The 72,089-nt window shown below is 38.4% G+C and overlaps 1 protein-coding gene and 2 long non-coding RNA genes across 13 annotated transcripts; 2 read left to right on the top strand and 1 right to left on the bottom strand.

Annotated features, from left to right (window-relative positions):
* Positions 1 to 6,365: 6,365 nt before the first annotated feature.
* On the bottom strand, positions 6,366 to 9,143 carry LOC111880870 (probable lysophospholipase BODYGUARD 1). Its single transcript, XM_023877280.3, has 4 exons — positions 8,289 to 9,143; positions 7,860 to 8,188; positions 7,580 to 7,779; positions 6,366 to 6,968 (listed from the first exon to the last, which is right to left on the bottom strand). The coding sequence occupies exons 1-4, from the start codon at positions 8,896 to 8,898 to the stop codon at positions 6,638 to 6,640; spliced, it is 1,470 nt and encodes a 489-aa protein (XP_023733048.1). The 5' UTR covers positions 8,899 to 9,143; the 3' UTR covers positions 6,366 to 6,637.
* Positions 9,144 to 12,184: 3,041 nt separating this feature from the next.
* LOC111880875 (uncharacterized) lies at positions 12,185 to 15,629 on the top strand. 7 transcript variants are annotated; one of them, XR_002846609.2, is made up of 13 exons: positions 12,187 to 12,369; positions 12,434 to 12,512; positions 13,376 to 13,438; positions 13,615 to 13,712; positions 13,814 to 13,903; positions 14,125 to 14,192; positions 14,266 to 14,522; positions 14,592 to 14,677; positions 14,773 to 14,864; positions 14,950 to 14,987; positions 15,075 to 15,217; positions 15,313 to 15,426; positions 15,503 to 15,629. It is a non-coding gene; the product is annotated as an uncharacterized LOC111880875 (long non-coding RNA). The 7 variants fall into 7 exon arrangements; XR_002846606.3 differs by having other exon boundaries at positions 13,376 to 13,505; positions 13,608 to 13,712; XR_002846605.3 differs by having other exon boundaries at positions 12,188 to 12,369; positions 13,608 to 13,712.
* Positions 15,630 to 27,383: 11,754 nt separating this feature from the next.
* Positions 27,384 to 32,360, top strand: LOC111880882 (uncharacterized). Of its 5 annotated transcripts, none has more exons than XR_006184084.2 (8): positions 27,384 to 28,463; positions 28,618 to 28,917; positions 29,005 to 29,077; positions 29,687 to 29,773; positions 30,987 to 31,049; positions 31,168 to 31,197; positions 31,289 to 31,948; positions 32,032 to 32,357. It is a non-coding gene; the product is annotated as an uncharacterized LOC111880882 (long non-coding RNA). The 5 variants fall into 5 exon arrangements; XR_006184083.2 differs by having other exon boundaries at positions 27,385 to 28,463; positions 28,803 to 28,917; positions 32,032 to 32,356; XR_002846612.3 differs by having other exon boundaries at positions 27,384 to 28,917; positions 32,032 to 32,360.
* Positions 32,361 to 72,089: the final 39,729 nt, after the last annotated feature.

The following is a 72,089-nucleotide window of genomic DNA, read 5'->3' as shown; positions in this document are numbered from 1 at the left end:
CTTTTTCCTAACTGACAAGAGTCACAAATATTAGGAAATTTATTTGTTGAAACAGGAAGTTTGAAAGTTGAAACTAATCGACGAAGCAGCGGTTCATGTGGGTGAGCCAACCGCTTGTGCCATCCATGTAGAGAAACACGAATGTTATTGAATGCCTTGGGAGATGAACGAAAACTATGGAATGGTAATTGATATAGCCCTTCCTTTTTATCCCCTTGGAGCACTGTTTGTCCCTGAAATGTCTTAACAGAACAAGAGTTAGGCCAAAACTCCATGTAAACATTGTTGTCATCAGTCAATTTTGACACACTTAGAAGACTCTTAGTAAGTTTAGGAACTATAAGCACATTAGGCAATTTTAGATTGGGTAAAGAAGAAGACCCAACATGAGAAATAGTTAAATGGTTATCGTTGCCCACTTGTAGTTTGTCATCCCCTGTGTACGTGTCTGCAATGTAGAGCTTTGTGATGTCAGGGGAGACATGATCAGTAGCCCCAATATCGAAATACCATGAAGGATCAACAGCTGTTGAAGGGCTGTGTTGTTATGTCAAGTGAGCTTGGTGTGGGTTGTTCTTTGGATTTGGTCTTCGTGATGGGAAATCAGTTTGACTCCCACGCTGCCAGCAATCAATTGCCTCATGACCAGTTTTGGTACACAATTGACAAACAGGTCGTTTCTTGCAGGAGTCAAAGTTGCGATCAGAGTTGGACGAATTTGAAGTTGCGCCATGGTGAGGAGAAGTTTGACGAAGATTAGAACGGTTGAAATTGAGAGCAACAGCCGATGTTGGAGTGACTGATGCAAGACGATGATGCTCTTACTCCAACCTAGCTTCTTCCTGTAACAAAAAACCAACAAGATCATCAACAGTTAGGGCCTCTGATTTCATCATAAAGGCAGTCACAAATGCTCCATAGGATGAATCAAGGCCATTAAGAATATAGCCAATCAGATCTTCATCATGAACAGGATGAAGATTTTCAGCCAAAGAGTCAGAAATTGAGCGCTTCTTCTCAATGTACTCAATCATGGTCATGGATCCCTTGTTAAGAGTTTGAAGCTGGTGCTTTAGCTGCATTCGACATGCCCTAGTCTGGGCTTGGAAGAGTTTCTCGAGCGTCTGCAAGGCAATTTGGGAGGATGATGCGCGAGCAACTAGGGCAGAGGGATTGTTTGATAGTGTTGATTTTAATCACAAAAGGACAAATCGATCCTTCTTCTTCCAAATAGAGTAGTCTGGATTCGGTGCTGTGGTGGCTGGAACAACAGCGACGGTTGGAGAAGTGGCAGTGGCAGGAGTCGCCGGAATAGCAGCAACCTCAATTGATTCAGCCGGTGGTTTGGGATTAAGAATGAAATCCTGAAGATCAAAGGTTTCTAGCGCCGAGGTGATTGTTGTGCACCAGAGAGAGTAGTTGTTTCGATCCAGCTTAATGGTGATGGATGGGATTTGAAAGTTTAACGGAGACCCATTTGTGGTGGTGGCGAGACTAAGAAGACTAGAAGCATTTGAAGCCATTGTGAAAAAAAATAGATTTTTAGGAGGTGATTGTGTTTTGGATCAAGTGACTGTGCTTTGATACCATGTGATGTTGTAAACCTCTTATGTATCATATAAACTATGTACATGTATATATACAGAGGAATACCAACAGAGAAAGAGATATTTACTCCTATATATATATGCTAAGACTATTGACTATAGACTAGATCAAATACACGTGTATAATAAAACTATTATAACTATTATAATGCTATTAGATTCTATGTTCTTTGATTATATCGAAATTGTGAAGAGAAGAACGAGAGAATATCGGAACCGAAATAACGGGTTAGGATTTTTTTTCATTTGCTTTTTAGTTCACAATTCGTTTTTACATAGCTATGTAGGTGTCTGTTTTCGATTTTTCTTTGAAGCTTTGAAGCTTTCTAAGTTAGATTTTTGTAGGTTTGAATATTTAGGTTGATTCTTGTTCTTCGATTTCTAGATACAGATGATGATTACGATAATTACAGAGGTGGTGTTGTGGCAGGAGTTGAATGGTGATTGATAGTATGGTAGGAGTCAATGTGTTCTTACCTTTAGACGTAGATGTTTGAGAAAATATATTATGATATTTAAGAAAATATACTAAACATAAAAACCATGTAGTTGCCATGGGAGCAACTTTTGTTATTGACCAAAATACCAATGACATGTCATGTCAACATAGCAATCGACTATACCATTACCCTCTCTAAAAATGGTCTTTCTGATATGTAAATGGGCAGTTTAAGGACTTGGAGTACAAAAAAATCAGTGATTAAAGTTAAGGTATTTTTACTTTTAAACGTAGATGTTTGAAAAAATATATTATGATATTTAAGAAAATATATTAAACATAAAAAAACCATGTAGATACCATTTGGGCAACTTCTATTATTGACCAAAATGACCAATGAAATGCCATGTCCACATAACAATCGGATATACCGTTATCCTCTTTAAAGATAGTTTTTTTTTTTCATAAGTAAAAGGAAAGTTTAGGGACTTGAAATACAAAAAATAAAGATTAACGACCAAATAGAACAAACACACAAAGTTTGTCGGACTATAATAATATTAACCATCCTCTACATTTCTACTGTCTAGGCATCTATGTTGTGAGAGCAGGCTGGGCTCATTAAGGTCATGTTGGATTAATCCTATACTGGGCCCAAACATTGAATCTATTTGAAACCGGCTCATTTTGTTTTAGGGAAGCCTATAGAATATGGAACATTTAATTATGTAAAATTTCTCCATATGATAAAAGAATCACTCAAAGAGCACCCACTAATTCCTAAGTAAGTAAACAATTACTTAAAGAAATTTACATTATAACTATCAAATTAAGAATGCGAGAATAGTATTTCTTATATAATTTAAAAGTTAATAACCTCGAAGATAATTTAGATTAAAAAACGAGTTAGCATGTATTATTATTATCCAATTTGTTTTATGTTGCTGTTCTTTCTATACGAACGACCCAAATTTTGAAAGTAACTTCTAATGCTTGAATCTTTTCCAAGTATCATCTACATTTGTAAACTAAATCTATCTCATCTTTTAATCACAAATAATGGTCCTTTTTACCTTAATATTTTGTAAACCATACACAAACACTTATGTTTTTAACAATTATTGGGACGAAACGTTTTTATTATGGATACTTCAGTAGTTCAATTCCAAGACATGTAGAATATGTTTAGGATCTTATATGGAGTTGGACTTTGCCTATTACAATTGGATTTGGCCACTCTTATAATTTAAATTGGACTCAAGTAAAATGACCAACCCAGCACCCGCAATTCTGCATAAGCATATCTCATAATCTCAAGGCTCAAGCCACATTACTAAAAAAGTAGACTAAATAAGAGCATGTGTTTGTGAACCTAAATTTCTGAATATGGTCAATTTGTTTCTTTTTGCCCCTAAGATACATCTTGTGATATTTTCATTTATGAGGCGTTTAAATTAACAGTACAATCATTAAGTTTTTAACTTTTTATTATTGTCCCAATCAACCACCCATTTGAGCCTTACTTTCTGTTGTAAATCCAGTTTCGCAGTACGCTCAATTTCTATGATTTTAAGCTCCCTCCTTTCCATGATCTCTGTGGTTGAAAGTTTTTTTTTGCTTCCACCAACCGATCTAAGTCATCCTAGTTTTCAACTGCATCAATAGACTAGATTCCCTTTTAGATTCAGTCGGTCTCCATCTTTTTATAAATTTTTTTACTAAGTTTGGTCGATATGTAACAACTTAATTATTTTTAATAATATGCTTCCACCAACCGACTAAAGACTCGATTTCTATGTCGGATTATCATCCGATTAACCTAATTGGATGCATTTACAAGGTGATTGCAAAGGTCCTCGTCAATCGCCTCATGACTGTTATTAACTCGGTTGTGGGAGAGGTTCAATCTGCATTCATTGCGGGACGCAACATTCTAGACGACCCTCTTATGATCAATGAGGTCATCTCTTGGTTGAAAATATCTAAAAGACAGGCCCTGCTATTTGAGGTGGACTCAATAAGGCTTTCGACTCCTTGAGTTGATTTTTCCTGGAGTCGATTATAGAACAATTTGGTTTTCCTCAGCTTTGGCGGACGTAGATCATGGGTTTCCTCTCTTCTTCTCATACTTCGGTTTTGGTAAACGGTTCCCCAACTATTGAAATTTCGATATCCGAGGGCATTAGGCAAGGGGACCCCCTGGCCTCGTTTCTCTTTATCATCACAATGGAAGCTCTGAACGCGGTTATGAAAAAAAGCATGTGATCTAGGTGTTTTTTCAGGGATTAACCTCCCTCATGATGGTCCACGTCTCTCACATCTCTTCTATGCAGACGACGCTCTTTTTTTCGGAGAATGGTCACAAGTTAATCTCCTTAATCTTGCGAGAATTCTAAGGTGCTTCAACTTAGCATCTCATCTTAAGGTAAATTGAAAGATTTCCATGTTCACATGCTATTGCAGTTTGCGGTTACAGAGGGGATAACCCTATTTCTATTGTTAATACTGTGTACACTACTATGACGTATAAACAACAATATATGTCGGCTTTTGTCCCACTTTCTCATGTTGATTATTGGTTAGAGTCAGATTGGAAGATTAAAGCAGATAACTCGAAACTTTCTGTGCATAGAGGTCGGAGACGTGCAAATCGATTTCATAACGAGATGGACATTTGTCATCCGACGAACCTCGCAAATGTAGACCATGTCACCAAACTGGTCATAATAGAAGAAATTGTCCAAATTCCCAGTCAAGATTCAATGCGACGTGAACTTTGTAACATTTTCAATTAATGTTTAAGTTACTGTTTAACTTGTATTGTAATTTTATGCTTAATTCGTATTGTAATATCGTTTTTAATTGTTCTTGTAATTTCGTACTGTTGTAATATATTCAATATTGGTATCTATTTGAAGGTCTTTATAAACTCTATTTAAAGGTATAATTTGTAAATAATAATGCATAAGATATAATCATATATTATGGAATAAAGTAATCTATGTATAATATTTAACAATGGTAAAAAATGGATTGTTCAATGTAAATAAAAAAAGATTAAAGTTGAAGGGTTAAAAATGAAAATATACATTTAACAAGGGTAAAAAATCGATTGGAATGTTGACCTTTATTCAAACCAACCTATTTCTACAATACATTTTAAAACTAACCTATTTCTACAATGACTTTTGAAAACCAACCTACTTTTACAAAAAAAACTCTATAAATGATTGTTCCTTTAACAATATTGATCCATCTTAGGCCCGTGTTTTTGAAGATATCAAGACGAACTCTTTCACGTTGATAAAAAAAACAGGAGAGGGGTACCTCCTTAAATTGGTCTTCTTGGTGCATTATCCCTTTGATGTAATTTTTGTTCTTTTGTTTTTTCTGTTGTTCTACTTTGCCCCTAACTGCTTACTATCGGTTTAATAAAATTTCCCTGTAGTTTGTAAATGAAATGTAAAAAGTGAAGCCTATTAGAGATAACAAACACATCAATAAATGGGCAATTAATAAATTCAATGCCAACAAGAAAATGGGAAATAGTTGTAATGCAAGTTAATGAGATTGTTCTGGCTGCGAATGCTTAGCTTGTTCCTATCATTACCAACCCAACATAGACCAAATGGCTTATAGCAGCCACCAGTATTATACTGTATTCTTTGGTATAAATGGTTGAAAGTTTAAGTTTTTTTTTTTTTTTTTTTTTTTTTTTTTTGGGGGGGGGGGGGGGGGGTGGGGTGGGGTGGGGGGCAGTAATGTAATTTAAAGATGTTGTGTTTGACAAACAGTTTTTGGTATTTTATAACTTTTAGTTATTAACAAAAAAAAAATCAATTTTAACAAACAAGTTTTGCAAAATACGGTCTAGTTAAATTGAAAAATACTTGTGTCGGTTTAAAACCAATCCAACATTGTCCGAAAAATTAAATTAATCTAAAAAAGCATATTACAAATGAAAGAAAACATTTTATATCAATTTTTATGATATATATTATACTTTTGAAATTATCATTAAATATTGTATATAATAAGTTTATAAACATTACTTCTGAACTACATCCCAAAAATATGCTACTTCTACTTCGAAATTTACTTTATAAAAAAATCCAAAAAAATAAAAATACAGGAATAGTATCCAATATATGATACTATGATAGGATATGATGCTCAAAGAGTAGCATTAAGTAAAAAGAATTCAATGCAACTCTTGAGTCTTGAAGATACATATATATGGTTGTGACATTAAGTACACTCACAGGTCAATAAATAATTAATGTTAAAGTAAATAATAAATAGTAATAAATTCAAACAAATACCAAAATGTTACATCATTTATAAATATTAACTCATAATGAACATCGAAATCACACATTTTCCATACGGTGATATTGTATAAACATTCGAATAACCGCTAGCTACGCACACTTCGCCTTTGCGTAGTAAATACATGCACTAAATGGAATATAACAGGGAGAAAAAGACTAAAAACTTGGGGAAATCATGCATAATTATGTATATATATATATACTAAGATTACTAGTATATATCCATCTTCATGATTTGTGATGGAGTTGATATCTTTTATTTACCCTTTTAATTTTGAAGTCTTCCAAATCTCTTCGAGTTCTCTAGCGAAAGCTTCTTGACGTCCAACAACAATGGTGATATGATCTTTCTTTTCTACAACATTAACATTAGCACGAGGGACTTTGGTCTTAACATTGCTGCTGCACTCCACGGGAATGAGCTCGTCGTCTTCACCATGGAAAATATGAACGCTGCAACTCAACCTGTTCTGAACCGTATCTAAATACCCTTCGATCTTGCCAGCAGTCCCACATATGATGTTGTGAAGCGTATGCCATGCGGCATTATGTGTATGACAACAGAAACCTTTTATCAAGTAGGTTTTAATCCTGTATTAATCATACATCACATGACACTCATTATCTGTGTAATGACTTATGAGTTATGACATATTAATTAATATAGCCACTATAGTTGTTTATGACGAAATTAAAAGTGAAGGGGCCACGTAGTAACGATTTAATCAATGAATGGCCTCACTTGGTGAGCGTGACATGTGTATCGGTGTATGTATTTGCAACTTGCTTCAATATTATAAAGGACGATTTAACCAGTATAGACTAGTCTCCATCTTGATGATCATGACACCGTGCTTCTCAAGATCGCAACACGTTTTGATTTTGAGGATCATTACCCGAAAACATATATTTTGAATTCAAAACACTAAAAAGGATTGGGTTGTAATCCGGTTTACCACCCGATAATAATAGCAATCATGGATTGAGTTCATAAATTTAAAATTCGGTGCATTAATTGGGTTGTGAACTGATCACTACGACATCGACTAGGTCAAATAAAAATATTAAGTGCGAAGATTTTTATTTCTAAACATTTTAGATTTGATCCTGAAATAAATATATCATTTTTTTTAAAAGATATCCAATATTCACCGTAATAATTATTATATCGCCGTTTTTATAGGTTGGAAAAAAACGGTTACCTATTTCGGGTGATGAGTTTGGTGAGAAATTCCCAGATTCGGTGGTTCTTGCAGATAAGCAAACAAATCGTTCGGCTAACATGTTCATACCAACAAGCTAACGACGCTCCAAACGCTATCAATGGCCACACCCGCCGTGGCGCCACCTTCCTCATCATATATTGTGTCGCTTGTTCCCCTTTTGGCGTCGGAAAATATGGCTGTGAATTCAACCCATTCAATTATTTAATATATTTCGAAAATGCATGCTATAAGTGGTTTACTACAGATTAATGCTTACTGGTGCGAGCAGAGTGAGGGACTTGACGGAGTTGGGATATTTCACGGCGAGTGCTAGAGCTAGAATGCAACCAAGAGAATGAGCCACGATATGAAAAGATTTGACCTTGTGTGCTTCGAGTACCGATCTTTCGATCATGTCTAAATGCTCTTTGATCGTGTAGAGCGAGTCGTGGGGCTTTGGACTTCGTCCGAAACCCAGTAGATCTATTGCGAATAAACGATATGCTGATTTTGTAGATTTGGAGAAGTTCGGGAATAATGTCTCTGTCCAGAAAGCCGACGATGATATGAACCCATGAATAAATAAAACATCATCCCCTACATTATCTGTGATCATGAAAGAATATGATGAGTACATGAACTTAACTATATGAAAATATGGAGGTAATTAAAACTTAAAAGCATATATATAGGTATGGATGCAAACCTTTAGGTCCATCGGTGTGGACAAAAAGAGTGTCCTTACAAGCGTTCGACCATGAGTTGCAGGTGTCGCAATCGCAATCGGACCACCGAGGAATGGGGTGAGACTTATGACCACCGATTTTCTCTTGAAGCATTTCAACAATGGTATTGTTCACCGTGAAAGTCGACGACGACCGAACGGTGGATTTATTGATGGAGGCGACCATGGTAGTTGCGTCATTGATTTTCCGGCGTTTAAGCTCCTTGACGGTGGTTTTGGACACCTCCGCAACCAACGACGGCCGGGTATAGAGGGTGTCGGAGATCTCTTCTAGTTGTATCTTGGTGGATGTAAGACAAACAATCTTCTTTGACTGACCTTTCTCAGACACCAAAATTCGACCAGTTCCACTCATGGCTTCTTTCGGTGAAGAACAGTAACAGGGTTTCCATTCGGCCTCAATGAAGAAATCAATGACTTTATAAACGAAACAAAGTACCAAATCAAGAACGTCAAGAATGGAGAAGATAACAAAACTCAAAACATCGTTAATCAACTTCCCGATTATCGCCAGAGTTGTTCTGATCATCACGCTCATTTTGCCACCGAAAACAAGAGCTGCCTCCCACATTCGATGGAGTATAGTAGTTACGTTGATAATTAACACTACAAGACCCGACCCGACCCTTTTGCAACACAACCCATGCAAGACTCTTTAGTTTTGGAGGGGAAAGAGTGATGAGTTTGCTACTTGTATTAAAGGGGTTTTGTGTGGACAGGTACTAACAGGTAAGAGATAAATGCATTCATTAAAACAGTTTGCTGGAGGAAAATAAAATATAATGATTTTAGCAACATTTTTAAACAAAGGGTTGGTGGTGGTTGAACCTCCAATTTAGCACCTCCCAAGAAACCATTTGGCCCTCTTAAGATCCTTCTGTGAGGTTATAAATGTAACTTCAACCATTGTTGACCCTGCACACCATGACTAGGTCTCTACACCTAGAAAAACGTTCCATTTTTGTCAATGATAGACACTCATTGTTAAGCTGGAAAATGACTCATGAGAGTAATTAACTTTTGCGTTTGTACTCATTAGTCCCTTTTTTTTTGTATTCAATATATCATCGAACTTGTTGTTGGTGTTTACCATAGCCCTTTTGACCGGCTTTTGACCTGTGATAGCCGGTTAAAGGGTTATGGTGAACACAAACAACAAGTTCGATGGTATATTGAGTACAAAAAAAGGAAAGGGACCAAATGAGAACAAACGCAACAGTTGGTTACCCTCCTGATTTATTTTCCCTTTACTCATTTACAACAAATCACACATCATCTCCTACTGATATTAATGACTTTATGAGATTCATTCTTGCTTCTCTTCAAAACATAACTCACGAAAGGACATTATTCATGCATGTACAACTTTGTAATGCACTTGAATATTTATTAGGGGAATCTTGACTAAGTAGACGCATTTCATGACTACATTTACATTTGCAATCAAATGATTTATCGTATCATGGATTCTAGACAAGTCTACAAACGAGTGGAATCACAAGTGCAGTGATTTTTAAGTTTACTTAGCTTTAAGATCGAACTCATGGGATAAGATACAACATCAATATGTACAATACCATGCTGCTTTTGTAGACACATCACCATAATATTATACATATTAATGTTGTATCTTATCCCATGAGTTCGATCTTAAAGCTATGTAAACTCAAAAATCACAGCACTTGTGATTCCACTCGTTTGTAGACTTGTCTAGAATCCTTGGTATTATACATATTAATGTTGTATCTTATCCCATGAGTTCGATCTTAAAGCTATGTAAACTCAAAAATCACAGCACTTGTGATTCCACTCGTTTGTAGACTTGTCTAGAATCCATGATACAATAAATCATTTGATTGGAAATGTAAATATAGTCATGAAATGCGCCTGCTTAGTCAAGATTCCCTTAATAAATATTCAAGTGCATTACAAAGTTGTACATGCATGAATAATGTCCTTTCGTGAGTTATGTTTTGAAGAGAATCAAGAATGAATCTCATAAAGTCATTAATATCAGTAGGAGATGATGTGAGATTTGTTGTAAATGCGTAAAGGGAAAATGAATCAGGAGGGTAACCAACTGTTGCGTTTGTTCTCATTTGGTCCCTTTCCTTTTTTTGTACTCAATATACCATCGAACTTGTTGTTTGTGTTTACCATAACCCTTTGACCGGCTATCACAGGTCAAAAGTCGATCAAAAAGGCTATGGTAAACACCAATAACAAGTTCGATGGTATATTGAATAAAAAAAAAAAAGGATCAAATGAGTACAAACGCAAAAATTAATTACCCTCAAGAGTCATTTTCCATTCTTAAGCAACTAAAAAGTAAAAATCCGTAGGTATTAATTTAAGGGTAGTAACAAATTAATAAATGGTATTAGTAATATTTATGCTTGTTTCTGATTCTTTTCACCAAACCGCACAAACATTATGACTACGAAGTACACAAGGAAATGTAGGTATATTGAATGCAATATTGGTTTGGCGTTTGATCGTAGGTGGATAATTGCATCGATGGCATGATTCAAGATTAATAGTATTGAAGTAAACATTACGCAAAACTGCCATCAGTGGTAGGACAATAAATGTGGGTAGCCACATTTTCAAACCAAAGAGTTACGAATCTATTGAATTTAATGCTCCATGACCCATGTCTCTTTATATATGGTTCATCATTAACGAACACGAACTAGTTTCGGATTTAAAGATAAATATTTTTTTATTGCTTTTCTATTTTGATGATTCATATTGCCTGCAAGTGAATTCTTGCATGAAACTGCAATTAATATTCTCCTTCATTTGGAAAAATAAACATTTTATTCTTGTTACTTTGTAGTGTACAAGAGTTAATTGGTATACAAATTCATTCAAAACTGCATCAACCGTGCATGGTTATTTGCATTATACATATTATATATACACATGAAACTTATGAAGATGAAAAAGATCAACAAATGTTTGGAATTAAAAGTGAACTTGATATGTTTTATAAGTTTATTTTTTCTAAAGGATTTAGCATTCTAGCTTAAAACCCTATGAACTAAATTGCTAAGAAGTTATTTACTTTGTCATTTAGTTTTCACTTAATTAAACACACACACACACACTATATATATATATATATATATATATATATATATATATATATATATATATATATATATATATATATATATATATATATATATATATATATATATATATCACTACAAGAAAAGTCCTTATTAGTGACTAATTTTTAGTGACGACCTAAAATTTGGTCACTGAAAGCATCTTTTAGTCACTAGAAATTAAGTGGTCACTGAATTTTGGTAATCCTATAAATTTAATGACGAATTATATGTGGTGGTCACTAAATCAGTCACTAAAATGCAAAATAATTATATTGTTTTTGTTTCATATCATAAAACTATTTAGTTACTAAAAATAATGGTCACTATGTTAATTATATAGTGACTAAGGATAAGGGCAATATGTTAGAAGTTTAGTGAAAAAAAATGGTCACTATATTGAACATTTTTATGACAAAAAATAGTGGTCAGTGACTATTTTTGTTAAAAATGCTCACGTATTCTCTAAATGATGTGGAAAAACAATTAGTGACAACTAATAGTAGTCCCTGATGAAATACAAGAAAAAAAAACAATTAGTGACCATTAAGTAAGTGGTCACTGACTATACATATTTGAAAAGAATTGAAAAAATAAAAAGAGAAACACATTAAAAAAATAAAAAGTGGAAAAAAATTGTATTTATATTTGACTCAATAAGAAGACTTGACTAATTTTGACTAAATAAGGAGCTTGACTAATTTTGTAAACACGATTAATTGGTTGACTAATTTTGACTATCGATACTATGCCCTAAATCGACTCTAACACATCTCTTTTGCCCTAAATCGATACACCAACAATCCCAGTTTGACAGCATCGCACCGATCCATCATCGCAGGTCCGTCGTCGCCGGTCCATGGTCACTCCACACCCTCCCATTGACGCACCTCTGTTCTCCACTCGAAGTCAAACTCGAAGTAAAACAGGTACTCCATACTCGCATGATCAGATACGTCAATCGATTGAGTGACTATCAACTTCGTTTTCTAGGTCGACGGTCCATCGTCCTCCATACCCTCCCATTGCGCACCTCTGTTCTCCACTCGAAGTCAAACTCGAAGTCAAACAGGTACTTTACCCTGATCCGCTTTTCAGATATAAATTACATCATGAACACATGTATAAGTTCAAATTCTTTCATCATTCTTTAATAGGTCACAACACCAAATCACTTGCCATCTTTTAGTTTTTAGGGCTTGCTGACCTATGTCTTGATAAAAGTGGTAACTATCTTCAGTGGGATTATGCAACTTATATGAGTAATTTAGGTAGTGCTTTGTTTACTAGCGTGATTTCTCCAAGGATTAGGGGACAAGGATTTAGGATTGCTGCATGCCCTACAGCTGAAACCTGATCATACAAAGAAAATCATAATTTAATTAATAATTTGAATTTAGATGCTTACAGGTATTAACATTAGGAATCAGCTTTATTTTCCCTCTTTCTCTATTTGTAATCTTTTTGCTATATAATTGTTTCATCATCAAAATTAACCCTAGAAATCAGTTTGTCCGGTTTTGTCTAGTTGTCTTCTGGTTTCCATGTAACAAATTACAGGTGTAGCCTAATAAATTAAGTTTCAAAGTTGAAGATGGATAAAGGGCATGGAATAATGATGCAACAATTCTAAACATGCTAAATAATCAATTCCAGCATATGAAAATACAGTGGAAATATGCTATGCAATCATTCCATTGTTTTGATGATTACTTGTAACTTGTGAACAAGCAGATAAACAGCACCACAAATCCTTTCTTTTTTCAACTAAATCGTTAGGTTTTTGCTTCTTATTTGCAACGGGGCCCACTTGTTTCTCATGCTTATGTGGCGGTGCTTTTCTTTGACTATCTGTATACCCTTTCGACCCAATTCCCAATATTGCCCCTGCGACTACCTCTCCACCTTTAATGTTATTATTATGTTGTGAACCAGGTTTCACATGCATGGGCTTTCCATTAACCTTTGTGAAATCATCAAGATGATCATCAACAACAGGTTTTACAGATTTCAGACTTGTTCTTCCAATTCTAGAGATCTTTCCTTTACATGAATCAAGATTCCAGTAATCTGAACTTTTTTCACCATGTTTGAACAAATTATTTCTCTCAAACCGCTTTTTATTACCCCCTGAGGGCTCTTTTTGTAAATTCTCACGAAACTGCAGCTCACAGAAGAAAGAAGGAACCTGCAGCTCATAGAAGAATGTTTCACCACCTGAGCTTTCTATTTCACTTAAAATGGTGATCATGGTGATGGAAGTCCCGAAGAGGTATGTAATATTGTAAATTTGTTATTGTAGTTCTCTTAAAATGTCATTGTGTAAATTGTAAGGTATGATAATTTAAAAAGTAGCATATATCATATATACAGGTTGAAAGATCAATTTTTGCAATAAGTTTGAAAAAGGCTTCACCTTCTATTCCATTAGAGTTTGATGCCTCATCTTGTAAACTAGATCTGGTACTATTTCCTATTATTCTATTAAATAATTGTTTTTGACAACATTACCCCTACTATTATTATATAACTAGTACTCATTTTTCTATTGTATTCATAAGATGGAATGATGGTGTTTGTGTTAGTTCTATTGAACGTGTTTGATTCTCTATATTCTTAATGTATAATTTCATATCATATATTAAATTTTCTTTATATTGATTTTGATTTTTCTTATAAAGCAGATGTTAACTTAATTGAACTCTTCAGAATCTTGGTATCTTCCTTATTTTCAAACCAGAGGACAATCAAGGTAAAAAACAACAAATTCCAGTGATCACTTCATTTTCATCTTCATCCAATTATCTTATCATAATCACTTGCAGAGGCTGTTTTTACACAAACTTTGCATCTAGTGGTATCAGTCCTGGATGGCTTTAATGTATGCATTTTTGCATATGGACAAACTGGAACTGGAAAAACATCCACAATGGAAGGAACACCTGAACAGAGAGGAGTCAACTATCGTACACTGGAGCAACTATTCAAATAATCTGAAAAGAGAAGTAAACAACAACTATTCATGAGATATGGAACTCTTTATCAGCATATTAGTTGAAGACACTGAAAACTCTGCTAAAAAGTAAGCTTTCTTGAATCTTGACATACACCATCTTACTTTCTACATCTATTCATAAACATACAAATCCAGGTTGGAAATTAAGCAATCAGCTGAAGGAACACAAGAAGTTTCTGGACTCTCTGAGGTGCCTATAAGTTAAGTAGCCAATCTCACTGGTAAGTGTGAGTGTGTGTGTGTGTATTCAATAATATCATTGTAGTTGTGAATATAAAATAAAGGTGGAATCTTTATGGAAAATGTTATTGTGTAGCTTATTGAGAGTGACAGTTCGTGGGGAGATGTGATTTCAGCTCTTGCATCAAAGACTTCTCACATTCCTTACCCATATTCAGTTATATCATTGTATGTCTCTCATCTACCCCATGTTGGATTATTTATTTATTTTATTGTTCTTTTCTTATTTCAATCTTGTTTTTGACCAAATCAGGAACTCAAAGCTTACCCATATTCTTTAGAGCTCTCTAGGTGAGCTTTCTTTGTACATAATGTTGTGATAAAATTACAATACTACAATAAATAAATTACTAAAAGTAGATTTATATTTTCTTGCAGGAGGTGATTGTAGGACATTGATGTTCATCGGATTTGGGAGAAACAATTTGTTCCCTAAATTTTGCAAGCAGAGTGAGAGGTGTTGAACATGGTCAGCTAGAAAACAAACTGATGTCACTGAGCTATTCAAGTACAAGCAGCTGGTAATTAATTAGCAAACTACTTTCATTTATTTATTATATTTTTTTCTTATATAATTAAATTAATTATTTGTTGTTTATTTTGTTAAAAAAAATAGACTGAGAAAGCAAAACATGATGAGAAAGAAACCAAAAAGTTGCAGGATAATCTCCAGTCTGTGCAACTCTGTCTTTCTGCAAGGGAACACATATGTAGAACTCTACAAGAAAAGGTAAATAAAGAAATAATAACAACATTAAAGAACAATTACTGATTATTATTATTAATTATTTATTTTGTGGTTTTAGGTGTCTGACTACATTGATCAATTGAATTTACTTTTAATCCACATTGATCTTTATATGTTTGTTTTTTGAAATATTGGATAAAATGTATGGATTTTGTTTTTAAAAATGACATTTAATTTTCATATTATACATGTTAAGATTTATTTGGTTATTATTGTCGTATTGTAAACATTTATAGCGTTTGCCTTTTCTTTTGTCTAATCGGATATTGTTATATCCCATTTTAAAAATAACATTTAATATTTCAATAATTTCTTAATTATTGACCCCTTTTTTGTCTAAAAGGGTAAATCAGTAACGACCGGTTATAGACACTAATTAGATAAACCACTGACCACTTTCAATGGTCACTAATCCGATAAAACAGTGACGACTTTTATTGGTCACTAAGTAGGTAAAATAGTGACGACTTTCATTGATTAGTGACAGCATTTAGTGACGAAGTGGGTCGTCACAGATTTAGTGACAAGTATATTTTAGTCACTGTATAGTGACCATATTTATATTTGGTCACTAAATTGGTTTGTGACGGACCTATAGTGACGAAAAGTGACGACTGGAATTTTGGTCACTAAATCATTTAGTGACGACTCATTCTATTGTTAGTGACCATTTCGTTTTGGTCAGTAATTGACATTTTTTTTGTAGTATATATATATATATATATATATATATATATATATATATATATATATATATATATATATATATATATATATATATATATATATATATATATGTCACATAATTTTTGAAAGCTTTTAATTTTAGTTTTTAAGAAAAATACCCAAGACAAAATAGTTTATTTGGTAGCATTAGTTTTTAATTTAAATAAAAAACTTTGATTTTGGAAGTAGGTTTGTTTACTATTTGGATAAAACCGAATTATCTAATTGGACAATTTGAGTCAGATTATTTGGTTCGAATATTCTGGTTGTGGATTGGTTTTCAATAAAACCGAATTATTATTTTGGATTTCGAATTAATTTGATTTTTGTTTGTCTTGTATATTTGTGGATTTATGGTTGTACTATTTTCAAACATAAACAATTGTTGGAGTTTGTAAGTTCTATGTAGTTATCTGAATGATTGTTAAGGGTTTTTTGGAAATTTCAAATCGATTAACCTAGGTTCAACAAGTTTATTAAATATGTTGGTTTGAGAAAACAATAAACATGTCAATCTGATTTCAACAAATTTATTAAATTTTTTAGGTTAGGTTGAAATTTTTTAACCTATTTAATTAAAAATGTTATCTCGATTATGACCCGACATAACCTATTAACACCAATAGACGTATGTGTTTAACTAAAAATGTTATCCCGATTATGACCCAACATAACCTATTAACATCAATAGGCATATATCAGTAGTCGTGCCTCCTTAGACTGGAGGGTATGAGAGGGATGTTTCCCTCACTTTTTGTGGGCCACATCACCCTTTCCCTCACCTAAAACTCAAGGAATTGGTGGGAATCTCCCTTCACTATTTTTAAAAAAGAATTTTAATATATTTCATACATATATTATACTCATTTTGTAGGGAATTAAAAACCATGAATTTTGATATATTTTTAAAAAAATTTAGTAGGTATATAATTTTATAAATATTAAAAAATATAAAAATTAAAAAAAAAACCGTCCAATAGCATGAAGAGAGAGAGAGAGAGAGAGAGAGAGAGAGAGAGTGCGGCACCCCTTCCCCCGACCTCTTTCCCACGGGTTGCTTCCCTCACCCAAGGGATGGTGTTCTAGAGGGAGGGAAGCTTCTCTCACCCATTTCCTGCTATGATACCGTCCAACTTAAAGTAAAGCAACTACTACACACAAAAAAGACCTTTGAAATGTGAAAACACAATCATCTTTAAATTTTGAACTTAGATTGAAAATTTAAAATCCATTACCGATCAAATCGACCAAACACATTACTTGAGTCAAAAAATAGATCAAATCCATATGATTTATCATGAAAGAAAAATAATGAAAACAGTAATAAATCTTAAGAGAACATAAATACTAAAACAAATTGCTAAATGAAGCAATTTTGTTCAGCATTACCTTTACCACATAAAATATCTATCTATAAATCTTATAAAGCTAGCATTTTTTCTTGAACTTCATGCATTTGAAACTCACATGCATTTTTCCTTTCACCATATTAATTTGAAACTCCCCTGACTTTTTGTAACACCCCGAGATTCAAGTGCATTTCTTTCACCCTTATTCTTTTCCAATTGGTCATGATTAGTCCTTGAGTGGAGGGAAACTAGCAAGTGAGTACGCTGGGCGTACTAGAGGGGTACGCTGCGCGTACTCATGCGCTTAGTTTGGACACGGAGTCGCCAAGGTACGCTGGGCGTACCTAGAGTTACGTCGGGCGTACCCGGCCCAGGAGCAAAAACCCTAATCCCGTCTTGTGCACTATTTAAAGGGTGCTAAGGCTCATTTCTCAGCCTCCATATCAGTGAGTGAAACCCTAAGAGAGAGCCTCCCATCGTCCTTAGTGTGTGTGAGTGTTATTGGAGCTAATTGTGTTTTGGTGGCTTAGTGAAGAAGAAGGAAAGGAGCTCTTGGAAGATAAAGCTTGAAGTGCCAATTTGGATCTGAGATCTACAGAGAAAGGGGTTACACTTAGAGGTATAAAGTTCAAAACTTTCCTCTTCTTTTGGTTGTTGTTGCATGTGCCATTTCTAGGGTTAAAAACCCCAAAGGTGGAGACTTTATGAGTATAAGGTGCTCCATCGTCCGAGATCTGTCCCTTTTCAGTGGTATTAGTGATTTAGAACCATAAAGTTTCCATATTAGTTGTTAGTTTGAGGTCATGCTTGAGTATTAAGCCTTCTAGAGTTAGAGGATGGAATATTATGGGAGTTGGTGGCTTGTTCAGCCATGCAAAGGCTTAAAGTCATCAACTTTATGGATTAAGAGGCTTAGATGTGGTCAGATCTAGAAATTGGACGTGGGTCTTAACTGTTTAAGACCTCAAGAGCTAAGGGGCTGAAGCTGGGGAGTATGTCGGGCATAATCCCAGTACGCGCCGCGTACTGGGTGGCGTTCTCCGATTCTGAGAGGCAGCCGGGTATGCTCAGCGTACACATCTGGTACGCGCATCGTAACCCGAAAAGTTGACTTTTGGTTGACTTTTAGGGTATGGTCTATTGAGGGGCCTTTTGAGTCATGAGAGGGGTAAAATGGTCTTTTACCCTTCTGAGAGTGTCATAAGAGGACATAGTCTAGCCTTTGAGAGTTATATTAAATAGGGTATTTATTTCATATGATTAGGCGGAGGCTAGGCCAGCGTTTACCGAGACAGAGATTTACCGAGATACCAGAGGTGAGTCTTCTCACTATACTTTACCTAGTGTGGTAACAGAGTCATGTGACAGTGTAATTTAGAGCTGTGTGCTAGTGTATTTGCATGTTATTTATGTGTTGTGAATTATTGTGATACGTGATATGCATGATTTAGAGTTTACAGAGTAGGACTAGTGGGTCCATAGAGTTAGGGCCAGAGGGCCCACAGAGAGTTGGGGCTGGAGGGTCCCACTGAGACACATTGACCAGAGGGTCAACAGAGTTATAGCATCGAGTGGCTAATATATGTTAGAGTGGTATTTTGGGGAGCTCAGTAAGCTTTATGCTTACAGTGTTACTTGTTATGTGTTTCAGGTACCAGTGATGACCGTGGGAAGGCGCCGGCATGATTCGTACACACACACACATGGGATTTTATGTATTTCGATCTTGGGGGATGTTTTGTGAAACAAGGATATGATACAATGACATTTTATTGATAAATGTGTTTGGAAAATGTGAAAAATTGTTTTAATTTTTACGGTGTTACAAGTTGGTATCAGAGCCTTGGTTTGAGGGATTCGGGTGCACCTTCGGGCGTATCTGAACTCAAACTGAGGATTTGAGGAAATTTCGATAATAAAATAGTTTTCAAAAGAGTAAAAAGAGCTTTCGAGACAAAACAGAACAGAGTCGTGTGTACGAACAACCAGCGCCCAAATGGTGATTTCCCAAAATACCATTACAATAAGTGTTATGAGCTATGATATGATATGTTATATGATGAGTTATATTATGCATGCTAGAGTAGAGTAGGTATTCTTATTAGGACTAGAGTGGCCTGATATGTGATGCCTTAGTCTAGGAGTCTTGCTGCTAGGGATGCTTCAGAGTGTTTAGATAGCAACAAGGAAGTTATGAGAGATCTGCTAGCGAGTATCATATGATTAGAGAGAGTAGAGTGCTTGGGATTGGGACTCTGGGATGAGGACTTGGGGTGAATGCTGATGTGGTGTGGACGGTAGTATTGGGCCCGTACTGCTGAAGACACCGGGTCAGTGCACAGTCCAAGTAAGAATCCTTAGAGTAACAAGAAACAAGTAGGGTGGAGTATTCGAGTGTGAGTATACTCGAGCAAGTCCCTGATATGTTTTTATGTTGTATTTCAGAGAGAGGGTGACCATGGTTGGGACATGCCACACACCAGAGAGCAACAGTACGAGTGACGAGGAGATCCGTAGGATCATCCACGAAGAGGTGGCTGCGGCCATCAGGGCAGAGATACCAGAGATGTTCGGGTCTATCAAGACCACACTGATGGAGACATTTGATGAGAGATACACTGCTCTTTCTGAGGCTGCTGTTGTTGTGGCCACTGCAGCTATAGTTGCGACTAGGCTGCAGGGTGGTGATGCGTTGCTGTTCCGAGAGTTCAGCAACACAAAACCACCAGAGTTTGACGGGACCCAGGACCCGATTTCGGCGATGAGGTGGATTTCAGACATAGAGGGGTGTTTCTTTACTTGCTCATCTCCAGAGCATTTGAGAGTCCGGTTCGCGCTGAACCAGCTTCGCTTGGGAGCGAAGGATTGGTGGAAGTTTGTGACGGCACACTATACGCCTATTGAGCTTGCTGCAGTGACCTGGGAGAGGTTCACTGCTATGTTCCGAGATGAGTACGTTCCCCAGGTGGAGAGGGAGCGTTTGGCCCAGTAGTTTCTGACCCTCAAGTAGGGTACTGAGTCTGTTACAGTGATTACGAGGATGTTCCATGAGCGGGCGATGTTCTGCCCAGAGCACGTGTCCTCCAAGTAGGAACGTATGAGCCGATATCTAAGCATTTTGAGGAGGGACATACGAGAGTTCGTGGCGAAATCGACGTACCGGACATTTGCCGAGCTTCAGGAAAATGTCCGGAAGAGGGAGATAGAGCTGGAGACCTAGGCTAGGGAAGAGGCTGAGTCTCAGGGGAGGGATCAGCGACCGGTGCAGTCTCAGTCGGTAGCCAAGCAGGCCAAGCCCGCTAATTCGAGGCCAAGGAGTCATAGGGGCCGCACTTGTGGCAAGTGCAGCAAGAGCCACAATGGGGTGTGTAGAGCAGGGTCTTGCTACAAATGTGGCAAGGAGGGGCATATAGCCAAGGATTGTCCCAAGGGGTTTGCAGTATGTTTTCACTGCAACCAGACCGGACACCAGAAAGCAGAGTGTCCACAGCTGCGGGGATCAGTACAGGGAGCATCTCAGGGATCTGCCCCTGCTGCTATCAGAGCTACTGAGAGCCGGCCAGTGAAGGCCGAGGCACCGAAGGCACAAGGGAGAGCCTTTCAGTTGACCGTGGAGGAGGTCCGCGCAGCGCCCGATGTCGTGGCTGGTATGTATTCTTTCGTGTATTTACTTTGATGTTGATATATTGTGCTTATATTATGTTATGTGTAGGTACTTTTCTTGTGAGTTCTGTACCTGCCTTGGTGTTATTTGACTCGGGTGCGAGTCGGTCTTTTGTATCTTTGGCTTTTAGTCAGCACATCAGTGTAAGTCGTGAGGCATTGAGTCGACCTCTGAGAGTTTCCATAGCTGACGAGAGGGCGGTGTATGCCACAAAAGTGATCCGAGGGTGTGTACTCGAGATTTTTGGTGTTGAATTCCCGATTGATTTAGTTCCTATTACGATGGGGGGTGTCTGTGTCATCATGGGCATGGACTAGTTGAGCATATTCGGAGCGGTTATCGACTGCAAGCGACAACTGGTGACCATACGAGACCCTAGTGGGGGAGTTCTTACAGTGTACGGCGAGGGTACACGTTCTGGGTCAGCATTTTGTTCGGCCGCTAGAGCGAGACAGTGTATACAACAGGGCTGTAGGGGCTTTGTAGTGTATGTGATGGATATGAGGATTGATTCAGAGAGACCGAGGTCAGTTGATGAGGTTCCGATAGTGCGTGAGTTCCCGGACGTATTTCCAGAGGAGTTGCCGGGTGTGCCTCCCGTGAGGCAAGTGGAGTTCAGTATCAATTTGGTTCTGGGGGCCACACCTATCGCCAAGGTGACCTATCGCCTTGCGCCTCCAAAGATGCAGGAGTTATCCTCGCAACTTCAGGAGTTGCTGGGGAAGGGGTTTATTCGGCCGAGCAGCTCGCCGTGGGGAGCGTCTATCCTTTTTGTCAAGAAAAAGGATGGTTCACACCGGATGTGCATTGATTGCCAGGAGTTGAACAAGCTGACGGTCAAGAACCGTTACCCGTTGCCGAGGATCGACGATTTGTTCGATCAGTTGCAGGGAGCATCTTGGTTCTCCAAGATCGATTTGAGGTCTAGGTATCATTAGGTGAGGGTGCGAGATGAGGACATCCAGAAGACAGTGTTCATGACTCGTTATGGGCATTACGAGTTTGTGGTGATGCCTTTCGGACTCACCGATGCACCGGCGGTGTTCATGGATCTCATGAACAGAGTGTGCAGGCCGATGTTGGATCGCTCGGTGATCGTATTCATTGATGATATTTTGGTATATTCGAGATCCAGAGAGCAGCATGAGAAGCATTTGAGGGAGATCCTCGAAGTTCTGAGATCGGAGAGGCTTTATACCAAATTCTCCAAGTGTGATTTCTGGTTGCGAGAGGTCCAGTTCCTAGGGCACCTCGTTAACCAGAAAGGGATATTGGTCAACCCGGCCAAGATTGAGGCAGTGATGAGTTGGGAGGTGCCGAGGTCACCCACCGAGATCAGGAGTTTCTTAGGGCTGGCAGGCTATTATCGGAGATTTATCAGGGATTTCTCCAAGATCATCGTGCCACTCACCAGGTTGACCCGGAAGGGTGTTGCATTTTCATGGGGCCCAGAGCAGCAGACCTCCTTCGAGACACTTCGCCAGAGACTGTGCGAAGCCCCAGTTTTAGCCCTTCCGGAGGGGGTGGAGGACTTTGTGGTGTATTGTGACGCGTCGATATCAGGGTTGGGAGCGGTACTGATGTAGAGGGGGCATGTGATAGCATATGCATCAAGGTAGCTGAAGCCTCATGAGACGAGGTATCCCACCCACGATCTAGAGTTGGGGGCAGTGGTGTTCGCCCTCAAGATCTGGCGTCATTATCTGTATGGGGTTCGGTGTACCATATACACGGACCACAAGAGCTTGAAGTACTTGATGGATAAGCCCAACCTGAATATGCGACAAAGGAGATGGTTTGATGTGGTAAAGGATTATGACTGCGAGATCCTGTACCACCCAGGTAAGGCTAATGTTGTAGCCGATGCACTGAGCTGAAGGGCGGAGAGCGCCCCGATGCGAGATGTTTGTTTGAGGTTGACAGTGATGACTCCTGTGTTGGACACCATTCGTGGGGCCCAGGCTGAGGCCGTGAGATCAGAAAACCAGAAGAGAGAACGAGTTGTCGGGTTGGTATCGGAGTTCGTTACCGATAGCCGGGGGCTTATGACATTCCAGGGTCGTATCTGGGTACAGTTTGTGGGCGGGACGCGTACCATTTTGATGGAAGAGGCTCATCGATCGAAGTTCTCAATCCATCCTGGGGACACTAAGATGTATTTGGACCTAAAGAGAGAGTATTGGTGGCCCTGTATGAAGAGGGATGTCGCGTGGTTTGTTGAGAGGTGCTTAACCTGTCGTAAGGTTAAGGCCGAGCACCAGAGACCGCATGGTAAGTTGCATCCGTTGGAGGTTCCCGAGTGGAAGTAGGAACAGATTACCATGGATTTTATCACCAAATTGCCGAGGACTACTAGGGGATTCGATGCAACTTGGGTGATTGTGGACAGGTTGACGAAGAGCGCCCACTTCCTTGCTATCAGTGAGAGCTCTTCCGCTGAGAGGTTGGCAGAGTTGTACGTGAGAGAGGTGGTATCGCGACATGGAGTACCGATCTCGATCGTCTCAGATCGAGATGTGCGTTTCAGTTCCAGATTCTGGAAGAAATTTCATGAGGAATTGGGTACGAGGCTGCATTTTAGTACCGCATACCACCCACAGACTGACGGGCAGAGCGAGCGGACGATTCAGATGCTCGAGGACATGCTTCGGGCATGTGTATTGGACTTCGGAGGGAGTTGGGACACGTACCTACCTTTGGCAGAATTTTCCTATAACAACAGCCATCATTCGAGCATCGGTATGCCGCCTTTTGAGCTGTTGTATGGGAGGAGGTGTCGGACTCCCATCTGCAGGGGAGAGGTAGGGCAACGTGTAATAGGTAATATGGAGATAGTACTTCAGACGACAGAGGAGATTCAACAGGTCAGACAGAGGTTGTTGACCGCTTAGAGTCGCCAGAAGAGTTATGCGGATAGGCGTCGGTCCAAGCTTGAGTTTCAGATCGGAGATTTTGTGCTCCTGAAGGTATCTCCTTGGAAAGGAGTGATCTGGTTCAGGAAGAGAGGCAAGCTAGGGCCCCGGTATATTGGTCCGTTTAGAGTGATCGCGAGGGTGGGTAGGGTAGCATATCGTTTGGAGCTACCTGAGGAGTTGGGGCAGATTCATGACACTTTCCACGTGTCGCAGTTGCGCAAATGTATAGCCGATGAGTCGGCAGTGATGCCATTGGAGGATATTCAGGTGGATGCGAGCCTGAATTATGCTGAGAGACTGGTGGCGATCAGGGATCGGAAGATCAAGGTTTTGAGGAACAAGGAAGTGCCTCTGGTTTTGGTTCAGTGGCAACATCGGAAGGGGTCCGAGATGACTTGGGAGTCAGAGTCGGAGATGCGAGGGTAGCACCCAGAGTTGTTCGAGGAATGAGACTCCGGGGGCGAAGTCTGGTTCTAGTGGGGGAGAATTATAACACCCCGAGATTCAAGTGCATTTCTTTCACCCTTATTCTTTTCCAATTGGTCATGATTAGTCCTTGAGTGGAGGGAAACTAGAAAGTGAGTACATTGGGCGTACCAGAGGGGTACGCTGCACGTACTCATGTGCTCAGTTTGGACGCGGAGTCGCCAAGGTACGCTGGGCGTACCCAGAGTTACGCCGGGTGTACCCGGCCTAAGAGCAAAAACCCTAATCCGTCTTGTGCACTATTTAAAGGGTGCTAAGTCTCATTTCTCAGCCTCCATATCAGTGAGTGAAACCCTAAAAGAGAGCCTCCCATCGTCCTTAGTGTGTGTGAGTGTTGTTGGAGTTAACTGTGTTTTGGTGGCTTAGTGAAGAAGAAGGAAAGGAGCTCTTGGAAGCTAAAGCTTGAAGTGCCAATTTGGATCTGAGATCTACAGAGAAAGGGGCTACACTTAGAGGTATAAAGTTCAAAACTTTCCTCTTCTTTTGGTTGTTGTTGCATGTGCCATTTCTAGGGTTAAAAACCCTTAAGGTGGAGACTTTATGAGTATAAGGTGCTCCATGGTCCGAGATCTATCCCTTTTCAGTGGTATTAGTGATTTAGAACCATAAAGTTTCCATATTGGCTGTTAGTTTGAGGTCATGCTTGAGTATTAAGCCTTCTAGAGTTAGAGGATGGAATATTATGGGAGTTGGTGGCTTGTTCAGCCATGCAAAGGGTTAAAGTCATCAACTTTATGGATTAAGAGGCTTAGATGTGGTCAGATCTAGAAATTGGACGTGGGTCTTAACTGTTTAAGACCTCAAGAGCTAAGGGGCTGAAGCTGGGGAGTACGCCGGGCGTAATCCCAGTACGCGCCGCGTACTGGGTGGCGTTCCCCGATTCTGAGAGGCAGCCGGGTACGCTGAGCGTACACATCTGGTATGCGCATCGTAACCCGGAAAGTTGACTTTTAGGGTATGGTCTATTGAGGGGCCTTTTGAGTCATGAGAGGGGTAAAATGGTCTTTTACCCTTCTGAGAATGTCATAAGGGGACATAGTCTAACCTTTGAGAGTTATATTAAATAGGGTATTTATTTCATATGATTAGGCGGAGGCTAGGCCAGCGTTTACCGAGACAGAGATTTACCGAGATACCAGAGGTGAGTCTTCTCACTATACTTTACCTAGTGTGGTAACAGAGTCATGTGACAGTGTAATTTAGAGCTGTGTGCTAGTGTATTTGCATGTTATTTATGTGTTGTGAATTATTGTGATACGTGATATGCATGATTCAGAGTTTACAGAGTAGGACCAGTGGGTCTATAGAGTTAGGGCCAGAGGGCTCACAGAGAGTTGGGGCTGGAGGGTCCCACTGAGACACATTGACCAGAGCGTCAACAAAGTTGTAGCCTCGAGTGGCTAATATATGTTAGAGTGGTATTTTGGGGAGCTCAGTAAGCTTTATGCTTACAGTGTTACGTGTTATGTGTTTCAGGTACCAGTGATGACCGTGGGAAGGCGCCGGCATGATTCGTACACACACACATGTGATTTTATGTATTTCGATCTTGGGGGATGTTTTGTGAAACAAGGATATGATACAATGACATTTTATTGATAAATATGTTTGAAAATGCGAAAAATTGTTTTAAATTTTACGGTGTTACACTTTTCAATTTCTTTATAATAATAATTATAATTCGTTAATAAGGTTATATAAATATCAAACCTAAAGTGTAATCATATATAAACTAAATTTCAATATTAGAATTATATCTTTACTTCTACTTATAAAGCTATCTTTTTAATTTTTAACATATTATACTTAATTTATTAGTGTTAGTATATTGTTAGATGTAAACCATTATCATTTTAAGGAAACAATTTTGAAATAATTTGTATAAAATACTTAAATTATTAATTTAAATATAACATTACATGATCAACTTAAATATAAATTTTAATTTACCTTAAACAACCTAAAAAATATTTTATAAATAGTTAAAAGTGATAAACTGTAGTGTCTTTCTAATAATGATTATAAGTTGGTTAATAGGGTTAAATAAATATCAAACCTAAAGTGTAATCATAAATAAACTAAATTTCAATTTTAAAATAATATCTTACTTCTCCTAAAAAGTTATGTCTTTAACTTTTAACATATTATACTTAATTTATTAGATTTAAAATGTTGTTGTATGTAAACCATCATCAGTTTAAAGCTATAATTTTTGAACAGTTTGACAAAAATACTTAAATTGTTAATTTAGATATAAAATTACAGTGTCAACTTAAATATAAATTTCATTTCCACTTAAAAAATCAAAGAATATTTTGTAATTAGTTAAAAGTGATAAATTTTAGTAATAAATGCAAAAACTAAACTGTAATCTCAATTTAACTAAAATATGTTCTATAAATATTTTTATAATCGTTAAAAGTTTTCAAATAAGTAGTTTAATATAACTTACAGTAACAATAGTTAAAAATAACTCTATATAAATGATTATACTTTTAAATTTAAAATGAAAAAACAATGTTTGATGTTTTAAATAATTATAATGATAGAAATTAAAACATTAAGCAAATAAATTTTAAAAAATTAATTAACAATAATAACAACTATAAATAACATTAAACCATATTATATATATATATATATATATATATATATATATATATATATATATATATATATATATATTAAAATTATCCATCCTTAGCTACAGTAAAATAGCTAAGGGATTACCATAAATGGTCCTCTCTTTTTTCTGTTTTAGACATTAGCCACACTAATTTTTGGGTACAATTTCATTCTTTTTTTATTCTACATCCCTCCACCGACTGATCCCTCTTTGTATTTGTATTTGTATATTTGTTTTTGTTGGTGGAATGTTCATGTGTTTCTCCTCTTTGGTTTCCACGTGTTATGTTCCACCATTCAGTGTCTAATACCACTGCCTCGCTCTCCACTCAAGTTTCATCCATCGCTTCCACTGTCTACTTTCATCTGCTTTTCTTTCTTCATGATCCCTTCCGTATCTGTTGTTCGACTCTTTGATTCCGCCATAGCGAACGTCGGCCAGTCCGCGTCCACCACATGGTTCTGTCCACCAACAATCACAGCAATAGAAGCATGACCTCTTTCTTCCATATGTTTGGTAGTGTTGAGTAGGGTTGTGGAGGAGCTTAGGGAGAGGGGGTAATGGCGAAGATGACACCGCTAAGGCCGGAACAGAAGGTTATTGGTTTCGAATCAAGTCAGAAACTCCACCGCTTCTCCCTTTTTCTTCACCACCCATTCATCTTTTCCATTTGATACCTCCCACCGCTTTGCTCGCAAAACCCTTCATCGACATCCTGCTCTTTGCTCGCAAATCCCCTTCATCGACATCTAACCACTGATATCAACACCGCCTCATATTACAACCGGTGTTTGCAGCCATCCCGATGACCCACCCCTTTTTTCTAAGCCCCATTCGGTTGAAATTCAGTGCCGTGTTTTTGATTTAGGGCTTCAGAAGCTGGGTTTTGTTTGGTAAATCAATTAAAGCTTCTTACACTACCGGGATCGAGAATCGACCTACCGTATCAACCCTTCTAAATTGCCATCAGGTAATTTCATTTGGAGGGAGACAGAAGGCGAGGGTCATTACAACGACGATGACGGTCGGTCCTAATGGCTCATCGGTGTCTCTTCGTTTCCCGATCCAAACAAGAAGCACCAAGATCTTTCTCTATAAATCGTCAATCTGATTCTCTGTTTATGTTTTTAACTGTATGTGCCTGTGTTTTTAACTACATGTGTACGTCTTTCCTCAATGGCTTTAATCGTTTAATCAATTATGGAGCACAAAGCAACTACAAAAGCTTTTTCCTTTAAATAAAATCCACCAAGGTAAATTTCTTGAACACACATATGTTTTAATTCCTGTGTTTGCAAATTTATAATTTTTTTTTACATCTGAGTTAGAGCTCTCAATTAGTTGAATCGTTAGTTTGATTGTATTGTTCTATAAATCAGCCATTTGTAATCTATTATTTTCATAAAGATATTTGAAGGTTTTATGGAGGAGGAGAAAAGGAAGAGGATGAATGAGTCGGAATGTGATTGCATTTTTTTTGTTGTGATAAATGAAGGATATAACCTTACTGTCTTCACCCTTTAACTGAAGCTTTCTTAACCATTTCAGCTATAAACAAGAATCGGATTTACTAAATTATCTCAAATATGCAGGATGATATGAGAAGCAACAACAAATTTATATGATAATAAGAGGTATGGTCGTAAAGGTTCTTTAATGGGTATGGATGGATTGTAGCTTTTTTAGCTGTAAGTGTAGTTGAAGCAGGTAAGATAAACAATCTGTTATGGTGTTTTAGTCAGTTCTAATTATGCAAATTAGTATCAATTTATGATACTTTGGTTTCTTTCACAGTCCAGGTGTCGGTGCCACCTCCTTTCTTCAATTTGGACCTATTTGGTTCGATTGATTGCTTTTTACATGAGGGGTAAGTCCAAATCGATGGGATCGTCACCTCCTATTAGAAGTCGTTACCGTTTGCTATCGTGCTAACTGTTCTTGTGGACTACAAAACTCCGTTTTTAATTTGATTTTAGGGCTCTTTTTAGTTCTACTACTCTGAAAAAGGAAAGAGGTCGAGCCATTCATTAAATTGATTCATCACAGGGTTTTTTTTTTCCATCTATATGCAACTCTAATTGAAATACATGTGATTTTTTAGGTGATCTGGGTTTTGATTTATAATTTCACAGTTAGTAATCCCATTTGATTCATATCTCATCCACAAATACGCAATTTTCCCCAATTCATTAATTGTTCAAACATGATACAGTTTGACTTCAAATTTAATCATTTTTCTTCAAATTTCAGGCACTAATAGTTAACCAAGTACCAAAATGTTTCAATTCATAATCATCAGTGCCTTGAACTCATTTGAATTGCATTTTTTGTTTCTTATTTATTTGGTTAACATGGGCCAAATAATATGGGTTTGAAAGTAAAAAAAAATTATTAGTCTGCAAAATAATGGTTTTATTTTTGGAGGATAATGATTTAGGTGAAATGATATGTTGTTTTCTTTCCTTTTGTTTGGCAGCATGGCAATGATACATCTCACATTTGATATGGTTAATCCTCCTGAGATTGTAGGAGAGCTAACGTGGAGACATATTGGTTTTGTCAGGTATGCGATTTCAACATTATATCAGGTTATATTACCGAATTTTCTTCTCATTTTAAGTTAACTGTTTGCTCACTAATGAATGGTATATATATTCAAAAAAACAATTGTTGTATGGTGTTGTTTATGGTTAGGTTTTGCATGTTGAAGCATTAATGGCTAGGCATTTTTTTCTATTGAAAAAGACTTTGACAATGTTCATAAAGTGTTCGACGAATTGCCCTAGAGAATTTTCTTTCACTGGAATGTACTTATTTTTTATAATCTGATTTATACAAACGAAATCCACATCTTTGTCCTGGAGAAAATACCTGCTATGAAGCTATTTATCTCAACGACTTTTAACAAACTGTACATATATTTCCTCTCTCATTTGGTCATCAAATTATGATATGCCAAATTGGGGTTTTCACTTTTTCTTAATAACTTTAAAGTAAAACAATTCATTTCAATTCAATAACAATCACATAGGTTTGTATTACTTACTAACTATATAATGATTTAAGAAGGTAATGTTAGTTTTTCTAGGTAAATAATGAAGTATGCCTATACATTACAATCAAATGCGGAGAGGAACTCCAAACATACTACTCTAATCATGTGTACGACACTGAAATATACTATACATAATTCATAGACAAATGTTACAAAACTCTTTTTTCAGAGATATCCATCAATGAGATTGAGTATATTTTCAGAGTGGCGTATAAGTTTTAATCATTTTTATGCTTTTAAACATCTTGGATTCTTTCCAAATATAAAAATCCATTTTATTCTCTATGGTTGATAGTCTTTTGATTCTATCTTTCATTATTTGTTTCCAGTTTGGACTCTATTACTTTCTCTCATTATAATTATTGAATGAAGTTTATCATTCTATTAAAGTGAGGATCATGTCAACACTACAAATCAGTTGGTTGGTTTGCTATTATTTTATCTATTTAATATGTTTTAGTTAATTGTTGATTGATTACCTTCTTTTCAAGAGAAACTTGGTATTGGAGGTTTTTATGTGGGTGTTGTATGTGTAATTTAATCTACAGTTTTTTCTATCAGGGTAAATATGGAAATATGTAGCCTAATTAATTTAAAATTTGCTCACTCTTTCATTCATTTTACGATAGGCAGGAATTAATATGAACTTTTACACCCTTCATGTCGTTCATATCTTGACTGACATGTTTTTTTTACGACCTATTTATATATTGTCAAACAGGGAAACAAAAACTTTCATGAAGTAGGGTTTTAACTTCATATTCACTCCAAACATTTGCTGCTGGTAGGATTCCCATTTCACTGATTCTAATTATATAAGTAAACAATTGAAGTTGGACTATTACCATTTGTAATTGACGATTTTATTTTTTGTTTTCTATTGTAAACAAATTGTTTTATAGTTGGCTATGAAGGATACATCATGTCCACATGTCGGTTCCTTTTAATTTTGTTATTTCTTTTAACATTTATATGATTATTAATGTAATCTTTTACTTTTTATCATGCACCTATTCTATGCAGGAAACCAGGATTGAGCAAAGTTCCTGCTCTAAAAAGATGATGTATTTATGAATGACCAAATAGATGTTCAGGTAGCACGACATCTTCTTCATTTCATCAGGTTGTTGTATATGTTTAGATGCTGTGTTTTTTGTGTGAGTAGACTGCTATTTCTTGAATATAATTATCAAAATTTGCTTCTGTCATTAAAAGATAGTAGTTTCTTTTCCATTTTAGGTTTGTCTTATGGTTTATTACTTTTTTTAAAACATTAAATATTATTATTTTATGAATAGGTGTTGAGGTTAGATGTCCTGGATGTTATTTGTAATAATTAAACCTCACATTCAAATATAAAGAGACATATGATTCCTTACATTACATAATTTCTAAAGACGAATCCTACAGGGTATGTCATCTTGGTAAACAATACCTTTTGCGTTCTTTATTACCTCAACATCTTACAAGTAGATCAATAAGTTATTAGGTAATTTGCTTTCTAAAGAGGTGTAATTTGCAATTTAATTACTATAGCGAACGTTAAACCCTAAACCAAAATAAATTTTTTTTAAAAAAAAATGCGTTAGTTAATTTGTGTTCAATGTGAAGGTGTTAGAAACACTTAGATGACCAACTTCAACAAAACCAAAAATATTTGCAATGTTAATTCAATGATCAGTGGTAAGCAGTTTGCATTTTGAGAGATAATATTAGTTTTTAAAAATAATTTCTTAGATGTATTTTTTTTTTTGGTTTTATGATAGCCGAATGCACCCTTGAAGAAACATTTTTTATTGTGAGAGATAACATTACTTTTGCAAGTGGAAGCCAAGGAAACAATATTTTGATATTCTGCCCCACCGTGTTTGTAAATCGGAGAATTACAAAGAATAGCAACATACTTTACTGTGGTTACCAATTCAGGCAATATACAATAGTTTCACACAAATGCAACACCATCCAATCCCCACAACGCGGGGAACACCCTTCTAGTTATATTTAATTTTATTCACGTGTAATTTGCAGGTAGAAGTCATTCAAACTATTGAGATAATGCAGTTATACTAGATGTATATATATTATCATATAATTCAAAATAATCAATATATTATATTAATTTAGTATATGAATTATAATATCAAATTTAACAACATTATTGTTATATTTAAAAAAAACATATATTTGTAAAGGCTTCAACTATATAGGTGTTTTTCGCGCAATGCGCGGGCATTCACGTAGTTTATCATAATTGCTTTTTTTAATTTTAGTCACTAAGTTTTCTCTTTGTAATTTGGTCTTTATGGAGGTTTGTTTAATGTTATTGGTCAATTTTAAATGATGATTTTTGGTTTGGTTTTCCAAATTTTGTTCCAAAAAATAAAATTATTTTACATTGAGCAAGGATTAAAAATAATTATAAATAAAATTGAAATAATGATCAAAATTACATAAAGAAATCTTTTTAGGATCAAAATTCAAGAAATCGGTCATATACAAAGACCAATGATCAACTTAATTATGTTGGATCTTAGTAACAATTATAAACAAAAAGTAACATAAACAATAGTAAATCATTTAACAATATTGAATAGTAGATCATGGCACTAGTACAAAACGTATTTAATAGTGTAATGATTTTCTTTGGTGCTGTTGTAGCCCAAAACCGCATCATTAAACACCAAAAAAGTTATTTTAAATTAATAAATCATAGAACCGCACTATTTAATAATTTGTTGGTGCGGTTATATAGAAAGCACATTAGAAAAAAAAACATTTATTGTTGTGTTTAGATCTAGGCCGCATCATTAAAGATTGAGCTCCCTCATCATATTTTGGTTCCCGGACAAAGCTCTCCAAATTTCATTCTCCACGCGATGCCTTTCTTTTCCTTTATATATTTCCTTAACCTAATTTCATTTGGCCACACCACCCTAATATCTTCAACTACTGCCGCCCTCACCAACATCCTTGAGTCCTGGCACCTAGGTCCGCATCATTGTTGATTCCAACTGCCACAACCTCCATCATCTTTGATTTTGGTCGACCCCACTCCCATTGTTGCCGATTCATGACTTCAGGTTAACAACGTGATGATTCTGAATTCTCTTTGATGCATCGACCTCTACTATAAACATCTTTGTCCATCACGATCAACCCATCGTCAAGACTATCAGGTATGTTTATGATATTCTAATTTATAATTTCGATTCATAAAATTTCTTAATCTATGTGTCTGCTACTATGATTTCTTAAGTTAGGATGTGGAAGAAAGAAGGAGTTAGGCAAAGAAGCTTGTGACATTCAAAGGAGAGCACATATGTTTGTAGGGGAAGATATAAAGGTGGATAAAAACCCAAAAAAACACCCTCATGCCTTTTATCTACGACACTTAAATTAAGACAAGTTTTTTCCTTTGTGTTGGTAATCTTTAATATAGCGTGTGTAATTTACCTTTTGATTAAATGGATTATATGCATTTTGATAAAATTATTTTGTCATTTATCTTCTAAACTCCCACCGAAAGCGAGGCAACAAATTCAAATGTGGACATCATCTCTAAAAGTCTGCAAGATACTAAAGAGGGGCCATATGAAGATGGTGATGACGAAACTGAACATGTCTATATTAGAAAACTTGATTATGCTTTTGTAGCTACCCTCCTAAATAGCTTAAATACATGTAATTTAGTATGTTTATGTAGTTATATATCAAATGTTGGTGATTTTATATCAATAATATTATTTAACTGTAATGGGATTAATTTGTTGATCAATGTCACGTTGACAATTATCGAATAAATTAGTATGCTAAGGAGTGCATATTTGTTTGATTTTGTTATTGTTGAAAGTATACTGCTGTGACATCCCCAAAATCTCGGCCAGAAAAGACCGATTTGTTTATGCTTTGTTTTTAAAATCAGAGTAATCGTTTAAAGAAAATTGTTGCGGAATTTGTCCCCAAAATAAAATAGATATGATAAGAATTTATCAAAGCATTTCTTAAAGAAAAGTATTTTCATTATATAACAAAATCTCGGGATGTCATGTTCCGATACAGACACATAAGCATAAACAGAACTTACAATTATTTACACTAATGATTTACATCTCCTTTATTCTCTCAGTGAATTATGTCTTCGTATTGATACCTGTGATACAAAGAAAACTGAGTGGGTCAGGCTTGGGAGCCTGGTGAGCATATAGGGTTTTCAACCCACAATAATACATTTATTATATTCAATTATCAACAATCAACCCAAATACCCATCCCCATTATCTTCTTTATTTATTAAGGTTTTACCCTAAGAATCGATTATACTTTCTTCATTCATTCCTAAGGGTTTACCTGAGGAACTGGAACACAGTCCATTTGCTACCACGGTTTATACAACAGGCACTACGTCGCATAGTCACCAGGGTTCATACAATTGGCACTACGTCTCATAGTCACCAGGGTTTACACAACAGGCACTACGTCTCATAGTCACCTGGGTTTACACAATAGGCACTACGTCTCATAGTCACTTGGGTTTACACAAAAGGCACGAAGTCACATCGTCACCAAGGTTTATCAAATAGGCACGAAGTCGCATCGTCACCAAGGCTTACTCAATAGGCATGAAGTCGCATCGTCACCAACTATTCCATCTACCCATGTTCTACCCAACATTTTTGTAGATATAAATACAAACACAATTTAAATCATTTAACACCCATATAAAAACATCAATTCCAAATCCATCTCAAATAGATAATTAATATATAACACATAGCACGTATTTTATAAAATACTTCATATTTATGTGTAAGATGAAAGTGACTATACACTCACCTGATCAGAAGATGATCGGGCAGCACTACGGCTTGCAGAAGTAGTGTTTCTCCGTAGATCTGGAAGATCTTCACAAAAACTGGCTCCTCGTAGGCAGCGCTTCGGCTCGGGAATAACGCTCTTCGGGATCCTCGGGGCTTCGGATCTTGCTTCGGGGCTCGGGAATAATACCGGGGCTTCGGGATATGATTGGCACGCAAATCGAGGCAAAAACTTAGAGAGAAAGTAAGAAAAATCGCAAGGAAATGGCTGATCTCGAGTTCTATTTATAGGCTGCTGGGTCTGGGATTACGCGGGGCGTACTCGAGTTATGCAGGGTGTACTTTGACGTCATTGCGTGCGTCGACTGGTGGCACTCGAGTATTGGTCAGACAAGTTGCATCCGACTGAGTACGCTGGGCGTACTCAAATTACGCTTGGCGTAATTTGACTCGTCAACTTCTAAATGGCGTAACTTTCGCATACGAGCTCCGTTTTCGATGTTCTTTATATCCACGCGAAGGTCAGACCATACTCTACTACTTTCATTTAGACTCCGTCGGCTAATTTTGACTTTATTTTTTTATTAATTATTTTTAGAAGGCCGGACAGAAAAACTTCGTTATAAATTCATAACTTCTTTGTCTGACGTTCGTTCTCACCTAACTTTTCACCGTTTCACTACTAACAACGAGATCTTTGATTCTCGTTTAGATTGTTTTGGCTAAAAACCGCTCGATCTCAAATCGAGTATTCAGGCTGCATACTGCTAAGCTGAAACTTAGAAAAATCATAACTTCCTCATACAAAGTCAGATATGGACGTTCTTTTTATGCACGCTCATGGTTTAACGAAATCTATAACTTTCGTTTATATCACTAAGGCTAAATATCGATCTAACATAAATTCACTTTTTACGTCGCGCTGTGTCGTGCTGGTTCTGTCGCGAAACTTCGACAGGTCATAACTTCTTCGTTATAACTCGGATTTCGGCGTTCTTTATATGCACGAAAATCTTGTAACATATACTATAACTTAGTTAAGATTATTCATTCTAAATAATCTTTCATCAAAAATTCATTTTTGATGCCTATCGTCTCTAAATTGACTAGCCCTGATCTACGGGCGTTACAATTATCTCCTCCTTAGGATGATTATGTCCCGGAATCATCAATGAAAATAGAACTTGTATAATGATTCCATACGCTATCTCTTCATCCTAGGTAATAACCGTAAATTCTATGTTTCCTCGAAAGAGTATTTAACTCTATGGATTTCTTGATCGCAGACGATGTTCAATCTTGCCTATGCTTATCGTACTATGTTGTACTTTCAATCGCAACCTTCGAGTTACCAAATAAGTCGTTATTATGGACTCCTTCTTCTTCTCAGGATAAATACTTTCCTTTATCTATTGTAACAAACCGACGGGTCGTGCTCTACTGACCTCTCATCGAATGATGTAATGCTTAGACTCAGGTCTCTTAGAGTTAAATTCCAAAATGGAATATACCTTCCTTCATATTCTAACGTGATATAATCACATTTCAGCATGTAGCATTTCTGCCTACAAACTTCTTTTAACAACGAGCGCGACACTATCAATCGCATTAACTTCAACCTTCTGACTTAAGTCAGATGTTACATCTAACTTGGTCCTCTAGACCACGTAACATACTCCTCGTAGTCGAACTCAAATTTAAACATGACCACTAGGGTCGGAACAAGAATCATCTTACTAGTCATTACCGAAACAATGGTAATGACATACCAGAATAAAATGGAATCAATCACTAGCTTCTTGGTAACCTTGTGACTTTCCCTGATCCAAGTGCGAGTCATGTGCTTCCGGTAGTATATGCATCTACTACCTTTCACACCTACTCATACTCGTCCCAAGTATTGTCCCGTAGTCGACCAAGTCACCATACAAGAAAATCACAAAACAATTTAACACATACGAATGTGTCCAAGTAATCATAAACAATTTCCCTAGACTCTACTAGGACTTCTTCATTGCTCAATCTTCAATCATCAACTCTACTTCAACTCGATTGGTGATGAAAATATCAGACAATGAGACAACTTCAAGAACTTGACCAATCGTTCCATCATCCTGCCAATCGAAGGTGTACTTTAGATGTACCGTACTCCTCTAAACGTACTTTTCTTTCATAAGACATACTCTAAAGGCAAGATACCACTCTTACGATATCTTCCGATAGTCATTCACTATCATAAGCCTTCTTTATTTCCTCCATTTACTCAATTCTCTACAAGTCTTCACCATGACCTTTTGTACATCCAAGCAGACATTCGGTGTACCAAGCGAGAATTTTAAGATAAGAAAGCTTTAATTACGATAAACATATAAATATCCTTATCACCCCAAAACGTTTACATGCTAGTTCTAATATCGTAGCCATACGCTTAGAATCCTAAACACATAAGGTTTCCAGATCCGGTCGGCAACAGACCATAGATCCGAACAAATAATAGCATTAATATAGCTATCACACAAAACATTTAGCACGTAAAAGCATTTTAGGCATCACTCCTAAAATATACTAGTGCTTGTGTCAATTTAGGTATACTACCTAACATATTTTAGACACACTCCTCACAATCATTACTTAGCATTCTAAGTTTAAGTCTAGAAATTTCCTACAAATTCCTAGTTCGCTTAAACTAATGCTCTGATACCAACTGTGACATCCCCAAAATCTCGGCCAGAAAAGACCGATTTGTTTATGCTTTGTTTTTAAAATCAGAGTAATCGTTTAAAGAAAATTGTTGCGGAATTTGTCCCCAAAATAAAATAAATATGATAAGAATTTATCAAAGCATTTCTTAAAGAAAAGTATTTTCATTATATAACAAAATCTCGGGATGTCATGTTCCCATACAGACACATAAGCATAAACAGAACTTACAATTATTTACACTAATGATTTACATCTCCTTTATTCTCTCAGTGAATTATGTCTTCGTATTGATACCTGTGATACAAAGAAAACTGAGTGGGTCAGGCTTGGGAGCCTGGTGAGCATATAGGGTTTTCAACCCACAATAATACATTTATTATATTCAATTATCAACAATCAACCCAAATACCCATCCCCATTATCTTCTTTATTTATTAAGGTTTTACCCTAAGAATCGATTATACTTTCTTCATTCATTCCTAAGGGTTTACCTGAGGAACTGGAACACAGTCCATTTGCTACCACGGTTTATACAACAGGCACTACGTCGCATAGTCACCAGGGTTCATACAATTGGCACTACGTCTCATAGTCACCAGGGTTTACACAACAGGCACTACGTCTCATAGTCACCTGGGTTTACACAATAGGCACTACGTCTTATAGTCACCTGGGTTTACACAAAAGGCACAAAGTCACATCGTCACCAAAGTTTATCAAATAGGCACGAAGTCGCATCGTCACCAAGGCTTACTCAATAGGCATGAAGTCGCATCGTCACCAACTATTCCATCTACCCATGTTCTACCCAACATTTTTGTAGATATAAATACAAACACAATTTAAATCATTTAACACCCATATAAAAACATCAATTCCAAATCCATCTCAAATAGATAATTAATATATAACACATAGCACGTATTTTATAAAATACTTCATATTTATGTGTAAGATGAAAGTGACTATACACTCACCTAATCAGAAGATGATCGGGCAGCACTACGGCTTGCAGAAGTAGTGTTTCTCCGTAGATCTGGAAGATCTTCACAAAAACCGGCTCCTCGCGAGCACGCTTCGACCCGGGAATAATGCTCTTTGGGATCCTCGGGGCTTCGGATCTTGCTTCGGGGCTCGGGAATAATGCCGGGGCTTCGGGATATGATTGGCACGCAAATCGAGGCAAAAAATTAGAGAGAAAGTAAGAAAAATCGCAAGGAAATGGCTGATCTCGAGTTCTATTTATAGGTTGCTGGGTCTGGGATTACGCGGGGCGTAATCTCAAATTACGTGGGGCGTACTCGAGTTACGCAGGGCGTACTTTGACGTCATTGCGTGTGTCGACTAGTGGCACTCGAGTATTGGTCAGACAAGTTGCATCCGACTGAGTACGTTGGGCGTACTCAAATTACGCTCGGCGTAATTTGACTCGTCAACTTCTAAATTGCGTAACTTTCGCATACGAGCTCCGTTTTCAACGTTCTTTATATCCACACGAAGGTTAGACCATACTCTATAACTTTCATTTAGACTCCGTCGGCTAATTTTGACTTTATTTTTTTTATTAATTATTTTTAGAAGGCCGGGACAGAAAAACTTTGTTATAAATTCATAACTTCTTTTTCTGACGTTCGTTCTCACCTAACTTTTCATCGTTTCACTACTAACAGCGAGATCTTCAATTCTCGTTTAGATTGTTTCGGCTAAAAACCGCTCGATCTCAAATCGAGTATTCAGGCTGCATACTGCTAAGCTGAAACTTAGAAAAATCATAACTTCCTCATACGAAGTCAGATATGGACGTTCTTTTTATGCACGATCACGGTTTAACGAACTCTACAACTTTCGTTTAGATCACTAAGGCTAAATATCGCTCTAACATTTACGTCACGCTGTGTCGTGCTGGTTCTGTCGCGAAACTTCGACAGGTCGTAACTTCTTCGTTATAACTCGGATTTCAGCGTTCTATATATGCACGAAAACCTTGTAACATATACTATAACTTAGTTAAGATTATTCATTCTAAATAATCTTTCATCAAAAATTCATTTTTGACGCCTATCGTCTCTAAATTGACTAGTGCTGATCTACGGGCGTTACAACTGCTATTTAGGGGCGAAGCCCCTGATCTGACAGGAGTCCGGGGGATGCACCCCTGGGAGCGGGGTCCAAGGGACGACAGCCCCTGACGGGGTCCAAGGGGCAGAGCCGATGGCTGGAGTCGAGCTGCCAGGTCAGTGCGGTAATTCTTTTTATATAAGTTATGTATAAAAAATATCTCAGAAATCCGTATTTTTTGTAAAAACACCCGATTTTGTGATCCATTTATAGACTCAGTTTAAAGTTAGTTTGTGACTGGTAATATGACCGTTTTTTGACAGGAATTTGTTTTCATGTAACTACCATATGACAGTTTTAAGATAGGAAGTTAGTTTCTGTTATATGATCAATTTCGGATTTATTATGGGTACAAATTTCATAAAATCTTCATTCTCCATTCAAGAAAAACAATGACTTTCATCCGATTAGAGATTTTGAGTGTACCATCGAAATGCTAACAGATACAATGATGAAAAGGTTAGAAAAAAATGAGATTTTTTGTTAAATAATTTGAATCTCCTTCATTTTATGGTTTATGCCTTTACATCTTTTATGTTTTTTTGTAGTTTTGTTTTTGTAATGTAAATTAAACGGTTTATCATTGTAATGGTGGTGTTCTTGAGGTTTTTTTTAGTGGAGCGGTTGTAGCATTTAATAGTGTGTGTGGTTGTACTCATTTTTTAATGGAAAAAACATTTGTTTTTTGGTGCGGTTGTTTTATTTTTTGGGACGGTTTTATAACCGCATTAGTAAATAAGAGTATTTTTTGAGGCGATATTTTTTGGTACAGTTTAATACCCGCATCTATTAATCATTTTAACCACATCAAAAATATCTTTATGTATTAGTGTGGATCTTGCAATTACATTCAACAAAATAAACCATATAGGAAAAAATGATTTTACCTCTTGAAACGTAAGAGACAAAAAGGACACCCGCAGGCTTCAATCACTTGATTGCACAACAAAGAAAAGAAAACAATTGAATCTTATTGTGCTCTTTCTCTTGACTTCGGCCAACAAAAAAAAACAACGTTCTTTCTTTTTGAGTTTTATTGTCCAAATCGTGAGTGAGCCACATTTTTAATCCATTCGTTTGTTGAGAGTGCCGAGAACATATATCCACCTTCATCAAAATTTCGTGAACCACAATTCTTGGATTTTAAAACGCATAAATATTAGATTAAGTCAAATATAATATATTATCATTTTCTTTATTAACTTGCTAAATATGTATAAGCATATCTTATACAATTTAATTAATTACAAGTTAAACCATTAAGCTTAATAGCTTATAATAGATTATCATAATAAAGATGAATTAGTAACTAGTCCTTCTGTATTTTGTGTATAACCCAATAGGACTATACATTTTAGTTAAACCATGTAAAGTGTAATTGATTGTATATTATGAAGTATAGATTACAATCCTATATATAGGCTAGATAGTTACATTTAGATACCCTCTAATATAAACACTATCAATAGACTATCTAAACATATGTCTAACATTCCCCCGCAACATGAGGGCGGGGAACGACCTACAACTTAGACTGTAAAAAAAGAAATCTTCGAGACGATAAAGGTTTTGTGAACACATCAACAATCTGATCATTGGTAGATATAAACTGTACTTTTAATTAACCTCGGGCAACTTGTTCACGAACAAAATGAAAATCTACTTCACCATGTTTTGTTCGAGCATGAAAAACCGGATTTGCAGAGAGATATGTGGCTCCGAGGTTGTCACACCATAGTGTGGGAGAGAATTTTGTAGAAACTCCCAGTTCATTTAGGAGAGCCCTTAGCCAAAGCAACTCAGCAGCAGTGTTTGCAAGAACCTTGTACTCGGACTCCGTGGAGGACCTTGAAACAGTTTGTTGTTTGTGAGCATTCCAGGAGATCAAGTTGGACCCCAAATAAACAACAATCCTCTCGTGGAATGCTGATCGACCGCACAACCAACCCAATAAGAATCATAGAAGACGTTAATTTTTGAACCGTCAGTAGGTTGCCAACAACTATCAGTGAATGCTTGAAGAGAGAAGTCTGAGTTGTGACGAAGAAATAGACCAAAATTAGCAGTGCCTTTGAGATAGCGCAATATCCTTTTGACAACAGACTAGTGGTTCTTAGTGGGAGTATTCATGAATTGACATACCTTATTGATTGCAAAGGCAATATCAAGTCTAGAAAGTGTAACATACTGAAGTGCTCTAGCAGTTTGTCGATAGGAAACAGGGTTGGAGAGGTATGGACTATCATCGGGAGTCAAGATCTGAGTAGTGCTCATGGGAGATGATACCGACTTACAATCAGTTAGACAGGAGCGCTGAAGTATGTCCAAAATGTACTTGCGTTGGGACAAAAGAATGTCATGGCCATGGGGAAAAACTTCAATACCCAAGAAGTAATGAAGTTAGCCAAGATCTTTGATGGCAAAGGTAGATCCCAATTGATGAATGATCTGATTGATAGCCGTAGTGTCATTACCTGTAACAATAATATCATCCACATAAACAATAATATAAACAATAACACGATCTGTTTTGAGAATGAAGAGAGAGGGATCTGTTTTGGATCCTAAAAATCCAAGACGATGAAGAGTCGTCGACAGTCGAGTGAACCAGGCTCGTGGGGCTTGCTTGAGTCCATAAAGAGATTTTTGAAGAAGGCATACATGATCAGGATTGCTAGGATCAACAAAACCTAATGGCTGTCAGACAAAAACTGTTTCATTGAGATCACCGTGCAAGAATGTGTTTTGGACATCCAACTGTCATAAGGGTCATTTGTTGGTCATGACTAGGGAAGGAATCACTCAAATAGTAGTGGCTTTGATTACCAGAATAAAAGTCTCGTGGTAGTCGATGCCTGGTTGTTGTTTGGACCCCTTAGCGACAAGTCGTACTTTGTAGCGAGAAACTTTTCCATGTGAATCTTCGTTTAATTTGTACACCCATTTGCATTCAATTATATTGGAAATGTGCACAGGAGGAACAAGCGACCAGGTTCCATTTTTTAAGTGCATGGAATTCATCAAAAATTGCTTTATGCCATTCTGGAAACTTGTTGGCAATAGAAAACGAAGTGGGTTCAGTAAGAAGAGAGGAAGGTATAGTGACGGTGTATGCAGATGGGCTGTAAGGGGTTTTGCGCTTGAGATTTTGGTGAAGGTTAGAAGGCCGAGAGCGAGGGGGTGGGGTGGGGTGGTGGAGGGGGAGGTGGTGAGGTAGGAGATGTAGGTGTAGGAATGTTGTTTTCATTAGTAGTGGGTGCTTCGGGATAGAGCTCTAGTGTGCTTGCTACATGAGTAGGAAAAGTAGAGACATAAATGGGTGATGTATTGGGGTTGGATGGTGATGGTGAAGGAGAGTGAAAAGGAAAGACACCTTTATTGAAGCGGACATGACAGACGATGTAAATGCGGTCCGTGACAGGGTCAAAGCATCAGTACCCGTGATAAAGAGGACTATATCCATGAAGACACATAGAGTGGAGCGAAAATCCATTTTGTGTCAATTATATGGTCGGAAGTGTGGGAAACATTGACAACCGAAAACCCGAAGGAATGAGTAATCAGGTTTTCTATTGAAAACATGTTGCAACGACAACTTGTTTGAAGAGATACGGGATGGTAGACAATTAATGAGATAGACAGAAGTTTCAAAGGCGAAATGTCAAAAACGTTGTGGAAGGTTTGCTTGTGTAAGAAGGGCAAGACCAGTTTCAACAACGTGATGATGGCAACACTCAATAATGCCATTTTTTCACTAGTGTATGGACATGAACGTCGATGGGTAATTCCAAGAAAGGTGAAAAAGGGAGATAGATTGCGAAACTCACACCCCTCCCCCCCAATCAGTTTGAATAGTTTTGAGCCTGGAATTCAACTATCGTTCAACTAATGTGATAGAGTTTTTGAAGGTGGAATAAACATCAGATTTGAGCTAACAGGTAAAACCACGTATAAAGAGTATGATGATCAACACATAACATAAAGAAACGATAACCATCAGAAGATAAAACGGGTGCAGGTCCCCAAACATCACAATATATCAAATCTAAAATATTATTACTTTGAATGTTGGAACTAGATAATGATAATTTGAAAGATTTTCCCAATTGGCAAAATGAACATAATGAAGAACATTGTTTTGTAGAAACTGGTAAAGAGCAACTAGAAACAATGGAACTAAAAACACGTTGATGTGGATGACCAAGGCGTTGATGCCAAATGGTTGAAGAAGCTTTGGTGGTAGTGAAAGCAATCTTAAGAATAGACTTGATTTGAGGAAGGCGTATGGAACAGAGACCATTATCACTTGGAACCGTGAGAAGAGTATTGCGAGTTGTTTCGTCCTTCACAACAAAAAAAAAAGAATGAAATTCAAAAAAAACATTATTTTCATGACAGAATTGTTGAACACACATAAGATTCTTTTTAATTTCAGAAACATGAAGAATATTAGAAAGAGTGAAGGTTTTGTAAGGAGAGTAAATTTGTAACACCCAAAATTTAGAAGGTTAATTATAAAATAAATCCCCTATTCTAAGGACCAACCCATCAAGTTGATGGTGGAAAACTTGACGTGTTGGGTCGCACGTTTTTATGAACCAATTCAGCGGGTTGGTGAAGGGAACTCAACGAGTTGGACGCTGATTGAGAAACCCTAAATTTAGGGTTTTGCACCCTATTTAAACACCTTAAGTGTCACACCCCAGCCGTCGGCGGAAACACCGGGCGGTGTAACGTCATTTCTCGTATCATAGTTATCAACTTCCTGAAAACACATGCAATTTAAAATACGTCAACATAAAGTTGGTGAGTTCACAGGTTTTGACTCTAAGTAGAAATAGTACTTTTTCTCAATTCAAAAGTATCGTTTTGAAAGTATCGTTTTGACTCTCCAACATTTACTATATATATCCTAGGCATAATGGTTTACTTACCAAATAAGTGTTATACTAAACATTCTTTGAACATAGAGTATAAGTATAAATGTTTGTAATTCCATACAAACTAAGTTACTATGTTTAAATCTTATTTCAATTCTATACGAGTAAAACCGCTACGTATAAATCTATTTCAATTCTATACGAGTAAGTAGGATAGGTATAGTGGTCTACTTAATATACAGGTAATATACCTACTAGATTCTTATACTTAGAGTATAAGTCTTTGGGAAACTTATACTTAACATTCATACTTCTATATCGACAAAGTACAATGCTTCTAAAGTTATGTTACCACGAGTCTATAGCTACGACTGTACGACTTAGTTTTATACATCTGATTATTATTACAAGGATTACACCTTGTGGTAGTTACAAGGATCACACATTGTGGTAGTTACAAGGATCACACATTGCGGTAGTACAAGGATCACACCTTGCGGTAGTACAAGGATCACACAGTGCGGTAGTTTCCAAACGCTTCATTGACGTCGGAAGGTAGTAAATTAGGCAAGTTCGTCACCCAAATACCGTTGGGTTGGAGCTAGCAACCACGGGTGGGGTTGTCAACCCGTATAGATCTATAGTCCACCGTAAAACCATTTGGGTTGTACCGAACAACCATGGATGGGGTGTTAACCCACATAGATCCATACACAACTTCCTCGCTCAAACGAGATTAACGGCTACAGTTCATAGGATTTCTGCTAAGATCCCCAATCTTAGTTTATGAATACAATTACTCATGTAGACTTCAACGGTTTCCTATAGCTCTAACAACAAAAGCATATCCATGTCTAAAATCCTAAGTTACTAGACTATGCTTTTAACATTACTCCTAGGTTCATAATACTTTAGGTAGTACAACAGCTATAACTCGAGGAAAACCGGGTTTTATCTTAACATAAAACCAATAATAACAACATATAACGTTCCTAGTTTTATCTTGACATAAAACCAATAATAACAACATATAACGTTCTTAGTTTTATCTTGACATAAAAACCAACAACAACAATGTGCATATCAATTAACATATAGAACTTCCGAGTATAACTCCAGAACTATATCGCACAGAACATATATATAGAACTCCCAAGTATAACTCAGGGTCTACATCGAACATAATATATATATATATATATATATATATATATATATATATATATATATATATATAGAATCTTAAGTATAACTCAAGATCTACATTAGTATAATAACATGCTAACAAGTTGATAATAGTTGTATATATTCAAAATATTATATTTAGAACAACTATATCCCGGTTAATATAACTGTCTATGTTGATATCAATACACTATCATATAGACATATTATTATCACGTATACAATATTTAGCATGCGTTTTCCCCTGAAAATATTAGAAAGTGGGGCCGTGAAACTCACCTTAGTAGTGTGATTTTATGTAATCTAAGCAGAAACGGTCAGCGGTACGAGGTCGTCGGGGCTCGGGAAGCGAAACGGCTTCAGCAAATGAGAGAGAGAGAAAAGAAATGGTGTAAGGAGAGAGGAGGCCGGACTTGCTATTTATAGGCTGATTTTTGGCCTCTCACGATGTGAGAATGATAGATTCACGTCGTGAGCTATGGCAAGAGTTATCCCGTAGCTTTAACGCATGTTTTCTAGCCTCGAATAGTGTCCTACAGCGTCCTAACGTCGTGAGAAAACCTCGCTCATGTCGTGAGCTTTTAGGTTATCGTTCCATAGACTTCTAGCTTCAAAATATGGCGGTTTGACTCCTCACGTCGTGAGTTTTTATGCTCACGTCGTGAGTTCTGTCAAATTAGGGTTTCTGACAGCGACATCTTCGAAAGGCCATAACTTTTGCATACGAACTCCGTTTTTGACATTCTTTATATCCAAGCGTAGGTATTTAGGAGTATTACAACTCTCTTTTAGACTCCAATAGCAATTGCTAAGTCTATTTTAAACTCCGTTTTGGGATCGTATGGACGTATACTTTGAGTTGTATCATAAAGTATGTATGAAAGTTCATATTTGTATTAGAATTTAGCATGAACTACATAGTAAGTTTATCACATTACTAGTTTAACAAAATCACATTACATGATTGGTATAATCACATGTGATTGTTATTGACCTATTTTGACTGGTGTTACATTAAGTCCCAGGTGTTGGCTTCATTCCCAGCCTCCATATCACCTAAACCTAATCTCAAAACCATAAAGCCTCCTTGAGTGTTGTGAGCTCATTGTGGGTGTATTTTGGTGTGTTTGAAGCTCATTGAAGGAAGAGAAGCTTAGTGCAAGGTGGTGGTTCAAGTAGGAGCTTTCAGATCTTGATTCTCTACTCCATTTTCATCACATTGGGTATAAAGTTCTAAACTTGCTTAATATTTGATTAGATCTCTTATTGGGTTAGATTTTATGCTTTTTAGCCATGAATGGGTGGATGTTGGGGATTAGGATGTCCCAGTTACTTACTCCTTCAGACCTAAGGTCTACATGAGCTCTTTTGGCATAAAGGTGCCAACTTTATGGATTTAAGGACTTCATGCATTCATTAAGTCCCTTATTAAGCTCTTCTTGAGCATTTGAGATTCTCCTAAGCTTGTTTGAGTGTAAAGTTGGCAACTTTACGTGGTCTTCCAGCCTTTTGGGGTCAGATCTACATTTTGGGGCGTTGTCTTTGATAATTAAGTGCTTATTGGTTAAGCCCTCACTCTTTTGAGTCTAGGGTTTGGGTTTGGACCCCTTTAGGTGGTTCCTAGGGGTAAAGTTGGAAACTTTACCCTTCTAGATCTCATATTGGTTGAGATCTGAGTTATGGAGTCCTTGGAGTTGATAATGTTGACTTAATGTATTAAGATTTGATTTTCTGGCGAACTCGGCAAGTTTATGGATAAACTCGGCGAGTTGGCTCGGCTTTTCCCGACTTCGCGGATTGTTAGATGAACTCGACGAGTTGAAGGATAAATTCGGAGAATTGGGTCAACTCAGGCTGTTGACCTTGACTTCTGACTTTAGCCTTTGGCCAAGTTATTCTAAGGGGGTATTTGAGGTAATCAGATTTGTAATCAAGAAAATTGTGGGCTTAGGATAAGACCCATATGGGTTGGGACCAATTTGGAAAATTGGTCCATTAGTGGGCCTTCGTGGATCTTTTGGAACTGGGCCTTAGTTTTGGTTCATGTTGGGTCAGGGGTAAAATGGTTATTTTACCCCAAGTAAGGATTATGGATTATAGCTTGGAACCTAATTGCTAATTGGGTGTGTTGTTGGTATTGATAGCTTGGTAAGCCGACAAGGCTGCAACTATGGATTTCTTTCAGTGAGCTTCTGCATTCATGGTGAGTCTCCTCATTGTTCTATGGGTCGAAGGAACCAATACCGACCCATTTGGTTTATGTACTGTAGTAAGACCCGGGGGTTAGCCTTGGGCATTATGTATGAAAGACCAGAAGGTGGCTCTTGGAAACCTTTATGAAAGACCAGAGTCTGAACTTTGGAAATTATTAGTTAAGTAGTTGTAGATCGTATGCTAGTTGTCTTTGTGATGCTTGCATGGAAGACTAGGAGGTGGCTCCTGCCCAGGGTTTTGGCCCCCAGCTTGGCATGGAAGACCACGAGGCGGCTCGTGGCATAATAGCAAGACTATGGTTGGTACATAACATCTTATTGACTATGGTATATGAATGATATGTATGGCTCACGGTTATGTATGCCAAGTATGGTTCGTTTGATATGTATGGTATGTGGTATTTAGGGAACTCGCTAAGCTTTGTGCTTACGGTTTTCAGTTTATGTTTCAGGTACTCCAGTAAAGAGCTCGGGACGATCGCAGCGCACACCCCTGTGTTTTCCGCAATATGTGATCTTTGGGAATGAACTTTGATAAATGTCTTAATTGAAATGATTTTTCAATGTTTGGAAAAATTTACATTAGTGTTTTAATTATAATAAAAATGAAATTTTTACCCTTGATTTTTGTGAATGTTACAAGTTGGTATTAAAGCCTTGGTTTGAGGGATTCGGGCATACTCTCGGGTGTGCCTGAACTCAAACTGTTGAAATTTTTTATAAAATTGAACATTTAATTTAAAAAGGAATTTCTAATCAAAGAAAAGGGTGTGATGCGTGCAATCAGTCGAGCTGAAGTAAGTGGTTCCCGGAATACTAATACATGTTTATTATGTTATATGATATGAATATGTGAATCGCATGCTAGATTAGGGCTAACGGTCTGCTCAGTAATATATGACAGAGAAGATGCCTTTATATGCCTGATTGTATGAGCTTTTAGAATTGTATGATAGTATGGTTTCCAGATCAGTGGATAGGATGGCTTGATTAGTGTATGTTGGTTAGATTTTCCGTGCCTGAATGTTGCTTGCTTTGTGCTTTGTGGGAATCTTAGGGATTTGAATTGACTGCTAAATGAAAATGCTAAGTCACATGTGGCACATGTTAAATAATCTTAGAGTAATGGATTTTCCCTTATTGCGCAGCTCTTATTTGAGTCCAACCGTTCTAGGGTTGAGTCTTTTACTCGAAGGATTATTTGATCTCTATTACATATGACTATTTTCGCGAGGAAGTTAGTTGACATTGGTGGGAGTCCTTCAGCAGCTGAGGGTTGGTTGAGGTTGATAGCCTAGGAGATCCTAGGATATGCTTTAGTGGGTTAATGATGCGGTTTAGTGAATTTTGGTGCATTGGTTGAGGAAGTTACTAGGAGGATTTCTCAGGAAAGTATGGATATATATGGAAGGTAGTATTGAGCCCGTACTACTGGAAGCACAAGATCTATACTCGAATCGGTGAGAGTCTTGGAGAATGTAAGAAGCTTATGGGAGGAGGATTCTTGGGAGTGTTTTGATTGTTGGCTTGTTGTATTTCAATTGGAGATGAGCATGCAGGGAGGTGGTTCAGGTTCAGGTTCTGGTTCGGGTTCTGATTTTGGTGCAGGTGCTGAGTCGATTAGCGAGCAATTGCGGGAGCTCATTTCATCGGAGATTTATCGCATTATTTCGGATATCTTGGACGAGCACTTGGGCGCATTTCGTGCTGAGTTTATGACTATTTTTGGAGCTCACACTCTTTATTTTAGGGAGTTCTGCGCTTGTGGAGCTCCTGCGTTGCATGGGGAGAGGGACCCCATTGTCAGCAAGAGATGGTTAGCAGATATGACTAATGCGTTCTGAACAAGTTTCTGTCCCAAGGAGGCAAAGTTCAGATATGCTTCCTGCCTATTGAAGGACAGGGCACACGATTGGTAGGAAGAGGTCGGTAGTGAGTTGGGTGATGATGTTGTTGATGCTATGTCATGGGAGGATTTCTCGACCATGTTCCGAGCTGAGTTTACTCCTACTATTGATGTGCAGCACTTGGCGCGAGAGTTTCTAGATCTCCGCCAGACTACTGAGACTGTGGCAGAGATCATTGCCAAGTTCCGAGAGAGGGATTTATTGGTACCGTAGTATGCAACAGATGAGGAAATGAAGAAAGTGAGGTGCCACGATATGTTGTGGGATGATGTCAGGGAGTTCATTTTGGGGTGCAAGACCTTGAATGATATGATTTCTAGAGCCTGAAAGTGGGAGATTGATTTGGAGCACATTGGGAAGAGGGGGTCAGATCAGGTGCATATATTGGAGGGCCCCAAGAAGAGACCCAAGACTTTTGATCAGCGTTTGAGAGGTTAGCAGGGCCGGGGTCAGTGCATCACATGTAGGAAACTGCATGATGGAGTTTGTTGTTCCAGAGGTTGGGGTTGCTACAAGTGTGGCAAGGTTGGTCACGTCAACAGGGATTGTCCTCAGGGGGTAGGTCCATTATGTTCTCACTGCGATCAGGTAGGCCACAAGAAGGTCGACTATCCAATGTTGAGGAGAGTAGCAGTGAGTGCGCCTGCTCCGGCTACTTTGAGGATCATTGATGGACGAGAGGGTAGGGCAGGTGTAACGCCCGGTTCCGAGCGACTTGAGAGCCTCAACTTTGAGGATCATTGGATATGGGATATAAAGTCTACTCGACGACTTGAGAGCCTCAACTCGACGAGTAGGAATGGTAGAGTGAAACCCTAATTTTTAGGGTTTAGCACCCTATTTAAACACCTTAACCTCTAAAGGTTGGCCTCATTTACAGCCTCCAAGTCCCAAACCCTAAATCTCTAAAACCTAATGCCTTGTGTGAGCTTGTGATTCAATTTTGAGAGAAAACTTGTGCATTTGAAGGTTGTGGAAGAAGAAGAAGCTTGAGGACTCAATAAGAAGAGAGTAGATCCCGAAACTTCACTATATTTGCAACATTTTCTGGTAAGCAAGTCTCAAACTTGCTTAATGATTACTTAGATCTCTCCATCCTTATATTTATTGAGTTTTTGGTCCAAGTAGCATGGTCCTTAGGAATGGACGTCCCAAGTGAGTATACTTCCAGATCTAGGACCTTAGAGGGACTTCATGGCATAAAGGTGCAAACTTTATGGCCATTGAAGCTCCATGCAAGCTTTAGGATGTCATTTTGGCCTTTTAAGCTGCAAAAGGCCATGCATGGAGAGAAAGTCAGAGACTTTACGTGGTCTTGTAGTGTCTAGGGTCTAGATCTCAATTTATATGCCTTAGCTTGAAGTATAAATGGCTTTTGGATCAAGATCTAGGTCTTAAGGAGTTGGGTATGAGCTAAAACCATTAAGGAAGGCTATTAACGGGTAAAGTTGGAAACTTTACTCTTAAAAGGACATTTTCAGTATGTAGATGGAGTATGGAGCTTAGATATGAAGGATAGGAGCTTAATCTATTAAGATGGCTTAACAGACTGAAGAACTCATCGTGTCCATAGAGGAACTCGACGAGTTGGGTGGAAGTGTCCTGATTCTGTAAAGGGAAAAAACTTGACGAGTTCAAGGATAACTAGACGAGTTGACTGGAGAAGTCCTGATTATGTGGATAGGAAGAACCCGACGAGTTGTGAAAGAACTCGACGAGTTGGATCACGATTTTAGGGTTTATGATTCATGGAACTCGACGAGTTGATGAATCAACTCGGTGAGTTGAGTAAACCCAGAAGGCTGAATTTGACCAGGGTGTTGACTGTGACTTTGACTTTTACCAAAGTTGACCTATAAGGTTATGAGTATGAAAGAGTAATTAAAAGAAATCTTTATTTGTAAGAGTTTGAGTGGGGTTGATTTCAGAGCCAAGGACAGTTCAGCTACTTCACGACATTTGAGGTGAGTTACCTTCCAGTAGAAGTGGGTTAAAGGCATCAATGCCGACCCACTAGTAGTTGATTATAATTATGATGATTGTATTTGTGATAATTGTCTGGTATGCCATTATCTGTTATGCTTTATGTGCTAGTATGCTATGATATTATGTGATATTGGTAGGAGGGGTAGGTTACACCCCGTAGCTGGTTGAGATAAACCGGAGGGTAGGTCAGGCACCCAGATATGCCCGACAGTATGTTTATGCTATGTATTATGTGGTAGTGGTAGGGGTGACATAGTCCCCGTAGCCGGTTGAGATACAACAGAAGGTAGGTCGGGCACCCAGATATGCCTGGTAGGGTAGGTCGAGCACCCATATATGCTTGAAAGGGTAGGCCGGGCACCCAAATGTGCCTGACAGGATAGGTCGGGCACCCAGATATGCCTGACAGTATGTGATTATGTGGTATGATGGGGTAACTCACTAAGATTTGTGCTTACAGTTTTCAGTTTTGCTTTTAGGTACTTCCTCTTCGAAGGGAGAGGAGCCGGCATGATTGCAGCGCATCACCCCAAGATTTTCGCACATGAGATCTTTGGGATTTATACTCTGATGTTGTTTTATCATGACATGTTTCAACTATTGATACCTTGATTTTGTAATATGTTGGTTTTTAAACAAATGGTTTCATAATTAGTATAATAAAAATAAAATTTTTGGTCTTGAATTTTGCGATGTTACAAGTTGGTACCAAAGCCTTGGTTTGAGGGATTCGGACAAACCTTCGGGGGTGTATGGACTCAAATCGAAGGTTTGAATTTTTTTTACAAAGAAAACAATTTTTCAAAAATTAAAATAGTTAAGAGTTTTCAGAAAGAACAAGGTGTGTGATGCGTACAATTGGCTGAGCTCAAGTAAGTCTTCCCCAAGATACCCATACATGTTTGCTATGATATATGTTATGATTATGAGAATTGCATTCTAGATTAGGGCTAAGGATCTTGGAAGGATGCCTTATATGCCTACTATATGTGTATGCGAACTGCATGCTAGATTAGGGCTAAGGATCTAGGAGGATGCCTTATGTGCCTGTTGTATGTGCTTGTTGAACTGCTTGATAGTACTGACTAGTCAGTGATATGATAGCCTAATTAGGACATGCTTGGTTTGGGTTACTCAATGCCTGAATGTTGCTTTCTTTGTGCTTTTAGGAGTCCTACTTATCTTTAATTAACTAGTAAACGAATACGTTAAGTTACATATTGCAAGGACTAAATAATTTCAGAAGGTTAGGTCTAGCCCTATTTCGCAGTTCTTGTTTGAGTCCAACCATTATAGGGTAGGACCTCTCATTCGAAGAATTATCTGATCTTAGTAATATATAATGGTATTCGCAAGCTAGTTAGGGAGAGATAATAGGGACTTCTTATGCAACTGATGGCGGAGAGTGGGTTGGAGATTAGCCTAGGGTAAGCCTAGGATGAGATTAGTGCAGTAAGCAGTAGTAGTGAAAGGGACTTGGTGGAATCAAGGCAATTCTTGAGGAAAATACAGATAGATGTGGAAGGTAGTATGGGCCCGCGCTACTAAAAGCAGAGGATTCGTACTCGAATCAAGGAAAGTTGAGATTAAACTAGGGAACTTGTAGTATGTGTGAAACCTCTCGAGGTTATATATGACCCTAACGATTGTGTGTTTTATTTTAGAATGTTGGTGACACGTGACAGAGCAGGAGGTTCAGGGTCTAGGTCAGGTTCGGGTATAGGTTCCGAGCCGGTTGATGAGGGATTGCGCGAGTTCATCACATCTGAGATTATGAGAGGCATCCTTGAGTCGAACCCAGTGATTTTCGGGTTAATCAAGGAAGGGATCATTGGGTTGACGGAGGATCGTCTTAGGGAATTTAGGAGTGACATGGCACCTGGCTAGTCAGGGACTCGCACGCTCTCCTTCAAGGATTTTAGGGGATGTAGAGCGCTAGACTTTAGCGGGGTGAAGGACCCCATTGTGGCGAGACAATGGATCACGGACATTAAGTCTGCGCAAGTGACGAGCTTCTGCCTAGAGGGGTCGAAGGCCAGGTTTGTTGCTGGCTATTTGAGGGAGCGGGATAGAGACTAGTGGGAGGCAGTTAATGACACGTTGGGAGCCCCAGCCATTGAGGCTATGACCTGGTCGAACTTTGTGACCAAATTTCGAGACGAGTTTGCACCAGCTGTGGAGATTCAGCAGCTAGCCTGGTAGTTCTTGGATATGGTACAGACTACTGAGTCAGTGGCGGAGATTACCACCAAGTTTCGGGAGAGGGCCTTACTGGTGCCTCAGTACGCGAATGATGAGGAGATGAAGAAAACCCGGTACCATGACATGTATAGAGTTGACATTCGGAAATATGTCAGCTACTCGGCATGCCCGAACTTGGATGACATGATAGCGAGGGCGAGGGAGAGGGAGATTGACATAGAGTATATCCGGAAGAGGAAGGCAGAGACTGGGCAAACGACGTGGGTTTCTGGGAAGAAATCTAAGGGATTCGACTCGAGGTCGAAAGGCCAACAGGGTCAGATCCGTTGTGGGAAATGCGATAGGCCACATGAGGGAGTTTGCAGAGCCGATGATCGGGCTGCTACAAGTGCGGCAAGACTGGGTCCTTTACCAAGGATTGTACAACCCTTACCCCCATCATTCAAAAATCAGACATGTTTTGCTTTCATTGCAATCAGAGGGGCCATAAAAACAACAACTGCCTGAGATTAACATCAGGGGCGCCAGTGGTGGCACCAGCTCCAGCGACCCTGCGGATAACGGATGGCTGACATGGCAAAATAGATGCTCCAGTGGTAAGGAGTCAAGCCTTCCAGCTAACCGCCGAGGAGGCGCGTGCCACACCGGATGTGGTGACGGGTATGTTTTCTTCTCCCTAACTCTTATTACATGTTAGTTTTGATATTTACATTTTATGTGTTTTGTTTAGGATCGTTCCATGTGAACGGAATCCCAGTACATGTGTTATTTGACTCGGGGGCTACCCGATCATTCGTATCTCTTGCACTCAGAAGAGGTTTGGTGAGTCTTCAGGCATTTTGGATTGTCCTTTAGAGGTCAAGATTGCGGACGACCAATCCGTCCGGGCATCAGAGGTTTACAAAGATTGTATCTTGAGGATGTATGACGAGCGTTACCTCGTGGATTTGGTTCCCATTCCTTTGCATGGGAACAAAGTCATCATAGGCATGGATTGGTTTAGCCCTAATGGGGCGGTGATCGACTGTGAGTAGCATTTGGTTCGTGTCGGACCCCAAGTGGGGGAGAGTTGGTGATTCAGGGAGAGATGCCACAGCATGGGCCGACATTTTGCTCAGTAGCAAGGGCTAGGCGCTACCTTCAGCAGGGTTGCACAGGTTATGTTGCCTATGTTATGGATACCCGAGGAGCGGGAAAAGCGACCGTGAGTGACGTGCCAGTTGTGCAGGAGTACCCGGATGTGTTTCGGGAGGAGTTTCCTGGGATACCTCTAGAGAGACAGGTGGAGTTCAGGATTGACCTAGTCCCTGATGCGACTCCGATAGCCAAGGCACCATACCAGTTGGCTCCTCCCGGGATGTAGGAGTTGTCTAGATAGTTGTAGGAGCTATTAGACAGGGGATTTATCAGGACGAGTAGTTTGCCTTGGGGAGCCCCGATTCTGTTTGTGAAGAAGAAGGATGGATCACATAGGACGTATATAGATTACCGAGAGCTGAACAAGGTAACGATGAAGAACCGTTACCCACTCCCGAGGATTGACGATCTCTTTGACCAGTTTTAAGGGCATCTTGGTTTCCCAAGATAGATTTGCGTTCAGGCTATCACTAGATGCGAGCCAGAGATGAGGATTTACTGAAGACTGCTTTCCGGACTCGCTATGGCCACAATGAGTTTGTGGTGATGCCCTTTGGGCTCACCAATGCCCCTGCCGCGTTCATGGACCTCATGAACCGCGTATACAGACCGATGCTGGATCGGTCTGTGATAGTCTTTATTGATGATATCTTGGTTTACTACAAGACGCAGGAGCAGCACGAAGAGCACTTGAGAGAGGTGTTGGATACCCTGAGGAGGGAAAGCTTGTACGCCAAGTTCTCCAAGTGCGAGTTCTGGTTGCGCGAGGTGCAGTTTCTAGGGCACCTTGTCAACCAGAACAATATTTTGGTCGACTAGGCCAAAGTGGAGGCCGTGATGAGATGAGAGGTTCCGAAGTCTCCATCTGAGATTCGAAGTTTCCTCATTTTATCAGGTTATTATCGGAGATTCATTCAGGATTTCTACAAGATAACATTACCCCTGACCCAGATAACGTAAAAGGTTGTTGTATTTCGCTGGGGGGCCTGAGCAGCAGGAAACGTTCGAGACTTTGAGGCAGAGGTTGTGTGAGGCGCCGATCTTAGCCCTATCAGTGGGCGTTGAAGATTTTGTAGTATATTGCGATGCGTCCATCTCGGGTTTGGACACAGTGTTGGTGCAGAGAGAGCACGGCATCGCCTACACCTCGAGGCAGCTGCAGCCTCACAAGAAGAACTACCCGACGCATAACCTGGAGTTGGGGGCAGTTGTTTTCGCCCTCAAGATTTGGCGACACTACCTGTATGGGGTCTGTTGTACCATTTACACGGACCACAAGAGCCTGAGGTATCTGATGGACCAGCCAAATCTAAACATGAGGCAACAGTGTTGGTTGGACGCGGTGAAGGATTACGACTGTGAGATCCTCTACCACCCGGGTAAGGCCAATGTTGTGGCCGATGCACTTAGCCGCAAAGCATTCGCAGCCTCGATCAGGGACATCTTCCTGAGGATGACAGTAGTGACTCCGCTTTTGGAGCGGATCCAGGGGGCCCAACAAGAGGCTATGAAGGAGGAACACTGGAAGAGTGAGTGTATCGTGGGCCAAATTTCCTTCTTCGACTATGATAGCCACAGGCTGTTGACACTTCACCACAGAGTGTGGGTTCCGTACGCAGGCGGTGTGCACTAGATCCTGATGGAGGAGGTGCACAAGTCCAGACTTTCCATCCATCTCGGGGAAACGAAGATGTATATAGATCTTCGTCCTGATTACTGGTGGATCTGCATGAAGCGAGATGTAGCCTGGTATGTTCAGAGGTGCCTGACCTGCAGGAAGGTCAAGGCTGAGCACCAGAGACCTCACGACAAGACGCAACCGTTGGATACCCATGTGTGGAAATGGGAGGATATTACTATGGATTTCATCATGAAGCTTCTCGGGACCACACGGGGAGTGGATTCAATTTGGGTCATCGTGGATCGTTTGACCAAGAGGGTCCATTTCATTCCGATCCAGGAGAGCATTTCGGCCGAGAAGCTGGCTGACATTTACATCAGATAGGTAGTAGCTTGGCACTGAGTGACAGTTTCTATGATTTCTAGCCGAGATGTACAGTTCACTTCCAGATTCTAGAAGAAATTTCACGATGAGTTGGGTACTCGTCTGCACTTTAGCACCAATTTTCACCTGCAATGTAACATCGCAATAATTTAAGCCAATTTAAAACTTTTTAAAACATTTAAAACCATTAAGTTATTAAAAAAAATTCAAAATAGTTCAATCATCAGAGTATCCCCAGAATCAAATCATAAAATCATGAGATATGAGGAGCTGTACGATCACACCTTTGCCTTCCCGCGATCATGAGAAGTGCCTGAAACATAATCAACAACTGTAAGCCCGAAGCTTAGTGAGTTTCCCCAAAATACCAACGCCATACAAATATAACCATAACATATAACAAGTACAGAACAACATGTATATTGAACCTTCAGCCTGACTGGACCACCTCGCAGGGCCTACAGTCTATCTGGACCGCTCCCGAGCCTTCGGCATGACTGGACCGCCTCGCAGGGCCTACAACCTATCTGGACCGCTCGCCGGGTATGTTGGCCTACAACACAAAGCAGGACCGCCTCAACCCAATCCCCAACCAAACAAACATGTGCACATAAATATCATACATTAGCTCATATCATAGAATAGTTAAACCAATCTAACATATCACTAATCATAGCAACATCCCAATAACCGGGATACAGACCTAACCAATCATTAACATAGTATCATCCTATAACCAGGACACCGACCTAACCAGGTCACCAAGCATAAGCATATCACCATCCTAACTACCAAGATGTAATCAATAAACATATCATGCCATAATCCAGATACAAATACATAAAGGGCCGGCCTTGGTGCCCTAGACCCTGTTGATATGTTAGTGACATGTTGATACAAATACATATCACTAATCATAGCAAGATGTAATCAATAACCATATCATGCCATAATGCAGATACAAATACATAAAGGGTCGGCCTTGGTGCCCTAGACCCTGTTGATATGTTAGTGACATGTTGATACAAATACATATCACTAATCATAGCAAGATGTAATCAATAACCGGGATACAGACCTAACCGGTCACTAACATAGCATCATCCTATAACTAGGACACCGACCTAACCAGGTCACCAAGAATAAGCATATCACCATCCTAACTACCAAGATGTAATCAATAACCATATCATGCCATAATCCAGATACAAATATGATGGGTTTTTGTCATAAGACATCCTATGTGCTCATACAAACCCTCATGCTTGGATCTAGGTTTCTCTATTGTACATGCAAGTTATCCAAGACTATAAACCCTAATTCTATCATATGGAAATCGATATTAACATATAATTAGGTTTAAGATATTACCTTGATTGTTATGTAGTAATAACAATCCCAATTCCTCCATGAATTGACTTTGGAAGGCTTAGAGTCACAAGTGTCACTCCTCTAATGGCTCACAAACACCATAAGCAAGAGGACGAAGAGGAGAGAGGATGGAGGCTGCCAAAACCATGTGAAAACCCTAGCAAGATGCTTGTCCACGTTTTTGGTCCTTAAGGGATCTATATATAGTGAGGCAATTAGGGTTATCTAACAAGGAAACCCTAATTTGGATGCTTAAGCCCTAAGCAACCCATGGAGCCCTTTTCTCAAAGCCTTGGACGATTTCATATGGGCTTCCCCCATAGAATTCGTCCACCTTATAATAAAAGGCAATCCATGGCCCAAATTGCAATTATCTTATAATTACAATTCCAGTCCCTTAAGTTTAATTAATCTCTTTTAGTCACAAAACTAATTACCAATTAATTATTGACTAATATTAATTAAACAATATGATTTCTCCTTTAATATATTATTCCAACAATATATTAATAAATCATATTTAATCCTTTCTCTCCATAATTCATCCTATCAAGTTGCTTTGGTGAAGGCAACCGAAAACGACCATGCACCATCGGGTCAAGTACATACCAAAATAGTTATGGACTTAGACACTAATCCAACAGTCTCCCACTTGGATAAGTCTAATAACTATTATGCGTATGACTTCAGATCCCGATCTGCAACCGTAGCTTTCCAAAGCCGTTGTGAACTCTGATCCTATTAGATACGCATGTCCTTTAGATAAGGGATCATATATTCCTCCATTCTAGATATCATATGAGACATGATTTCTAATCATTCTCTTTGTACTATATCTCGATTCCCGATTTATGACGACTGACTAATTGAACAAATCAAATTAGCCCTAGCCCGGCCGAGCATTTACATTTGTCATCACTAAATCATCGAGGGGCCCAAAGATATCGCTTTTATCCTACTTTGGATAAAAGGAACGGATAAACTTTGATACAATGCTTGCTTGCACTCACTCACCGAATCACACACAACAATATGTTTTATAACACCAAGTTACTAGTGCATTTACAAATTATCAATGTGCAACCGATTTGCAAGATACAACTCACACATCTCGGTCTCAAGAATATAAGATGTTATCGTCTCACCAATCACTCATGATACAATTCATGGAGTGATCCAAGTGAGCGTGGGTTTAATCCAATGCTCAAATCACATTCATAAGCACTCATGAACGTTGCAGCAAACATTTGCTTATGTCTAATGCTCTTTAGACAATCCACACACCAATTCACGGCAGTCTTCATTCATACTTACTTCCAACATATGAACGACTGTGGCCCGTTCGAATAATTTGACTGTTCTTAACCAATTAAATTATTCAGGAAGTCAAAACATGCAAAGTGAAACACAAGAATAATACTAATCCCATATGGCCTCAACCCTTTGAGCATAAATAAAACACCTTTTATTTATCACCATATCGATTACTCATTATTTGTCGTTTCGGTTAATCAACTTCTTACTTGAATTACAACACTTGTCCCATGCTCTTAGCATGCACACAATGTTTACCTATGGTTCTTACTTTTGAGAAATAGATCAAATTGAACACATTTCCAACCATTGTCATTTCACAACTCCAAATCCTTTTTCATAAGTGTAAGAGTATCAAATACTTGCCACTTATAGAATATGCTAGATTCTAACACTTTATGCACCGATCCTTTCGTAATGTCACTGCACCAAAGTCACAAAGACTATTGCCAATGATATTACAAAGTCCTCTATCGAAGATTGTTACAAGACAATTCCTTAGATATGATGTCTCTCACTCAAAGTACATTCCTTTGAACATCCTTTTCCATAAAAGTTTCTAATCTAGACATAGATTTTCAATATTCAATTCCCAATATGGACACGCTTCCATATTTTCCATATGACAACTCATTCTTAATAGAATCTTATCTATTCGTAATAATGTCGATATGGTCCATCCAATATGGAAACATTTCCATTTTTTCCAATACTATACTTCCAACTACTCACAAGCGACCAATCCTCGTCGAACTTGAATTGTTCTTTGATAGTTGTTTAATTATTTTAGTCAAAACCGATTCTAGTCCCTTTTCCCTCTAAATGCGCTAGACATTTGGAAAATTTTAGAATGGTCAAATATTATAGCATTTTCAATTGATCCTTTACCCGAAGCGTATGGGACACAATGCATAATGTCTTACATAAAGATTTGATACTTTATCAATCTTCCGCCATAATATTTCATTTGCTATGTTCTCAAAATTCGAATTATGAAGAGGAATGCCGTAATCATAATCGAAATTTTAAGAACACACTATGTACCTTTGACTAAATTTATTAACATTTCTCAACCTAATCCTTTAGATTTGAAATGAAGCATAATATTCTTTCCCTTAATTATAGCAAAACAAATTTACAACCCTTACGACTTTGCAAGGTATAACTCTTGTTTTCTATAATTAATATTGCCAACTTGCAATACGTGCCTTAATAATCATACAATCATAACATTTATGCACCCACTATCATGATGATTATTATAAAACATAACACTTATGCTCCCACTAGCTTCGACATGTATTCATAAACATGCTCCCACTAGCTTCGACATGTATTCATAAACATCTTAACTTTCAGAAAAACAAGGCTTATTGAATTTCTTAAGTTCATGTTTCTAATACTTAGTGCTTTGATAATCTTGTATCAAGGCTTCTTGAACTTATACACCTTTGCCAAACCTCACAATTCAAATTATGGAAAGGGATACTGTAACCATAATCGAATTCGAGAATGCAATTTTACAATCACTATCTTCTTAAAATCTCTCTTAGTGAAAGCATTTCCTCACAATCATTTTCATGAAGGAGGAAATCTTATGACACTTAGATTTAAACGGTGTATGTGTTCCTATCCATGTGAATTTGTTAAAACTAAAGTATACGACAAATTCAAACTCATATGGACCAAACTTTCTTAATCTTGATTTCTTGCCTTATGGTAGCACAGCTGCCCACCATGTCTTCCAAGTAGTTAAGCAGCTCACCCTTTCCTATCAATGTACCTTTCATTGATTAAGGTGCTTTGCCTTTTATGTGTTCAAAATGAGAACTCATAGAACTCACATGCATAATTAACTCGATTGGATTGGCACGGAAATAATATAATGTCATCACGATAGGTTGTAAACCTCAACTCGTGTGCTAGTGATGATCGATAAGGTTTATTTGATTTGTTCTAGAAACCTTTCAAGACCATTAAGACTCCCACTGACTCCTTGACATATTCTCTTGTCAATAACCATTTCTTGACAACCAAATATTCAAGAGTTAGTGTAGTTTTTATTAAAACATTTCATAAATTGGTCCTAGTTGGTCTTTGTCTTATCCAAGACATCACAACTTTTCCACATTTGATGAATGCTATAAACCTTCTTAATACTTATCACTCAATATCACAATCTTAATTCTAAGACTTGTTTTGGAACGAAGTATGATTGACTTTCTGATTTAACCATTTCTTCAATTCTTGATTCCTCTTCTTAGACTTTTAATGTTATATATAGTATAGGGTGTATTTTATACTTTCAAAATACTAGGTGGTCTAATTTAACAATTATACTTTTAATTCAATTAAATTGTAAACCTAAACTTTTATGGATTTATTAAACCTCCTTTAATTATACACCTTAATTAATTAATAAAACCATAAGGGTGTGATTTGAACATTTTTAAAACAATACAAGAGTTTTAGAATTTAACATTCCTAATTAAACTTTTAATCAACTTTTAAATTCCAAAACTTGAGGGCAAGTTTTGAAACATTTCAAAACATTAGGGTTTAGAATTTAAATATACATCAAAATTAAACCATTTAATCTAAATTTAAATTCCAAAACTTGAGGGCAAGTTTTGAAACCTTTTTCAAAACATTAGGGTTTTAACTATTTAAATTTCAAAACAACAAAAATTTTGGGTTCAAATTTAAACTATAAAACCTAAGGGGAAAATATGAAACTTTTCAAAGCACAAGAATCAAATAACAAATAATTTAAATTAACATTTAATTACATAATTATCCATATTTGATTTATTTAATGATTTCTTGCAAAACAATTTATCAATTTAGTCAAAATAATTAATCAATTATCACATAAGGAAAAAATTATCTTATTAATTGATAAATATCTTCAATTATATCTAAAATATAGTCATATATATATATATATATATATATATATATATATATATATATATATATATATAATCAGATTTATATTGATCTAATATGATAAGGTAACAATACATAAGCAAAAACAGCAAGAAATCGCAAAATACCCTCCATCTGACGAGTTGACTCGTCGAGTCAAGCTTGGACTCGTCGAGTCTGCATGGACTCGGCGAGTCCAGCCTTCAGAACACCAAAAATTGAATTTTTTGGACATGTAATGCATCAATACAATTGAAACCAGTCTAGGCTCTGATACCACTGATGGGTTTTTGTCATAAGACATCCTATGTGCTTATACAAACCCTCATGCTTGGATCTAGGTTTCTCTATTGTACATGCAAGTTATCCAAGACTATAAACCCTAATTCTATCATATGGAAATCGATATTAACATATAATTAGGTTTAAGATATTACCTTGATTGTCATGTAGTAATAACAATCCCAATTCCTCCTTGAATTGACTTTGGAAGGCTTAGAGTCACAAGTGTCACTCCTCTAATGGCTCACAAACACCATAAGCAAGAGGACGAAGAGGAGAGAGGATGGAGGCTGGCAAAACCATGTGAAAACCCTAGCAAGATGTTTGTCCACGTTTTTGGTCCTTAAGGGATCTATATATAGTGAGGCAATTAGGGTTATCTAACAAGGAAACCCTAATTTGGATGCTTAAGCCCTAAGCAACCCATGGAGCCCTTTTCTCAAAGCCTTGGACGATTTCATATGGGCTTCCCCCATAGAATTCATCCACCTTATAATAAAAGGCAATCCATGGCCCAAATTGCAATTATCTTATAATTACAATTCCAGTCACTTAAGTTTAGTTAATCTCTTTTAGTCACAAAACTAATTACCAATTAATTATTGACTAATATTAATTAAACAATATGATTTCTCCTTTAATATTTTTTTCCAATAATATATTAATAAATCATATTTAATCCTTTCTCTCCATAATTCATCCTATCAAGTTGCTTTGGTGAAGGCAACCCAAAAGGACCTTGCACCATCGGGTCAAGTACATACCAAAATAGTTATGGACTTAGACACTAATCCAACAAAATACATAAAGGGCCGGCCTTGGTGCCCTAAACCCTATTGATATGTTAGTGACATGTTGATACAAATACATAAACCAATCTAACATATCACTAATCATTGCAACATCTCAATAACCGGGATACAGACCTAACCGGTCACTAACATAGCACATCCTATAACCAGGACACCGACCTAACTAGGTCACCAAGAATAAGTATATCACCATCCTAACTACCAAGATGTAATCAATAACCATTTCATGCCATAACCCAGATACAAATACATAAAGGGCCGACCTTGGTGCCCTAGACCCTGTCGATATAGTGAGGATAACTCACCTGGCACTGTTGAAGTCCCGCGGATTAAACTCCAGCTGCTGGTTGACAGATTCCGAACTGCCAACATCAAACACCACTTAATTAATAATTGGGTTCCAAGCTCAAGGTCATACTCACACTCCAAAGGCTCAAAAGTCAAGTAATGGGCCAAAGCCCAACACATGGCCTAATTTTCTAAATTGGGCCCAAACCTTTACATGGTCATAATTAAAGGCCCAACTACTTAGTCCAGTCCAAACATTTGGCATTTCCAATGGCCAAATATCATATAATCATCAAGGCACAAATTATGGCCCATCTACGGCCCAATTTTCGAAATTGGGCTCAAACCCTCATATGGGCCTTACCCTAAAGCCCATTAAATTATTCTAGTCCTTTTGCTTGTTCTTGGATGGCCCATTAATAACCCTATTACCAAAGCCCAAAAGAAAGGCCCAATTCAAGGCCCGACTGACATTAGGGTTTTCACATGAAATGATGATTAGGGTTAAGTGTTTCTTACTTAACTTATTAGGGACTTAATCCATTAAGTCCAATATTGCCTTAGGTTAATTTTCCAATGATCATTAATTAATATTTTAACTTTACTAAATAATTCCCGTGTGTGTCTCGATCAATCCCCAAAATTAGGGTTTTAAGCCATTAGGGTTTTCCAAACCTTAATTAGGGTTTCCTACCCAACACTAGCCTATTAGTCAATTGGTTGGGCATTTAGGTCACTTTGGGCCTTATTGGGCCCATTAGGGTTTTATTAGATCAATTAGGGTTTCCTTGGGCCCATTATGGCCTCATTGGGCCCACTAGGATTTCATGCATCCAAACGAATCAACACAACAAGGCAAAGTACACCACCACACGACACGGCGGCCGGTGTTGGTTATGAGATTTCTTACTATTCCGATCGATTACAATGTTACAACATGATATCCAAACACACACAAACACACACTAAGCTACACACACCTAAATACATAGCAAAAACACACACACAGGGCAGCACATGGTGGCAGCCACCACCTCACGGTAGTGGTAGTGGCTGTTCTTCGAGAATTCCGACCATGAATCACTCCCACAACCGCTTACAAGCAAAACACACGCACACAAACATTATATCACACTCACAACCACCCATATATGGCGGCTAAGGATGGCAGAAAAGAGAATAGTGGCGGCAGCCACCATGGTTGGCAGCCATGGTGGTTTCTCGGGTTTAATTCATGCCAAACAAGCATCCCCAAACTTCACGGTGAAGCAACAGTTTACACACATGAGTTCATCGCGAAGCAAACACCCACCTCAGCCACTTTGGGTGGCAGGCGGCAACCGAAGTACAAAGGCAGCCGCTCGGAGCTACGGTGGCGGCACTCGTGGCTGAAACGCTGCACCAAAGAATGGGGAAGAAGAAGCAGCGACTCCGACTTGCGAGCAACAACAACAACAGAAAGAGAGAAGGAGAAGAAAGGTGGCGAAGGGATGATGGCGGTGATTGCTCACAGATGCTCCGGCCTCGGAGACTTCCGTTTCAGCGCTGGACATCGTCGGTAGTGGAGTTAGTTGTGGGTGTGGCTCAACAAAGGGAACGACAGTGCTGGGATGGGGGAGATAAGGTGGTGGCTGCTGTAGAATACACTAGGGTTAGGGTTTCTTCCCATAAGCATGCGATGAGGAGGGTGTGACGGGTTGTGGGTTTAAACCCCGTCTCCACTCCCAAACTTATATATATACATATTACACTTTTGGTCCCTCCCCCATAAATGTTTTTCACTTTAATTCCAGAAATTACCATTTAGCCCTCAGCATTTCAATATCCTTTCCATTTAAGTCCCAATCTTACCAAACAGCCACTGACTCCTGAAAATCTCCACAAATTTAATCCCATAAATAAACTTTTAGCCGCTGGAGATTCCAAAGCTTGCCATTTGCCTTTCCGAAAGCAACCCTGTTAATTATTATCTGATTTTGGGCTATAATAATATAAAATAATAATAAAAATTACATCTCAGGGTTCCTGTTTATTATTTAAATCGCTATATTTTAAACGGTATGTTACAACTCTCCCCTACTTAAATTTGATTTCATCCTCGAAATCATTTCTTCTCATTCCTTACATGCCAAACAACTTGAAGTACAATCCCAAGCATGACCCTAGCCTTTCCAAGGCAACCGAAACCAACCCTAATATGGTTTTAAAACCCGAAAATGGACGAATTCCATGCATTATGATCACATTACTCAATCTAAAATCTGAAGTCTCGAGACAGTCTGACTCCTTGATAGACCGCCCACACCGAATCATAGACGAATCCATTGCACTTAACTCTCAACTAACTACTCACTTCTGATAACTTGAGGTTCCCACTAGAGGACAGAGCCACACACCAGCTTTCCCTGCAATACACTTATACTTGATATAAAACTCATCTGGAATATAAGATTCTCCTGCCCGGTTGCTGAACCAACCAACTATCTTACAGTCGCTTCACACGATTCCCGAAGGAAACTCCTACTAGTACTAACTGCCCTAGCTATATCTCCACTCATGGCTCCATCAATCCTTTTGGTCCATCAGATCATAATAGCCTAACAATCTATCATCATCGAATCAATTACGATAATTGAATACTACCAGAATAACTGTAGTCTTACATCATGCCCGGTCTGCTTGTCTCTCATCTAGCTATTCAACTTTTGATATATGGGGTTCCAACATCTAGGTACTTCTCATACACCTAGAGACTCAGTTCGTCAATACTGCCCTAAACACGGAAATTGTCCGAACACTGATTTTCCTGAAGCAGTATGCTGCCACATGGATACTTTCCAAATCTACCGAGACCTCTATGGTCTCAATTCGTTCAACAATCATCTGAAATACCAGGTTTTGGCCCGGTCGCGGAGCTAAAGAACTCCCACATAGTTGCCTCACACGACTTCCGAATGAAATCCTTCCCTGGAACTAGTTGCCACTAGTTATCATGCCACTGCGACTCTAACAACCCCCTGATCTAACCGATCGGATCCATGCGTCGAATCCCGTCATACCAAATCCACGGCTAAAAGCGATCGCTACATGACCAATGGTAGCCTTACATTACAAGCAAACTTAAGAAATCCATTGCTTCCTTGATCTCATGATTGTAGTGACGTTCCTACAATCTTATCACTGGCTTAACCAGGTCTAATCTCTCTGGGGAAACCCATAAGCCAATCCGTGGATTTCCATATCCTCGCTGCCACACCCGAACTGGTGGGTACTATTGTCCCTTCCGCGTACTAACAACGCGCTCGTGCTATCTACCAACCTAGTTAATATTGCGGATACACCCATAGACTTACATCACTCTAGCACTATCTGCTAACCTTGTGAATATTGCCTGTATACCCACAGACTTACATCACTCTATCACTATCTGCTAACCTTGTGAATGCTACGGCTACACCTACAGACTTACAACACTTCTCATACTACCTGATCGCTAGTGAATGCTACGGCTACCCCCGCAGTCTTACAACACTTTTCATACCGGTCGAACACGTACTCGACCTAACACACAACTGAACTTAATTCATGGCTATAATCCCAACCTGATTTCCCCAAGTTCTGCTATCAAGCACCGAGAAGATGCGATTCAAATGCTGGGGAGTTTTGCCGAACTCCCAACTCACACAACACTCAAACCAAGCAGCCACTAGGGTTGTCTTCCTTCCTGAAAATGATGCGAAACTTATCCCAATTTCAAAACCGATCATGCTTCTGCGTTCCGAGACGATTCTCCCCCACTTAGATTCAACTAAGTCTTCAAAATACATGAAAATTTGAGAATTCCCAATCCTTCTCACTTTCCAACGATCGATCTGATGACAACCAGACCTTTCCAATTAGTATTCCTTTACTAGCCAACCCCAAATGATCACACACTTCTAATAACTAGATGAACACTTCCTGAATCCTCGGGAAACCAACAGTCCCTAAGGCTTGAATGATCCCACACCCAAATCTTGAAGTCCAAAAATAGATGCTCCAACTAATGTCTCAACAACGAGCTACTTCCCTTGGCGCTTTCCCTCGCCAGTCAATAACGGTTACTAAAACCACTGAATCCTGACAATGTTGAATAACCATCCTGTGGGACCCTATCCGTAGACCTCCCATATAACACCCTTCTTCCCAAAGTGCTCCAACAAATCTCCCGCTCTTGGCTCTAGAAATCATATCATTCAGGGTCTCGCACCCTGACTCACTCACCAGCTAGATCATCCACAGCTAAACTGTAGTAGTTGAAACAACCTCTGCCCTAAACTGGGCTATAACTACTCCCAAGACATAGTCTACAGTCCTAAAAGTGCAATAAACTGCACAATCACTCCTTACCGTCAGATGCAAGAGATCCAAGGTGAATCGAATCTTAGCTCCTATGGTTCGGAATGGTAATTGCGTACGCCTCACAAGATAGTCATGTGACATCGACCCACCTGCGCTCACCCATGTTGAAATATTGTCGCCAACCCCTGCGACTAACTAACCCAAGCTAGAACACAACCTGATCCTGGGATCCTAAGTCTGCTCACTCCTTCGAGATCGATAACTGAAAGGGCACAATCCTTGCCTTATAAAACGACATTCCAATCCACCAATTAACCATTCTACTTCCATCTACAAAACCCCAACTGAACATAATCGTCACTCCTTTCCAGAGTCCTCGCGACTCACATTCCGACCTCGAGTAAAACTCCCGAAGCCTCAAATCTTGAAACTCATGTGCTAGACTCTCCTGCTCAACCCGTAGAATGTATCGAGTATTGAACATCTCCCCGATCCCAAGTAATTGCAGTTGTCTGCTCATCGGAATACATCCTAGTAACAAGTTCCCACCGGTGATTTCGCCCCGAACCTCAGCATGTTCAGATTGTGCCTGACCTTCTAATCAGTAGCACATGAACATGTGAAGCAACATCCCTCCACATCAAATGGCCACCTCATGGTTATAACTGAGTCCTAAACCCTACCGAAGGTCAGGGCTTCGCATTATCGAAGTACCGATACTAGAAAGCCCGACTAGCTCCTCCCCCTACCGACTTTACAACTGTTGAAGCTGATGCGGCAACCGTCTCAACAATGGTTGCATAGCGCTCGTCGAAATACTAAGCCATGGCAGTCTTAATAGACCTAAACATCTTTGGTAACTGTCCCCAGACAAACTCGATCACCTCCTCCCAGATGATCTCACTGACACGGTCCTCTAACAATGTTGGCCGATCCTAGCTGCTAGCTCCCGATCCTAACCTGGATCCGGTCTCAAGACGTCTCGTAACCACCATTCTGGCAAGACACCAGAAAGATCTTTGATAACCCATATAATGATACGGGACCAACTCCCAACCAAACCCCAGGGGTTGTGACTTCCTTGATATGCGTATGGGTCCTTTGCTTTCAGTAGTACGGGCCCATACTACCTTCCACACCTACCCATATTTATCTCAAGTATCATCACAACGCCCTAACAATATACATAATCATGGAGAGCGCTCAATCCTCACTCCTAGAGGAATGCTAAATATCTCGTAACTAGCCTCCCGGCCTCACACAACCCACCCATCCATGAAACTTCCACCAACCCTGTAGCACTAGTGTATGCTAGCCATACATAACACTGGACCCTATAGACTTTCGAATATTTGATCCTACCCTAAGTCCCTAATCAACAAGAACAAAACAGAAGGCCAAATCAAACATTCTCAGGCTATAAGATCTTAATTATGTATAGTCGTGATACATACACAAGCAACTACAGTAATGGTGTCAATCTCATATAAGGAAAACCCTAGACTAGCATGCATCATGTAATCAGGCAATTCTATCATGCAATTCCTGAAGATCCCTAGCCTAGTACTAGCATGTTGTTCTAACATATCACAATATCAAATAACTATATGGTATTTTGGGGTCTACTTACTAGCTCCGGCTGATCATACACTTCACATCCTCTTTTACTTATTTTGAAAACCATTTAAAATCATTTTGAAAATCTTTCCTTGATTTGAGACTGGATTCACATGAGTGTTCCTCCAATTCATAACCAAGGCTCTGATACCAACTTGTAAAATCCCAATAATTCAAGCCAATTTAAAACTTTTTAAAACATTTAAAACCATTCAGTTATTAAAGTTTGTTTTCAAAATAGTTTAATCATCAGAGTGTCCCCAGAATAAAATCATAAAATCATGAGATATGAGGAGCTATACGATCATGCCTTCGCCTTCCGGCGATCATCAGAAGTACCTGAAACATAATAAGCAACTGTAAGTCCGAAGCTTAGTGAGTTTCCCCAAAATACCAACGCCATACAAATATAACCATATCATATAACAAGTACAGAACAACAGGCATATTGTGCCTTCAGCCTGAATGGGCCGCGTCGTAGGGCCTACAGTCTATCTGGACTACTCTCGAGCTTTCGGTATGACTGGACTGCCTCACAGGGCCTACAACATATTCGGACCGCTCGCCAGGTATGTTGGCCTACAACACAAAGCAAAACCGCCTCAACCCAACCCCCAACAAAACAAACATATGCATATAAATATCATACGCTAGCTCATATCATATAACAATCAAGCCGATCTGTAACACCCGTAGATCTAGGCTAGTCAATTTAGAGATAATAGGGGTCGAAAACGACTTTTCGATAAAATATTATTTAGAATAAAAAATCTTAACCAAGTTTTATAATATGTCTTAAGGGATTCGTACATATAAAGAACGCCGAAATCCGAGTTATAACGAAGAAGTTATGGCACGTTGAAGTTTTACGGCCAAACCGACACGACACCGGTGAATTTTTTATAAAGGAATTTTTAGCCTTATCAATCCAAATAAAAGTTGTAGTATATGTTAAACCGAGAACATACAAAAAAAGAACGCCCAAATCTGACTTCATATGAGGAAGTTATGAATTTTCTAAGATTTGGCATAGCAGTGCACGGCCCGAAACTCGAATTTTAGTTTGAGTGGTTTTTGGCCTACGCGACCTAAATGAGAATTGAAGATCTCATTAATAGGAACTCAACGGTAAAAAAAACAGACGAAAACAGAGTCCGTATGTAGAAGTTATGAATTTTACGCGGACATTTAACAGTATAATCTCCTCGTACTGTTAAATTTAAGATCGGTCGACAATTAGCCAACGGAGTCAAAATAAAAGTTGTAGATCTTATTTTTACCTACGCGTGGATATAAAGAACGTCAAAAACGGAGGTCGTATGTGAAAGTTACGGATTTTAGAATTCGGAAGTGTGTTGTGCGAAAATGGGTGATGTGGCACAATCTTGGCCATTGCTTTCTCCCCAAGTCTTGCCACTAGATGGTGACATGTCGCACCAAGTTCAGCAATTTTCACCCTATAAATAGAACCTCTCCCACCCTCATTTTCTTCACACCTTTCCCATTCTTTCTTCTTTTTACTCTCTCTCTCTCTAGAACCTCTCTCTAGCCCCGAAACCCCCCGAAAAGCCTAGGGAACCTCCCTAGCACGAGGCGGAAGCCCCGGAGTGCTTACGGTTCCGAGAAGAAGAGCTTTTCAGATCGGGAACGCTGCTCCAAGCAAAGCCCGGTTTTCTATAAAATCCGCTGTAGGCGAGCTACGCCTACACTATTTTTAATAT

Source organism: Lactuca sativa, chromosome 6 (genome assembly GCF_002870075.4).
Source record: "Lactuca sativa cultivar Salinas chromosome 6, Lsat_Salinas_v11, whole genome shotgun sequence".
NCBI lineage: Eukaryota > Viridiplantae > Streptophyta > Magnoliopsida > Asterales > Asteraceae > Lactuca > Lactuca sativa.
Note: the sequence above shows the minus strand (reverse complement) of the source record. Positions and strands in the feature narration are given on the sequence as shown.

Excerpts from the sequence above, each read along its gene's own strand:
- LOC111880870 (XM_023877280.3), bottom strand. The coding sequence starts at position 8,898 with ATGTGGGAGGCAGCTCTTGTTTTCGGTGGCAAAATGAGCGTGATGATC. Across the intron at positions 7,780-7,859 it reads CCCTCACTCTGCTCGCACCA|CCATATTTTCCGACGCCAAA; the intron begins GTAAGCATTAAT and ends TTGAATTCACAG. Across the intron at positions 6,969-7,579 it reads AAACTCATCACCCGAAATAG|GATTAAAACCTACTTGATAA; the intron begins GTAACCGTTTTT and ends TGATTAATACAG.